At 42.6% G+C, this 72,089-nt stretch overlaps 1 protein-coding gene across 3 annotated transcripts; it reads left to right on the top strand.

Annotated features, from left to right (window-relative positions):
• The first annotated feature begins 1,580 nt into the window (after positions 1–1,580).
• On the top strand, positions 1,581–43,524 carry STAC3 (SH3 and cysteine rich domain 3). 3 transcript variants are annotated; one of them, XM_089482370.1, is made up of 13 exons: positions 1,581–1,771; positions 9,536–9,655; positions 10,655–10,724; positions 18,147–18,381; positions 22,057–22,154; positions 23,408–23,468; positions 23,569–23,660; positions 25,521–25,587; positions 30,595–30,641; positions 32,781–32,872; positions 35,888–35,939; positions 38,133–38,282; positions 38,731–43,524. In XM_089482370.1, the coding sequence occupies exons 2-13, from the start codon at positions 9,645–9,647 to the stop codon at positions 38,827–38,829; spliced, it is 1,074 nt and encodes a 357-aa protein (XP_089338496.1). In that variant the 5' UTR covers positions 1,581–1,771; positions 9,536–9,644; the 3' UTR covers positions 38,830–43,524. The 3 variants fall into 3 exon arrangements, with proteins under 3 accessions (XP_089338496.1, XP_089338493.1, XP_089338495.1); XM_089482367.1 differs by having other exon boundaries at positions 1,582–1,771; positions 18,114–18,381; XM_089482369.1 differs by lacking the exon at positions 9,536–9,655 and having other exon boundaries at positions 1,582–1,771; positions 18,114–18,381.
• The last annotated feature ends 28,565 nt before the right edge of the window (positions 43,525–72,089 follow it).

Consider the following 72,089-nt stretch of genomic DNA (forward strand, 5'->3'; position numbering starts at 1 on the left):
TCGTCACAGCGCTGACCAAGACCTAGGCCTGAGAGGTAAGTACATACACGTTGGGAGATTGACTTTGAGGCAAGCTTCTGCTCTAGAATGTATTTATTTCAGATATCCACCCAGAGAAAATGTATAAACCAGGTATGTTCAAAGACTGGAATGCCGGCAGTCTGTAATTTCATCAGTGTATCAGAAAATGTATCTACATGGAAATGTAAAACACACACCTGCCTTGATCTCTTCTGCTTGCTGTAAGAAATTATTTTGAATTGTTCAGTCAAAGATTGCTAGAGAGGGGTGATCAGTCCCTTTTAACTAGAGAGAATGTACTGCTGTATGCTTCATTTTTAAAATTATACTATCTTCCTAATCTGAAAGACCTGCAAGTCAGATTTACAGAATTCTTTCACAGCTATTCCCAGGTCTCAGAATATTTTGTGCATCGTAAACAACCAACCAAATCAAACTTGCATAAATTTGGATTCTTTCTAAATTATGCAAAATGCTTAAATGACATGTGTCTTTTTGTTTTGTACGATTCATTTGGCTTCTACCAGGCTTGAAAAGGGGAATAGACCTTTGCGAACACTGACTCTGTACCAGCTAACTCAATATAACTCTTGCCTGATCCCTCTAATACTCAGGCTTGCAAGTAGCAAATTTAACTTTCAATGCAATGCTATAAATGTCTACTCAGAAATAAGTCCCTTTGAGTTCAGTGGAACCTGTTTCCGTGTAAGTGGGTCTGGGATTGTAGCGCCTGAGAGCCTGATATTTGAACTAGGTGTTCCTTGGTTTCAGTCTCTGCTCTGCCAACAAATCACTAGGTAGCCCTAAACAAACTACAGTTTCTAGCTCTCCCCCTGCCCCATTACTGGCTTCGGGACTGTCGAAGAGTAATGTTGTTGTTCTTATGTGCCTTCAACTTGACCCCAACTTACAACAATCCTCTCATATGGTTTTTTGGTGATATTTATTCAAAGGAGGTTGTGTCTTTGCCTAAAGCTGAGGGAGTCTGACTTGCCCAAGTCACCCAGTGGGGGTTCCATGGCAGAGCAAGGTTTTGAACCCTGTTCTCCCAGTTCCTAATTCAACATTCAAACCACTACATACACTTCCTCATGTAAGTGTAATAGTAGGTACTACAGCTTCCAGGATCTCTCCAACACGCAGTGGAGCACAACTGACTATACTGGCTGGAGAACTCTGGGAATTGTAGCCCCTAAAAGCCAGTTTTCCAAGCTTCCGCCCTTCATCTTCCCCATGTTCCTGTTTCTTTCTCTTTGTCTTGCAATCTCAATCTGCAATGGCCTGATGAGATGCAAAGTTGTCAAAGTTGTAAGTGTGATATCCAGGCAGCAATTTCTCTGAGACTTCCTAGGCAAATGGGTCTTACTTCTGTCTCATCTCTCACACACAGAGACATGCTATTTTGGACAGTTCCCACCAGTCCCCGGTCGGTTGACCGAACTGGTGCATTGCTGTCTCAGGCAGTTTGGCCCGCTCTTCATGCTAAAGCTCCTTTCCAGTGTCCAATTTCTCTGTGTCAGCCCTCCCAATGGATGGCAGCTGTCTTTTCCCCTCTCGCCCTGTCACTTGAGTTCCTTCCAGTGCTGGGACAGCAAACTTTTATACATTAAGACCTGGGAAGGGGAAACTCTTTCTCTTCCATGGATCTCTAAAGTGAGATGTTGGGCAAGAAAGCTGAGTTTGCGGGGAGTGTTTGAGATTTTTCAGAAAAAATTAATCTATTTGGAAGTAGGTCGCTTCATTCTTAGAGGTAAGTGTATCTGTGTGTATTCTTTCCCCCCTTTTTCCATTGCATACTGTTGTAGGCTAGTTTTCTTTTCCTTACAGAGACCTAAAATCTCTTTTCTTGAGGCCTAATGCTTGCAAATGTGTCAGATGCTTTCACACGAAGCCCTGAAACATTCTCCTCTTGGTGGCCAATGTCTTCTACCCCATTTTAACCTGGTTAGCTTTCAGAGGTGGATGAATTCATGTGTTTCAGTCTGTGGAGGCATAAAATGGCTGAAGCGCCTTTTCTCACAGAGCATGAGGAGAGCTCCAGAGAGGAAATATAACTGCAGAAATGCCGAATTTCCTGTAGTCTACCAGTCAGGGATTGTGTTGGGATACTTCTCCCCGCAACAAAACATCCACCCTTTTAATTTGTGCTTTTGGAAATGAAGGTTCAAGAATTCCCAAAGCATGTTCTTTTCTGCAGTACAGCCTGGCTTCTCATTCCTAAAGAAATTCACGTCTAAGTAAGGGAGGTTATAGCACCTCCCAGTCACTTGCCATTTTGTAAAAGGAAGAGGAGGGCTCCTCTATAGAAGCCTTGAGGAGATTAAATGTGGGCCTGTCCTTCCAGTTTGAACAGCAAGGAACATTTTGTCTTTGGGGAAATAGCTATTTCAGATGTTTAAAGCAAGAGACTTAAGTTTTGCACAGAAGTGGTGCATGTGATGTTCTGCATCCTGGAGTCTGCGTTCTGGACCAACCATGTAGTGAAGGATGTCCAGTGGACATCCAGGCAGCTATGATGAAATCTCTAGGAATCTGAGACTGGTGACTGCTGTGAGATTCGAATCCATTTGTGGACACACAGACACCAGAGGAATTACGGAATGGAAAGCCAAAATGCTTTTCCACTGAGGTCCTGCCAATGACGTACGTGGTTAATGACAGACCGGAGCCTTGTGTCATGGCCAACCACTCCCTGGCTCTGTCATAAAGGCCTGGGAAGTGGAATACTGAAGAGCAGAAAAAGGATTTTGTTGAGAGCTGGTGTGACACTGAGGTTCGGTTCTGTTGGTTAGTAATAGTCCTTGCTGGAAATTTCTGGAAAAATGTGCAGCCTGATGTCATTTTCAAACAGCTTAGTCAGATGGTTAGGAGCATCTGTTTGTATTTTTACCTGGTGGTTAATTTGTGTTGGTCAACATCAATACCTGTTTTTTTTTTGACACGGCTTCAGTATCTGGAGTAGTAACAAAGAAGACTGCCTCTGAGTGTGTGGAGAATGCCTTTCCCTCACCTCTAAGTAAGCACAACCTTTTTTATGCCATCCAGGATTAAGAAGGTGGGCCTCCTAGTATCTGTCTTATAAAGGAGCGTGGTGGTTGTTTATACCCTTTCAGTGCTGGATGTAGTCTGATCTCATCAAACTCTAATGACCGTGTGGTAACTTATTTCTGGATTTCCTTTCAAGAGTGGCAACTGTCTTTTGGCCATGCTGGGAAGTGTATTCTGGGAACTTTCCTGACCCCCAGACTTTTGCAGACTCTGCCCTCTTTCCCTTTTAGGGAAAACAGTGGATCATAGATAAGAGTGTCGATGTGCTAACAAATCTCTGTATTCTCTCACTTGATCAAAGAAACCCTACCTTGGACCATACCATCATGGTTCTCTAAGATCGATGTAATTCTCTAAGGAGATTTTATTACAGATTTAAATTTGTTCAATAGTCATGCATTCTCAGGAACCTCCAGGAATTGTAGCTGTAAGGGCGAGGGGCTATGGTTTTGTTTTTTTAATTTAGCAGCACACAGATTAAACATCACTCCAGGGACCCATAGTGGTAGGTAGCTGATAGAGAATCATAGTGTTGGAAAGAACCATTAGGACCACTTGGTCCAGCCCCCTGCCATGCAAGAATACTCATGTCCATTATAAATCCATATAACAGATACATCCTTGATGCTGTTCATTCTGTGCAGTGATAGGCAACCTGATGCCATCCAGATTTTTTGGACTTCAATTACTGTAACCCCCTGACTACTCACCATGTGCCACTCAAGGGTGATTCTTGCCAAAGCAACCACATCCCATTTTCAGTGATTTCAGGGCCAAAAACCTGAGACCAGGGGGAGGGGTTTTGTGATGTCACAGGAGTGGGTCTTACGCCAAGTGACCATGTTGAGTTCAAGTGTGTGGCCTCACTGGCTCTTACCCCAGTTCACATCCCTCCCTCCCTGTGCTTGAAGAACCCTGGTACACCAAAAAGGCAAGAGGGAAGTGGACTGAGGCATGTATGCAAGGACCTTTAAGCTGAGCCAGTGAATTCTGGTGCCAGCTCTGGTGATTGTCCAGAGGTCCTTCCTTGGTATTAATATAAAACCACCTATTTTGTAGATATGATTCTGATCAGTAACTAATTTTAATAAGTGCACTGATTTTTAACTATTTTTGCAATGCATGCCTGAGTTAAATTTTGATAATCACCCTTGTCTAAGTTGATTATAAGAGAGCCAGTGTAGTTTAGTGGGTTGACTACGACTCTGGAGACAGGGTTTGAATCCCACTAGGAGACCTTGGGCAAGTCACAGTCTCTCAGCCTCAGAGGATGGCAATGACAAACCCCCTCTGAAGAAACTTGACAAGGAAACCTGTGATAGGTTTGCCTTAAGGTAGTCATAAGTCAACAAAGCTGATTATAAAACTATGCTTGTGGATGGTGCATGTGCAGGATTACAGTTAGTTCCTGCTTGCTTCAGTGTTGTAATTCAGACTGAAAGGCAACCTTTAACATTGTTAGTAAAAATACTTTAAAATGGGACATAGAGTGGTGGGCTCAGTGGCCTATGGACTACTCTTTTACCAAGTCTCTTCCTCCCCCCTGGCCCAGTTTGTGCACTGTGTGACAGAGCTTGGAATAGGGAGAGGAATGGACATGCACACCATTCAAGGTGTTAAGTGCAGCCCTTCATCCCAAAGTAAAGGTGGAAAGGAATGGTGGAGAATATTCTATTCTATCCCTTAAATATCACCATACAGCTTGCTCTTTCCTAGAATATGTGAACATTTGTGTCAGGATTACAGGAGAGGTTTCTCCACTCACTCTCAGCAAAGAAAGAGCTGATATGCTTGTGTGTACTTACATGTACATCCTCATCCTCTGAACCATCACTGAATCTGGCCCTTGGGATCAAAAAAATTGTGCACCCCTCTTCAATTGGTTTTCTGGCTCAGAAAGATGGAGTGCATGTGTGTAGAGAGTGGCACATGAAGGCTAGATTTCCCTCTTGATGACTCCAAGCAGTTGCAAGGATAACTGGGCAAGGAGGTTGGGGATTTGGGCAAAGATTCCACTCCTTTAGGGTTCATCTTCAGCCTGGGGGCTGCCAGTTGCTGATGTTTAAGCAGTTTATCACATGGAAGGAATTTCTCTTAATTTCTAATGAAAAGAAAGTGGGGCCAGAACACATTAACATTAGTTCAGCGAATTTACGTGAATTCGAATTGCGTTTGAACTGACTTCCCATTGCCTGAAAATAGTTTTCCATTGCCCAAAATTGCATTTGATCACCTGTCACGCAATAACATGAAACCCCATGATTGCGTTCGGACTGACTTCCCATTGCCCGAAATTGCATGTGGTAGTTAAACCGCATGATTGCGTTTGGATTACCATTGGATTATACTTCCAATTTCCCTTGTCTGATAAACTCCTAAAGCCTCATTTGCTGAGCTTCTTTTCTGTATTGTGTTAAATTGTATGTGCTGTGGGGGCGTCTGCATGGGTGCAGAGAAAGTGTGAGTGATCCTTTCTGTGAATGCTGCCTGGTACTTATATGAAATCTTTTTTAGTTTGCTGGGTGATCAAACATTTCCCTGAACTTGTCACAGATCTTCCACAATGGATGAGATAGTTTTGTAGAAGTTTCTGCAGTGATTGGCTCCTTCAAAGGAGTAAGGTGAAGGGAGAGGGAACAAAATCCCTTTTAGCTATCTTAAAATCCCATTTAGTTGTCCTTGGGCAGACTGCCCCTTTTCTTAGGTGCATTTAATTTGCTACACCATTCAAATCTCTAGCTATACCAAGGTGGCACTTATTCTCACTTCTGCCAGGCCAAGGTTTGGCCTAATGTAATAGCTTACAGCCTCAAAATTGACAAGATGTACATGTGTGACTGGGATGGATCACAGACTTTCTGCATGTATTTAGACTGGGGACAAACTTATAGAAAACTGGATGGACTATAATATTTCAGGTGAAAGAGACGTGGTTCTGCTGATATTTTTAGCAGGCAATCAAATATTCAGCACTCAGATGACTAGCATATCAGCAAAGGTTCTAAATAAGCTTTTGGTGGGACCTGCTAGTTCTTTCTTTGTTAAGTATTTTCTTTGCTGACCCAGCCCCAGCCCCACCATCATGGGAGAAAAATTCCAATTTCACAATGCCTTGACATAATACAGTCAGAGCTGTGGAGTTGGTACACTAAACCTTCCGCTCAAACTCATCTATATTTCTCCTCTCCAACTCTTTCATAAAGGGCAAATGTATATTATTCAGCCATAATAAAGCTACTGTAGTTTCATCACCACCATGTGAATGATCAGGCTACTTACAATATACGATATATTGATTTGGTAAAAATGTCTGAGCAAGAAAACTTTCCAAAATCCCAATGAAAGTTACTATGCTACAATCTATTAATAAATATACAGTCAGCTCCCTGTATCCACGGATTTTTTTATCCATGGATTCAACTGTCCGTGGCTTGAAAATAGTAAAGACAAATATAAATTCCAAAAAGCAAACCTTGATTTTGCTATTTTATATATGGGACACGGTTTTACTATGCCATTGTATTTAATGGGACGAGTATCCATGGATTTTAGTGTCCACGGGGGGTCCTGGAACCATACTCCAGTGGATACCAAGGGCCCACTGTAAAAAGGGTTTTGAACAGAAACATAGGGTATATCTTAAAACTAAAGAATTTATAAAAGCAAGACTAATAGATACATAATACATATATTATTTTATTCTGAAGCTGAAGTCAGAGTCAGTACATTTCTACTGACTCCAGCTCCTGACTCCACCTAAAATTGCCTCCCGTTCCAACTCCATTACTTTGATCTTGACTCTACAGTCCAGGATACAATTCAGGGAAAGTGTTGCTACTCAGTTCTGCCTAACTGTATAACAACAGGACCTAGTCTGTTGAACTGTGTTGCCTCCCTCTGTGGCCGGGACAGAGTTAGCTGAATTGCATTCCAGATCAGGATTGCAGTCTGATATTTTGCATTCACAACCACAAACTAATATAAGCGACTTGAATTATAGCCTCATACAGAACTGGCTGAGGGGACGGGGGCCACATGCATGCACACTCCATCTTCCCAAGCACATGCACATTTGTCAAAGCATAGAAAGGCAACCAAATTCCTTAGTAGTCCCTCCAAATTCTCTTATGGTTATCATTTCCTGAACAATTTGATCTCTTGAATTAAAGAGGACAAGTGACCTTTTGGGATCAATGTGGTCTGAGTGGAGGAGGCCCCTGGCTCAGTCATCTACAGTTTTTCTTTTTAAAGGATCAAGTAGCACAGAAATGCCCAAACTTTGGTTCTCTGGGTATTTTGGACCCAGAATCTCCACTAGAACCAATGTCTATAAATCCTGGAAGTTGAAATCCAAAATGCCTGGAGGGTCAAAGTGTGGGAATCACTGAGTAGCGCGGATGGTTGGAATGAACCTTCTGTGCTTGAGACCCTGGAGAACCAGATCCTGCTCAAACTGGACCAAGTAGCTCAGACTGTTTGCTGTGGTACAAAACAACTTTGTGGGAGAAGAGTGGAGGTGTCAAGCCTTCTTGTGGTGAGGGTGGGACTCCTCAGTCATGTGTGAGCATGAGCTGTCATTACTCACCACTGAGTAATCTTGCTCACTCATTCATAAATTTTATGAATTGCTCATATTTTGGAAGCTCTCCACAAATAGAAAGAGAGCTTCTTATAAATTAAGTCAGTTAGATGTCTTACATAGCACTCCAAATAACGATGAGGATTTCTTACCTGCTTCCCCCCCATGGATTGAGGCAGAGAACAGCAAGAGATTGAAATAAAACAGATTAAAAATGCATAAACCAGTTACGGTATAATGAGGCAATTGCTTTTACTGGCAAAACTGGCATGATGTGTGTCCAGTTAGCCCTCTTTTCAGAATCAGAAAATATTTGCTGAGAGGGAAGAGAGCTTTTGGAGGTAGTGAAGTAAGATGTTATTCCTCAATGTATGAGAAAAGTTCTCCTGTGAAAACTGGCATTGCTATGTAGATTAACAAAGCTTGGACCAGAAGGACTAATAACTTGCTCTCCTGCAAATACTCAGTAATTAAAATGATATCCAAAATTATATACTGCCATCCCAGCAAACCACTGGAAGCCTGCCTGGCCCTGCTGGTGTACTTAATGCTGGAGTACCTCTACCAGGGGAGTGGGAGAAATACCAGTAATGTGAAAGGCACACTCTGTGTCCAGGCAAAGTCCAAGGCCAAAATCAACTTCTGGGGTTAAGTTTTTATTAACCTCAAAGCCCAACCAGCCTGCATCTCCTTTACTGCCTGTTCTTCCCCATAGATGCCTCTGTTGCCATTCTACCACAGAATTCTGTAGGTTGTCCAGCTGAGATTAAGCTTTGTCTGAACCTGAACAGCTTCTAGATGCTTTTGAATACTCATGATGGAGGGATGCAACAAGGGCAAGTGGGGTTTGAGTCTTGGGAGTGGCAGGGGAGGGTTGTATTTGTTAAAAGTGTAAACATGAACCCTGGGTATGTGAAAATCCACAATTTCTCTTTTTCCTGTATCCATCTTTTTCAAAAGTCAAGTTCTTTTCATTTTGAATAGATAAATGTTTGTTGTTGTTATATACCTTCAAGTCATTTCCAGTTTACAGCGACCCTAAGGCAAATCTATCACAGGGTTTTCTTGACAAGTTTCTTCAGAGGGGGTTTGCCATGGCCATCATCTCTGAGGCTGAGAGAGTGTGACTTGCCCAAGGTCACCCAGTGGGTTTACTTGACCAAGCAGGAATTCAAACCCTCGTCTCCAGAGTCATAGTCCAATACTTAAACCACTACATCATACTAGCTCTCTAAATTAATACATGGAGTTAATTGATTTGTTAATTTATGTGTTAATTAACAAATTAATATTAATGTGGATATATTCTTAAAAAATGAACTTATTCCTTCCCATTTGCAGTGGCCAAATTCAGTGGGTACACTTTAGAAGCTAATGGCCTAAATACCCTAAAGGCACCAGATTATATCTGATTTTGAAAGCTAAGCAGGGTGAGCCCTGGTTAGTACTTGGATGGGAGACTGCCAATAAATCCCAGGTGTTGTAGGCTTTATTTCAGAGGAAGGAACTGGCAAAACCATCTCAGAGGATTCCTTGCCTAGGAAAACCCTATGAAATTCATGAGAGCTCCATGAGATAAACAGGTGACTTGAAGGCACACACACACTTTTGAGATGTGAAAATTTCTCTGGGCTAATTGTCTTGCCTTTCTCTGAATCACACTTGCATCTTCTTCCTGTCCTTGTTTCATCTTGCATAAAGAACCTTTGTGTTTTCCCCTGCACATTTTACACATTCCTCCTAATGAACACATTTATGTATGCATTTTACTTAACTTGTCCACTCCCACCATTTGTGCATATTCCCCCCAGCTGTGAGCATTTTTAGCCATTCACAATGTTTTAAAACGTGCAAATTGTTCTGTGTACATTTTTATTTCTCTGAAAGGTCTTGCTGATGTGCACATTATTGAGGTGAAGTCATAGAACCATAGAATCATAGATCTGGAAGAGACCACGAGGGCCATCCAGTCCAACCCCCTCCCAAAATCTTGAAAATGATAAAAAGGTGACTTATGCTGAGATTCAATTTTTTTCACACCCTTGTTCAATTATTCCCAACATGTAGAAGACCACGTTCTTCCCACCTGCTAAATAGCTTTTAAATATGAGAAGTCTCTCATAATAAAAGCAATGGCAACCTTTGTTGTGTGCAGTAAAGTTATTTCCAACTTATCTGTCATGGAGTTTTTTGGGGCTGAGAATTTGTGACTCGCCCAAGGTCTCCCAGTGCCTTTCCATAGCTGAGTAGGGACTCAAACCCTGATTTCCAGAGTCATAGTCCAACTCTCAAGCCACTATGCCACCCTGGCTGTTGAGGGATATAACAGAATTATGACAGAATTGAGTACTTGAAGCCCTGGGCTTGGATGGACAAATACGGTTGGCTCTCCACATTCACTGGGGTTAAAGACACAGGACCCCCATGAAAGTGGAAAAACCACAAATTAAAAAATACTGTGTTTTTACCTGAGAGAACACCTCTCTGGGAATCTCTAGGTCCTCCAGCACAAATCTTTGGTCAACATTTGCCAAAAGTTGACCATAGAATCATGCTGGAGGACCTACAAATGCCTAGAGAAGTGTTTTCTCTAGTGATTTCAGAGTCTTCAAGTGCAACTCCATGGTCAATTCCAATACAGTTGCATTGGAAAACCTAGAGATTCCTAGAGAGAACGTATTAATTCACAAATAATCAAAGCTGCAAAGGTCAAAGTTGCAAATGGGGGGGGGGGGGGATTGTATCTCCCTATCTGTTTTCCCCAAATTACCACTTTTTTCAATCTCATATTCTTTCCATCCTGAATATGAGGAAACGATCTGGCAAATCTTTATTGTAAAAATAACAACAAAAACAAACAAACAAGCAAACTTGAAATAAATGCTCACCCATCCTTAAATTGCACAAATATAGAATGGATGCTTTCCCATAGGACTCTGGCCCCTGAATAGCTGTGGGTTGCCTATTTGCCTCTTCACGTTTGCCTGTGTTCTTTTCTTCATACAGTATGACAGAAAAAGAGATTCTTGAGCCACCTGCATCACCCACATCTGAAGGGGGGAAATCCACGGAAGGGGTAAGTGCAGCTGTGGTTATTCCTGGAGGGCAAGGGAGTGACAGCCACCTTTGAGTCCCGATTCCTCCACAATCAGCCATGAGGTCTGTCTGGAGGGATGCATTCCTCCTTCAGCATGTCCTGGGATGCCGGAACCTTCTGACTGTGGCCTGTTTGCCCATGGCGACTGCAACCACTCAAAGAAGGGCATATACCCTCCTTTCCAGTGAAGCCAAGCCCAACCCATGCTGTCAAAAATGATCAGACTGCCTGCCTGTTAGCTAATGCCTTTGGTGACATTTTATGAGCACAGAGGACTGCTGCTGCTCCGTCCTCTGGTTTCTCCTCAATGTTAGGTCTGCCATTGCGCCCGCTTATCTCGCCTTGACATTTTTAGGCAAAGTTGTCTTTTATTAACTTGATCCAAAGTAGCATCTCCAAGCATGTCCAATGGGATTTTTACAAATATGTTTTCTTGAAAAGAAGGCCATCATGCTGCATGCGGTAAGGGTAGGTAATCTGGTTTCCTCCAGAGGTTTGGGAAAACGAGACCTTGTGGTCTCTTCCAACACTACAATTCTGTGATTCTGTGAAAACAACAGTAAACTATTCTCGTCATGACCAATGATCAGGGGTCATGGGAAGATCCAAAATGGAAGGTACCAACTTGCTTCCACCTGCTAGCTCACCAAATAGCCAGAATAATTTTGCAATGTTTTTAAAATAAATGAACCACCCTGGTTGTGTTCTTCCTGGCCCCGTCTTCATGCATGGAGGCATTGCCATTAACTTTTATGTGAAAACCTAGAAAGCTAGGTTGGCTGCAATTTTTTCTTTCATGAAAAAGAAGGTCAGTTGCAGAGCAATACAGAATGAGACAGTGCCAGGAGCTGTGAGCTTTTTGCTTGCCTTTGCAGTGTACAGGTTGAGTCTCCCTTATCCAAAATGCTTGGCACCAGAAGTGTTTTGGATTTTGTCATATCTTGGAATATTTGCAAATACATAATGAAAGATCTTGCAGCTGCGACCCAAGTCTAAACATGAAATTCATTTATGTTATGTATACACCTTGTAAACATAGCTTGAAGGTAATTTTATACATAATATTTTTAATAATTTGTGCATGAAACAAAGTTTGTGTCCACTGAACCCTCAGATAGCAAAGATGTCACTATCTTGGCCACCCATGTGGGGAATGTGGGATTTCACAGTATTTTGGAATTCTGGATAAGCGAGACTCAACCTGTGCAATCCTTACACATTTTTCCTTGCACAAGAGAACACGAGCCTACACTCAGCACTGCCATGTCCAACAGGACTCAACATGGGGGTAAATTCATAGTATTGGAAAGTTAAAAAGAGTCCTTATCAGCCAGTGATTCTTCACTTTTGCACATCCCCCCCCCCCCCCCCCCACACACACACACTAAAATTTGTGCTTCAGTTCCTGGAAGACCCAGCCAACATGGTCCATGGTAAAGGAACTGAAGGAACCAATGGTAGGCAAAGGTTGGGAATATCTATCTATCTATCTGGCTGCCTTTCTCCTAAATTGGACCCAAGGTGGCTCACAAAATACTTTAAAAGCAGTAAAAAAAAATTAAAATTAAAACATTAACCTGACATAAATTAAAAATATAAAACCATTGAAAACCATACAAAAGCAAACACTCCAATAAAAAGCCTCCCTATGTGCAGTTACATGTTAAAAGTTTTTGCCTACTGATGAAAGGAGAGCAAGGAGGGAGCCAGTCTACCCAGGTTGACCACATATTCTCCTTTTCTAGGACATGCCCTACATTTCAACTTTCTGCCCAGGAGGAATTCCAAAATGTCCTCTCTTTGAAGCATAACTAAGCTTGAATTTATAACTATATTAGTGTGTTTAGCTTTTATTTTGTCATGCCCTACATTTTTCTTGAATGGCCACCATTGTACAGTGCTTTGTCTTCCTTTGCTGTTGGGATATCTGGTCACCCTGCACAAGAGGGGTTTCCAGAGCAGCCACTGCGAAGGCTCTCTCTCTCTTGTGTCCTCACCAACTGAGCCAGTAATGATGGTGAGACTGAGAAAAAGCTTTCCCCTGAAGATCTTAAGAGGTCTGGCAGGTTCATATGGGGAGATACAGTCTTCCAAATAGTCTGGATCTAAGCCGTATAGGAGTTCAACTACTGTTAAGACCATCAACTCCAAGCCCCGGCTTGATGCAGAAGATCAAGAGAAAAAGCATCCCCATTCTCTCTGCCTGAGAATTCTAAATACCCCTCCTTAAAACTGCAAATCCCAGAATGCAACAGGAGGCAGCTAGAGGAGTCAAAGTGGAATAGTAGCACTTCAAGAGTATAGTGTGATAAACATCATTATTTGGCTGTTCCAGCTTCTGTTGTTTTAGTTCCTCCAGTGAGGGAGAGTCCACCCCTTTCCCTTGGTAACTGAATCAATTGCTGTACTCTTACCTTCAAGATGTTTTTGCTAATATCTCACTGAAATTAACCCTTAAGTATTAGAGCCAGTCCTGCTCAGTTCAACCATGGATAGCAAGTCTTTCCCCACGTCCTCGTATGGCAAAACTTCAGTTTGCTCCCCAAGCCACTGAAATTCGTTGGCCTCCACATATCTCAGTTCTGCCTTTCTTGAGGTACCAGACTCTTCTTTTTAAAAAGCAAACATTTGCAACCCCAAAGCCCTGTTTGCTGCACCGGTGGGTGGTTGTGGTGCATAGAGGATGGCTGTTCAAGAAACACAAGCCCAAATCCTTTCTGGATATGCAAAACTGGTTTGAATTATTTTGGATCCTGATGTAAGTCTGCCAAGCATGCTGGGAATTGTGCAACAAGGAGGTCAAAGTTCTGCATGGGGGATGCAGGAGGATTATACGAAGGTTTTCAAACGGCATAATTTTGTAGACGTTGCAAGGGTTTTGAACACATTGCTGGAATCTGGAAAAGCTGGGAGAGCCTAGATAAGTTTGAGCATAGGAGGAAGAACATCTGGACATGTCTGGAAGGAATTTCATATAGGGAAGCTGTGTCAGCTTTAGATAATAATACTCATTGTCATTCCCTGTTTGAGTTATTTTTCAGGTAACAGCATGAAAGTGCAAATGGTATTGATCCTCCTACATACTACACACACACACACACAGAGTTGATGCTTACAACATTAGAAAACACTCTTAAGGTGCATTGGATGGAAATTCCTGGATAAATTTTCCCATTCAGAACCATAGTTTGACACAGTTTATCCCCCTGCACACTTAAAATGAGAGACTTAAAATGTACAAAATCTCTGTGAATGAAGATATGAGTCTATGGCTAATGTGTGTGTGCGCGTGTGTGCTTTCAAACCACCTGTCAATATATATGGCAATCCCATATATTGGGATTCACCCTTCATAGGGTTTTCTTAGGCAAGGAAAACTCCGAAGTGGTTGTAGATATTTATAAACGATGAACTTTGGAAGAAAAGGGAAATCTTGGAAATTAAAATAATTCCCAACCCCCTTAAGTGTCACAGGAGCTACAGATGTTTAGTTTAGAAGAGACATATTTTTATTGAGCAAACAGTTATGTGCACCTGAAAAAAAACACATAGGCGCGTTATAAACGGCCATTTAGTATGTGCTCTGTGCGTACTAGGGTTAGAAAGGGGCGTGCTAGGGTTAGGAAGGGTCTTACCTTCCTCACAGCCCCTGAGCCTAGTACGTGTGGAGCGCATACTAAATAGTGGCCCCTGCCCACACGGGGGTCACCATTTTGACGTCTCGGACGCACAGCGTCCGGATGTGGCGCGGCAGAAGTGACGCTGTGAGTGCACATCTCACGGCGCCACTTCCTGAGGCCAAAAAGGAGCGCCATTTCAGCGCTCCTTTTTAGCTGTGCCAAGAAGCCTCACGGTCTGGCCGCTGGGGATTCTCGGCGTAGCTAATGACGGCGGCGGCAGACCGCCTGCTTTAGGGCGGTCTGTAACACGCCTAAGTTAAACTTTCCCTTCCTTCTTCCCTCAGTGAAGCTGAGTCTGGGGGTAGTACTTCAAAGGATGTTTCCTTTATATGGAAAAGCACTAGAGATTTCTACTCTCTTTGTACTATCCATTTCTATTTACAAATACAAAAGCAGAGAAGAGGGGAAGTAAGAGGAAACCAGGCAGCAAAACCACTGTTCTTGCAACAGACTCACAAAACACCAGGGACCCCACACCAGCTACTTCCAGTCCAGTTAAACCCACAGCTCTAAACTCTCAGTTCTCTGCCTCTCTCCAAATTCAAAGCTGTGTGTGCTTCTTGCTGTTGCTATTTCTGTGCCCACTGTTTGTATTCCACAAGCATTAGGCCCATTTATATAAACCACAACGGCCACATTCATGGTACTCAAATAATTTAATGCGTCTAAAGTAGTCTTTAGCGAACAGCCCATACCCCTGGTACTCTATCCTGTAGAATCCTGAGATCTGTAGTTTGGTGAGGCACCAGAGATCTCTGACAGACCAGGCTAAATTACTAATCAAACTATAAATCCCAGGTGCCACTGGATAGAGTCAGGGCAGTTAAAGAGTCTAGAGAGGAGTGTTTGGAATTCTCAGCTGGAGAATTCTAGTGCCTCCCCAAACCCTGGGATTTCATAGGGCCATGGCGCCTAAAGTGAAATCACAGTGCTATAAATGTGTAGTGTGAAAGGTCCCTAGGATTTAGAAAGCATATATTTCTGTCTCCCTTCATTCTTCAGGCCAGCCAGGCTCTCTCTCCCACCATCCCCTCCCACTACTGAGCCCACTTGGCTTCTGCTGCTATCATAAGAATCTTTAAATTAGGGGCAGGTAACTTTGGTGCTTCATATGTCTTTGGATTCCAGCTCCCATTACCTCTCAGTATTGGCAGTGTTTGTTTATGTGTTGGGAAGCAAAGGCCAAGAAAACCTGATAATTATATATATTTTTAGAGAATAGCAGAGTTTGATGCAGCAGGAAAGCATGTAGTATATATTCTGTGTACGTACTGCAACCTATTTACAAATGCTGCCTGGTTTCTTAACATCTCTGTGCAATTTATATTAAAATCTATATGTAATAGACTATAATCCAATTTTGTTTCCAGTTAGGACAAACATATGGGAATGAGTGGATCTAAAACCACTGCGTACTTAAGTCTCATTGATTTTAGTGCATTTAACTCTAATCTTGCCTAAACTTTGTTTTAGCCAAACCTCAAGCAATTAGGAAAAAATAAAATAATAATGTTAAACAATACATCATTGCAAGAGATTGCGACCAGGTTCACTTCCCTCAGTACTTTGCTGAAATATAGTGTAGGTCTCGATGCACCATTAAGGTCCAACACATAACAAGTTTCAGTGATGCATTGGCTGTCAAAGACTAAGAATGCAAACTTTCTTCAGGAGATTAACAAATTTAATTAACTATTTGCTGTAGGGATACTTTAATAAGTGGAGCTTTAAGTGGTAGCCTTATCTGGTTTTTTATTATTATTTTTATTGGTTTTTGCAGGTGTGTTGAATACTTCTGATGTGATATAATAGAAATTAGATTTTTCCCCTGTGACAATGATTTGTAACTTTTACTAAACTGCAAGTAATACATCCTTCAAGAGTTAGTGTGGTGTAGTGTTTTGAATGTAGGAAACATTCTTAATCTGGAAGCAATGAATTCAAATCTACTTAGATAAACCCACCCTAAATCTGTGATGTGGGCACAATAATACTAATGTGTGCAACAAAACTGAGGACTGTTAGGGGAACTCATGAGATTATATATTCATATAGTTCAGGGCTGAGCAAAGTGCATCCCTCCAGATGTGACTGGAGTGCAGCTCCCAGCAGTCCTCACCCAGAGAAAGGCTGGGAGATGCAGTTCAGCAACATCCAGAGGGCCATGTGGTTCCCAACCCTGATGCAGATCCTTCATAGAAACAATAACAGCAGCAGCAACAATTGGTTAAAATCAGTGGTAGGTAGTCCTGGAGCAATTCCAAATAGATTGACAAAACATGTGAACAAAATTGCCATAGCATTTTTGTGGATTTTTTGGGCTATGTGGCCATGTTCTAGAAGAGTTTATTCCTGATATTTCACCAGTATCTGTGACTGGCATCTTCAGATAAATGTTTGTGATGACATTTAAAGCCCTAAATGCCTCCATATGTCTCTGAAGATGCCTGCTATAGATGCTTGCGAAACGTCAGGAATAAACTCTTCCAGAACATGGCCACATACCCCACAAAAAATATAGATGCCTGCCGTGAAGCCCTTCGACTTCAAAATTACCATAGATAGGATCACAATAGCACAATTACAAAAAGTGACACTGCTTGGAACATGCCACATTATTGGACAATACCTCACTGAGTCCTAGATTCCTGGAGAGAAATTAAATCATTGATGCTCCCAGATTCCGGCTGATAACACCTGTTAGGCTACGAAATCAACAAATCAAAACAATTGATTAAAAAGCAGGTGGTTAAGCAAGAAAATCACACACACAATTAATCTATCTATCTATCTATCTATCTATCTATCTATCTATCTATCTATCATCTATCTATCTATCTATCCAATACACACATCACTCTCTTTATTTGTCTTGATCTGTCTATCTATCCACACACACCCTCTCTCTCTCCAGCCATCCATCCTTGCATCCACACAACCCACACACACCTTCTCTTTCTCTGCCCTATATCCGTCTGTCTGTCTATCTATTCTCCAATCCACACGATCCAAACACACCTTTCTCTTTTTCACTTTCTCTTTATCTGTTTAATCTATCTATCTATCTATCTATCTATCTATCTATCTATCTATCTAGCTAGCTATCTAGCTATCTATCTAGCTATCTCTATCTCTATCTCTATCTCTCCATCTATCCACCCATCTACCCACACACACAACACACACACACCACTCTTGCTCTATCTTGACTTGCTTAAAATGCTGTGGCGTGATGGCAGGAGCTGTACTATGCAAGCTACTCTTGCTCTGTGCTTCACCATTTGCATCTAGCTGGCTTCCTCACTGGTGTTATGAGGAAAAGCCACTGCATGCGAATGGTGAGCTCTGTGATAGCATGGCTTCCATGGGGTTGTCTCTCTGCCTTTATTGGGTACAATTATTGGGCATTTGTTTGCATTTGTCTTGGGAAGAGAAACTTTGGAGGTAGGAACCCAGGGTCCTCTTCCCCCTCTCTTTGCTTCAGGGTTTCCTGAGTATGGCTTTTCCTCCTCCTCCATTACTTTGTCTCTTTTTATTGAGCTAGTTGTGGACAGGTTGGGAGTGTGCATGTCAATGGCTCTGGTTGCCACGGTTCCTTGTTGGCATCTCTCAAGTGCTGATTGTCCATCCAACCTCCCCATACTGCCCTGCCCTACCCCTACCCTACCCAACAACTCTGGAACCCCAGCTGCAGCGGCTAAAGCAAATTTTCCAACGCAAGCCCAAGGAAGATGAGGATGAAGCTGCCCCAGAGGAACCACAGGCCAATGGAGAGCTGGTCAGCCCCACGGGGGGACCTATCTACTACATCTATGAGGAAGAGGAGGAGGAGGAGGAGGAAGAGCCTGAACCACCACCCGAACCAGAAAAACCCGTGAACGACAAACCTCACAAGTTCAAGGATCATTACTTCAAGAAGCCCAAGTTCTGCGATGTCTGTGCTCGCATGATAGTCCGTGAGTCTTCTTCGCCAAGGAGAGCAAACTACAGGGGGATGGAGGTGGTTGGAAGCGCCTACTCTCACTCATCTTCCTTCTTAGGGTGGGCCTTTCACAATGGCACAGCTGGCAGAACTCCAATAGACATTACAAAATAATAATAATAATAATAATAATAATAATAATAATAATAATAATATGTTTAATAATAATATGTATTTGTATTCTGCTTTTTCACAAAGGAATCAAAGTGGATTCCAACAGTATAAATAAAACATCAAACAATTTAAATTAGCTTACTTGCTAATTAGCTTACTTGCTAATTAGCTTACTTGCTGTTCACTGCTATGATCTTTGGAATAGCGGTATATAAATAAAACAAATTATTATTATTATTATTAAAATTACAATTTTAAAAACCCCAAACCCCATCCCTCCCCCGTGCCATAAAACATTGATCAACCCATAGAGATTAAACAGGAAAAAAAAATTAAAACTGTCCAATAGGAACACACTGAAATTAGCACAAGAAATGAGTCTTCCTCTGGGGGGGGGAGGGGGGCGATGGTATCAATCAATTTTGATATCGGTATCAATAGAGATATCATTAGAAGGGGGAAGCAAGTCTAATGGATCTAACCTAGTCTAGAAAGGCCTGCCAGAATAGATCCGTCTTAATAGGCTTTTTAAAGGCTTCCAAGGTGGTAATATGGCGGATCTCATCTGGCAGGTCATTCCTGAGCCTAGGAGCGGCTGATGAAAAAGTCCCCTGGGTCACCGCTGAAAATCTGGTCTTCTTAGGTTGTAGCAGATTCTTCCCAAAGTGTGCAGGGAGGATTATATGGAAGTAGGCGCTCCCACAAGTAGTCAGGACGAAAGCCATGTAGGGATTTAAAGATTAGAACCAACATCTTGTACCTCGCCCAGAAACTAATAGGCAGCCAGTGGAGAGATTTTAGAACCGGTGTAATATGGGTAGTTCTGGATGTGCCTGTGGCCAGCCTGGCTGCCATATACTGTACCAATTGGAGTTTCCAAACTTGGCACAAGGGTAGCCCCATGTAGAGCGCGTTGCAGAAGTCAAGTCGAGAGGTTACCAGAGCATGTACTACTGTTTCAAGGTCTCCCTGCCCCAGAAAGGAGTGCAGCTGGCATATTAGCTGATAGCAAGTGCTCCTGACCGTCGCATCAACCTGAGCTGTCAGCTCAAGAGACAAGTCAAGGAGCACCTCAAACTGCGGACAGACTCCTTCAGGGGAAGTGTGACCCCGTACAGAACTGGCTTGCATAACTCCAGTCCCAGATTAGGGGTCCTTATTACAAGTACCTCTGTCTTATCTGGATTCAATTTGTGTTTGTTTTCCCTCATCCAGTCCATTACTCCATTAAGACAGGCATTCAGAGGAGAGACGCCATCCTTAGTCATTGCATCACTCTGAGACATAGAGAAATATCTTTGGATGACATCAGCATACTGATAACACCCTGCCCCATGTCTCCGGATGATCTCACCCAGCGGGTTCATGTAAATGTTGAACAACATTGAGGACAGAATCACGCCTTGAAGGACGCCCAACTTGAGCTCCCTCTTGGCTGAACAACTGTCCCCAAGCAATACTATCTGGAATCTGCCTGAGATGTAGAACCGGAACCACTGCAAAGCAGTGCCCCCAATACCCAACTCTCCCAGGCATTCCAGAAGGATACCATGGTCAATGGTATCGAAGGCCGCTGAGAGGCCCAAGAGCACCAGCAGGGTCACACTTCCCCTGTTGATGCCCAGATGGAGATCATCGACTGAGGCGACCATGGATGTCTCAACTCTGTAGCCCATCCTTAATCCGGTTTGAAATGGATCCAGAAAATCCGTTTCTATGCCATTCAACTCCTAGCAGAGTTGAATGGCGACTGCCCTCTCAATTACCTTGTCTAAGAATGTTAAAAGTGAAATTGGTCTGTAATTGTTTCTCTCCAGGGGGTCAAGGGAAGGCTTTTTTAGAAGTGGTTTAACCACTTCTAAAAGAGTCTTCACTTGACTCCCTTGTTTGCCACTTTCTCCAAAGTGGGACCCAAGGCAACTCTCAAAAAGAGTCACTTTAAAAAAATATAAGCAACAATAAAAATACAATTAAAATATCACATAAAGCCATATAAAATTATTTAGAAGGCTTGCAAAGTTTAAAAGATAACATCACAATAAAAAAGCTTCCCTGCTTACACATTAAAAGCCTGCTGAAACAATAATGGTTTTTGTTGTCTCCCTGGAAGTAAGCATATAGTATATATATATACAGGGGGCCCTTGTTATCTGCGGGTTCCAGAAACCCCCATGGATACCAAAATCTGTGGATGTTCAAGTCCTGTTAAATACAATGGATAGTAAAATGGTGACTCTTATATATGGATATGGAGGGCCGAATAACTAAATACAGTGGGCCTTTGGTATCCACTGTGGTTTGCTGGACCCCACATGGATATCAAAATCCATGGATGCTCAAGTCTCATTAAATACAATAACATAGTAAAATGGTGCCTGTTATATAAAATGGCAAAATCAAGGAATTTATATATTTTAAAAAATATATATTTCAATGTGTGGATAGTTGAATCTGTGGATAAGAAATCCAGAGATATGGAGAGCCAACTGTAACATGCTACAGATTCATAGCAATCAAAATCAGCTGCATGAGGCAGTTGCTTCATTCTGCTGAATATTAGAGCTGGCCTCAATAGGAAACCCTTGTTGCTTAGGTCAAGCAGCTGCAGAGCAAACAAGAAGCCCTGTCTGAGAGACACCAGTAGACAAACTAGGTAGCTGGAACAAAGTCCAAAGCATAGAACATCCTTTGCTGAGCCAAGCTGCCGTTCTGACAGTTCACTAGATGGGACAGCTACACATAGAAATGGATGTTCTCACAGTTTTAACCATGCTAGTTCTGGGGCCCATTCCTACTACACAATCATAATGATATATTTCTTCTTTAACTGCCATGTCAGCATCCCACAGAAAGCTCGGATTGGCAGTTCAGGGATGGGCATTTATCATTCTCAGCCAAATTACAAACCCATGAATCTGACCAAGCTACAAACCCCATGAATCCATTAGATGTTGCCATGACAATTAAAGTAAGATCATAGGGCTTAGTCTGAATGGGACCCTGGTTACAAATGCAATTTAAATACATTTCTTAGGGTTTCTTCTGATGTTCAAATGATGTTTTGCCCATCCCCATGGCACCTACTTAATCTGAGATACTGAAATGGCCCAGCGGGGAGATAAGTGGTTTGAAATGGAAGGGGGCGAATGGTCCCTTTTTATAGGGTTGCCAGAATAAAAACTGAAGTGGGTTCCTGTACCTTTAATGGTTGTGCAGAAAAGGGAATTTCTGCTGGTGTTGCTTATGACCTGCTGGTGAGATAAACAAAACCAGCTGAATTTCCTGCTTCTATACAACCATTAAAGATATAAAAGCCATCTCCAGTTTTAACTTTAGCATTCTACCTTTGTACTTCAGAATGGCTTCTCTTACTCAATAGTTTTTGTATGATTGAGGGGCAATCCTGATTTAAAAGTCATGATGCTGCTGGAGTCACCTATAGTTTGGCCTCTAAAAAGGGGGGGAATTGTTCAGAACTCAGGACTCCTTGACCTGTTTTGCCACCAACTGATTTCCTTTCTCTTTTTCTGCGTAGTCAACAACAAATACGGCCTGAGATGCAAGAACTGCAAAACCCACATTCATCATCACTGTCAAAGTTATGTTGAATTTCAGCGCTGCTTTGGCAAAATTGTAAGTGCCCCCACTTGGCCCTGAATGCAGAGTTTCCTGTCCTCGCCATTTGCTGTCCCTAACATGAAATGTCACACCTCAAGCTTGGACTGCATGTTCAGACTGTGTGCTGTCCCACGGTATGAAGATGGGAAAAGTTTAGGCATAGCGAGAGGATAAGATCTTCCCACAAAGGCATGCTAATTTGAGAACTGAAGGATCACCCTGGTTGCTTTAATAGGGAGCCATATCAGAAGCTATATCATACAGATTTTATGTATGCCTTAGCATTTGCAGCAATGATTTATTTAACCAAACAGAAAGGACTTTTTGTTTGTGTGTATTAGATGTTTGGTCTAGTACATCGGAGCTGAATAACTTTTTCAATAACCACATTGAATCCCAACCGCCTTGAATCCCACTGCAGGAGAAAGGCGGGATATAAATTTTGGAAATAAATAAAATAAATAATAAATAAAAATAACTGGAGCAGGGATTATGGTAAGAGTCTTGAAAAAATATGGAAGCTGCTTAATTTTGTTCTGGAACCATCAATAGTTCATTTGTAATCCAGGGATTATTCACTGCAGTGGTTATGGAGAAGAAAACCTAATTGAGCTGCCTGTTAATATTTAGGAGAAATTAAAACAGTTCTATATGTCATACTATACATTACAATGGTTATCAGAATGTAGGGACATCAGTATTTTACCTGCAAAGGTTTACTTCCTCTCGTGATACCAGCCATCACTGTTCAATTGCACACTTTAAAATATAAGTTTATATTTTGTAAAGCATGAATTTTGAAACACACAAACATGAATAATGATGAAATGAAACTCACCAAGTGCTGATGTATGCATGTGTATATAACTTCTTCTCTTACCTCAGAGATGGGCTCGTCCAAGTTCTGTGAAAATCCACAGCAATTTGTGTAATGCACTTATGCGTAGACTAGCCCTAAGTTACCAAGGGAGTGTGAACACAGCAAATATATGAGTTCTAGGTTTGATACATTTTCAGTATCTTCCCTCTGCAATGCTAGAAATATGGAAACTAAAGAAAAACATTATTTTGGGAACAGGATTCTTGTTTGGCAGGACAGTGACTTAAATTTGCAATTCTCCCCCATTAGCTATGGCCCTCTTCCCAGCCCAGAATGAGAGGTGGCTTTGTTGGCAGCTTCCTTCCCCCAACATACTGGTAGTTACAGAGAGGGATATGGATTTGCTGTTGCTTTATTTATTGCATTCACCCTCATCTTTGCCCTGCAGCCCCCAGGTTTCCGTCGTGCTTACAGCTCCCCATTGTACAGTGCCCAACAACTTGCGGGAGGTGAGTAACAATCACCAGCTCCTAGTGGGACTCCCATGTGGGACTTCCATCACCACAAGCTGCAGTCCTAATTATTTTTTCTTGCCATTTCAATCTACAGCTAACCGAAGTGACCCCGTGTTTGACACGCTGCGGACGGGTGTTGTCATGGCAAACAAAGAGCGCAAGAAAGGGCAGGATGACAAAAAGAATGTAAGGGAGGATTACGAGTGGAGAAGTGTCAAGACACGGGTGATATGCATGCTTTTTAGTACAAAGTTGAGCCTCCATTATCAGAAATGCTTGGGATTAGAAGTGTTTTGGAATTTTTTTTTAGATTTTAGAATATTTGGATATACAGAATGAGATATTTTGGAGGATGAGACCCAAGAATAAATGTGAAATTAATTTATGTTTTGTATACCTTATGCACATAGCCTGAAGGTAATTTTCTTCATAGTAATTTTAATAATTTGTACATGAAACTAGATTTTGGAATATTTTGGATTTTGGATTTCTGGATAAAGGAGACTCAATTGTATAGCAGACTGTGGAAACCTGACAATTGGGAAAAGATCCTGGAGGTTGGAAAGGTGGGATTAGGACTGAAAGAGGCCTAAAGAGAGGGTAGGAGTCATGCAACATCTATGGGTATTTTGGGTGCCTCTTCCCCCAGGGTTGGCAGGTTAAATACAAGACAGGTCACCTCTGTTTCATTGGTTGTACAGAGAAGGGAATTTCAGCAGGTGGATCTTGTGTAATAAGCAATACTTGCTGAACTTCCCCCTTCACCTATTAAGAGAACTGGAGCCCTCTCCTGTATTTCAATTAGCAATGCTAACTCTGCCGTCCCTCAACTTCCATGATGGCAATTCCAGCAGCAACAGGAAAAAACCACTTAAAGCTGGTATTTTTTCACTTTCAATGAGATGCTTCCAAAATTTGGTGGCAAAACAGGAAAACCCCATTTCAAGCAAGCTGATGTGAATTTCAGTAGTGAAACACAGCAGTGCGTTAAAGCAAGAAATATACTTGCTTAAAATGGGTTTTTCCCCCAGTTGTAGCTGGATTTCAGCAACAGCAGGCAGATATGGAGCATGGCAAGTGGACTGAATAAACCCAGACCTGTTGAGTTGTCAGCAAAGGTGGACAAGGAGTGGACCTATACATCTCACTATCAGTGATGACAGAGTATGGTGGCTTGGACTGATGGCTATTGTTTCAGTCTTTAGTCCATCATTTCCAGAGTCTTCCAGAGTCCCAGGAATATCCATCTTATAGTGCAAAGTATGTGATAGTATTTTTTTTTTAAAAAAAGTAAAGATATTCCCTTTTGACAAGGTTGCCAAGTTGTGTCCGACTGTAGGAGGCGGTGCTCATCTCTGTTACTAAGCCGAAGAGTTTGCGTTGTCAAAGATGACTCTGTGATCATGTGGCCAGCATGACTTCACAGAACGCTGTTACCTTTCCTTTGAAATAGTACCTATTTATCTACTTGCATGTTTACATGCTTTCAAGCGGCTAGGTTGTCAGAAGCTGGGACTAATGCTGGAAGCTCATTCCATCAAGTGGCACTTGGGCCTTGAACCGCCGACCTGCCGATCTTGCAATGATCAGAGTCAGCGTCTTAACCACTGAGACACCACATCCCTTAATCAATAATATATTTATTTATTAGTAATAATTAAAGCGGAGGTGGAAACTTCTGGGGCTGGAGCAGGGCATGTCACCCCCCTCTGTCTGGTGTTTATCTGACATTGAATTTGCTATTGTGCTGTGACTTTCAAGTGGCAAATATTAGCAATTTCACTTTAAATAAAGTGTGTGGGTAGCACATACCTTGTTTTTTTAAAAAAGGCTGAATCATACTTCTAGGACTGCGATTCATTAAAAAAAGGGGGAACTTTTACCCTACATACCTCATATTAAATCGGAATTGTTATTGTGATGCCAAATTTGGTGGGGATGGAGGCAGCAAAAATGGGCAGGATCCGCATGCTGGACATACACTGTTCACTACTGTAATAAAGGGTATAATACACTTTCTGACTCATTTCTCTCCCTGCCTTTTAGCCACTGGCTGCTATGATGGAGGAGGAAACAGAAGCACCTAAGCAAGAGGGTAACAAACCAGAAGAAGGTAAGTGCTGGGCCTTGGGGAAACAACTCCTAGAAAGCTCTGCAATCCAACACTTTGCTCAGGAGAGGTAGCATTCATAAAGGCCAATTAAGAAAAAAGCATCTGTGCAGTGGTATGAATGGGAGAACTTGTTTGTCACCAGGATTGGCCCTACCATTAGGCAGAGTGATTTCCGTCACCCTAGGGTTCAGTTGGCTGGCTCCTGTAGAGGGGGGCAGTGGGGCAACTTCTGGGTTGTTCCCCTTAGTTGGAAGAGCTCCGTGTTCCCTGTGGCTTGGTCTGGCCTTCCCCACCAAAACCAGGTTTCTATTGTTTGATTGTTGCTGCATATACACTGCAGAATTAATGCAGTTTAAAACTGTTTTAACTGCCATGGCTCAATGCTATGGAATTTTGGAATTAGTAATTTTGAGAGATATTTAACCTTCTCTGTCAGACAGCTCTGGTGCCACAGCAAACAACAAATCCCAGGATTCCATAGAATGGAGCAATGCCAGTTAAAGTGTTGCCAAACTGCATTAATTCTACAATGTGGCAGGAGCCAATGCAGATGCTGTTCTATCACCAGTGATGAAATAAAATTTATCTTCTAATTTGGCCAGTTTCTGCAACCAAAAGGTATTCAGTGAGCAACCATCTTGTCCTTTGCAGCAAAATGTCTTAAGCTGAGAGTTTCTCCAAACCTTCCAGCAACCCTGTACTGAAGGAATGATAATGTTAAACCATGGCAATGGAAATTATAAAAAGTTCTCTCAAAATTCTGAGCTAGCTCCCATGTAACCTTCTGCTAAAGGTATTGCATATGCATGTGCAGACTTTACCACTGAGTATCACTGGTGCGTGTTTGTGTTCCACTGTTCAGTGCAAGCACAGGACAGTAGGTTGCTAGAGTGACAAAAAACAGTCAATAGAACAGTTTAGCATCCTGTGATTTAAAAATACAAATGCACATAAGGTTTCCAGCTGATGTTACTCAAGCAAATGTAGGCTTTAAAATGTCTGTGTAATATCTGATGAATGTCACTTCATGGCAATGGCTCATAAAGAGCCCTATTCTTCTGGGAAAATGTACCATGAGAAACTGCCTCAACTTGAAAATTCAGGATAATATTTGGAAAGATGAGCAAATCTTCCCCTTGTTGCTAAATGCACTGTTTGTCATATTTTAAGTGTCTGAATGGCTTTTAAGCTTGAAATAGCAAAGCCACCTTGAAGACTAGTCTGTGGACCAGAAAGGGACACAGAAATATTTTATAATATTAGAGGAATTAAAAGCATTAATGCCAGTGGCAGATTATATTATTATAAAGAATTTTGCAGAAAGATGTCCAAACTGCTAATGGATTTCAGTTACATTATCTGGTGTGAAGAAAGATATTTTAAAGGCACCACCTTCTACTGGTAATCATTACGTGAATAACTTATTTCTGTCTTGTTTGGATTTGCTGTTGCTTTTTTGGTTGTGTGTCTGTGTTCCTTTTTACTTTGGGATTCATTTTTTTTAAAAACCTAAAGGAGTGAGTAGTGGTTATCTTGTTGTCTGCCTTCTTTTCTCTCTTGATTTATGGCAATCTGAAGCTGAACCTATCATGTGGTTTTCTTGGCAAGATTTGTTCAGAGGGGATTTTTGTCACTGGCTTAATCTGAGGCTGAGAATGTGTGTATTGTCCATAACCATCAGTGGATTTCTAAGATCCAGTGGGGATTTGAATCCTTATTTCCCAGTACTGAGCCATGGCAGTTTGATTATAGACGGTGATATTCTTCTAAGCACTTTTTGTTTCTTGGGCCTTGTGACATTGCCATAAACACTACGATAAGTTTGAATCTCTCTATAGCTCTGCCAGAGGAAGTCTTGGGGTGCTAAAATATTGGCAGACGTCAGTAGGGAGGAGATCCTACAACTGCATGACTGTGCAGACTGGCACTTTTTTCCAAAGCTGCTTGATGGGCATTTCTCACAAACTGAAGGTAGAAGGGTTCTTTTGTGTTGAGACCCTGAGAAAGTCCTTTCTCTATCTCCTTTACCCCACCAAGCCATACTTAATGGACCATGTGTGCTGTAAAACTAAGAGCCCTATCTGTACTAGAGCCCCACTCACACACAGTGCCTACATCTCCTGGCAGCACTGGGAAGAGTGAATGCAGAGGCTCTATACTTTCATTTTTCTGATCTTCTCTGAGATTTTTTTTCCCACTCAGAAATAAGGATGTTGGTAGCTTTTGATTTGTGGTAGCAGATATGTTAGAGTATTTTGCAAAGGACATTGTGCTACAGACAAATAAAGCTACCATAGTAACTTAGGTCAATTAACGTACTATGATCACATTGAGCCAAATTGTAATTTTGTAGGGAGTGGTGGCTGGCAGCTTCCATGGCAGTGCAACCTAGAATCTTTTTGAAATTTTAGTGTGAACTTGACCAGAGCTGTCCAAGGTCCAGCCTTTAAAGAAGGCACACACAGTGCTGAACTGTATTCCCAAAATCATAGCATCATAGAGTTGGAAGAGTCACGCTATCCAGTCCAACCTCTTGCCATGCAGGAATACATAATCAAACACTCCCAACAGATGGCCACTCAGCATCTGTTTATATAATAATAATAATAATAATAATAATAATAATAATAATAATAAATTATTTATATTTTTCCACCTCTCCCAATGGATCAAGGCGGGATTACAGTCAGATTAACCACCAAAGAAGGAGACTCCACCATCCTCTGAGGGAATGTGTTCCATTGTTGAATACCTCTTACTGTCATGAAGTTCTAATGTTGAGGTGGAATATCTTTTCCTGTAGCTTGAATCCATTGCTCTGGATCCTAATCTCTGTAGCAGCAGAAAACAAGCTTGCTCAATATGACATCCCTTCGAATATTTAAACATGGCTATCATGTCATCTCTTTATCTTTTCTTCCCCAGTCTAAGCATTAGGTTTGGCAGCTTGAGTAGTTCTTTAAAGTTTGTACTAAAACCCAGCGCAGATTCATTGCCCTGCTGATACCGAAGCCATGAGGCACCACTATTGTGAAGACCTGGGCAAGACCAAGCAGGCAGGTCTTCACAATAGTTGGGTGGTGGTGGTGAGCCAGACTAAGGTTTCCATCAGTGGAAAGGATTTCACTGGCTTTCTGAATGTTCTTGCTATCTCACAACTGGCACAACAAAACAGTATATGGAGATTTTCTTATTGGAATGGCAGATTCCAGCTTTCTTTGTGCAAGCAAGAAAAAGTTTTTCTTCCTCTAGCACAGATATTTGTCTGGGCTGCTGGAGTGGTGAGACTCTTCGGCCCTGACACAGGAAAGCCCTGTACAGTATTACTTTCTCAATGGTATACCTAATTTCCCTCCATGTATCCTATGGCACTTCAAAGACTAAAGTTTAATTTGGTGTAAATGTTCATGGGCATTTGATGAAACTTATCTACAAAAGCTTACACCAAAACAAAACAAAACAAAACAAAACAAAACCTTAGTATTCAAAGGGATCTTGTAGCACATTTGAGACTAGTTGGGTGAAAGAAACCATAACATAAGCTTTCATAGACTAGGGAGATTATTGCATGGAGAAAAAGACCCGAAATAGATTCGAGATTGCAAACCCAACGTAAAATTGCAAACTCACACGTAAAATCACTGACACTGCTGCCAGGCACCTACAACCTGGGTCCCAGCCATACTTAGCTGGCCACTTTGCAAAAACAGGAGCTTGCAAAAACCCCACTTTTGAGTTTGCAATCCCAAATCTATTCCAGGTCTTTCCCTCCATGTGATAATCTCCTAGGTCTGCTTCCTCAGATGCATGGAGTGAACTTGTGCTCAGGAAGGACCTTCATAATCAGATTGTATGACTAGCCATGGAAAGGTAAAATTTGTCAGTATGGTGATAAGGTGACAAATTCAGTTCTAACTATGGTGGTTGAGGGACAAAGGTAGGCGGAAAGATGTTGCCTGAGGCCAAGGTTGGTGGATGACCATATAAATGTTGGAGGGAGCTTTTTAGTGTGGTGTGATACTGGCTGGGAACTAGAAAGATGTGAGGAACTGGCCCAGAGCATCCTTATGAGACTGGATATCAACTAGTGTTATAATAAGTGCAGTGTGCCAGGAAGACATTGTCACTGTTCAACCCACTGTTGATGGATTGGAGTTTGTGGATATGTTCCAATTCAGCTATTTCTCTTTCCAGTCTTCCTTTGTAGTTTTTTTATGTGTATGTGTGTGTGTGGATGGATAGATAGATGATAGATAGATAGATAGATAGATAGATAGATAGATAGATAGAAAACGACTGCTACCCTGAGGTCAAAGATGGAATGCTGAGGAAGATTGAAGTGTTCTGCAACAACTTTTGTTTAATCCCGTTCCTAATATCTGATTTATGTCCAAATAAACCTTGTTAGTTTTTAAGGTGCCACAAGGCTGATTGCTGTAATATGAATCTCCAAGAATGTGTGTGTTGTGTGCTTCCAAGTCGTTTCCGGCTTATGACAACTCTAAGGCGAACCTGTCACAGGGTTTTCTTGGCAAGTTTCGTCAGAGGGAATTTCTCATTGCCATCCTCTGAGGCTGAGGGAGTGTGACTTGTCCAGGGTCACCCAGTCAGTTTTCATGGCTAAGCGGATATTTGAACCCTGCTCTCCAGAGTTATAGTTCAGTGCTCAAACCACTGTGCCACACTGGCTCAAATGAATTGCTAGGGCAATGATGTAAAAAGCTCTGAAGAGATAAAGTTGATCTTCTCTAATAAGGTGCCGTCCAGGACTACATTTGCCACCATCTCCTTAGCCAGTGTGTTGTTTTGGACCAGTGGGAGCTTTAGTATAACTGTATGAACTTTTTAATTTTAAGCAGAAGAAAAGAAACACGGAAAAAGCATTGTACACTGAGTTCATTTTTGATGCCTTGGGGAGGGTGGGGGGACTCCTAAACCCTGTTCTTTCTGTGTCTCCTTCTATGCACAGAGCTACTTTTTCTTTTCTTTTCTTCCCCCCTTCTCTAGGAAACCCAGAAGGACAGAAGGCTGAGAAGAATGCCCCTGATGACAAGGTGCCTGACTGTCAGCCCCTTTCCTCCTTTTGGGGTGGGAGTGAGGGTGGCAAGAGGGCATAGTGTGCCATTCTTGAAAAGAGGTGCCAGGAGCACTCAGGCCTGGGAGGAAGCCAGGCACATTGACACGCTGGCGTCCCTTCCTCCTTTCCTAATTCCCAGAAGTGTGAGCAGTTGTTCAAGGGTACCTTTTTCTCAGCTGCTGGAATAATTGAAACAGTTGCAGGCTGTGAATTGTGTGGCAAAAATATCAGCATGAATCTAGCAGTTCATATTCACAGAAGAAACTGTGTGTGTCCAGCGGGGGGGGGGGGGGGGGAATAAAAAGTAGCCCAATGGCATGTGGGCAGCAGCGAGTATTAGTGCTGAACTGCCTGGCTTACTTTAGATTTTCATCCCTCCTAAGCCTGAACCTGGCATTAAAAATACCATGGTTCTGCTGGGGTGAATTCTTTTCTTTTTTTTTTTAAATTTAATTTTTGAACACATAACATACATAACATACATTTATAACATACATACATACATACATACATACATACATAAAATACATAACAATAATTTATTGCTGGGGTGAATTCTGACCATGGGCAATTGGAAACTCAGAGTGAGGCAAGAATGTACCTAGTTGTACTCTCTCAGAGACCAGAGCGGTAGCAATTGGAAAAGGTATTAAACAAATGAGCACCCAAAATCATGGTTGATGATACTGAATATTATTAGAGATCTCCCAGTAGATCCAGATCTACATATAAGCCACCTGAGAACTACCAGTAGATCCAAATCCCCCCAGAACTTGGAAGGAAGTAATGATGCAGAATGTAAAACATTAATTAATTAATTATTTTTGGTGTGGTAATTATTACAGTCAGCCCTCTCTATCCACAGATTTTTTTTTTATCCATGGATTCAAGCATCCCTGACTTTGAAAATATTCAATAAATATATAAATTCCAAACAGCAAACCTTGATTTTATCATTTTATATAAGGGACACCATTTTACTGTTGATTGTACATAGTGGGACTTGAACATCCACAGATTTTGGTATCCATGGTGGGGATTCTGGAACCAAACCCCAGCCGATACTAAGGGCCCACTCAATTTATTAAGTGTGGTCTCTTTCACATTACCAGAGAGAGAGGCCTTTCTAATCCTCGGCCCTCTGACACCTTTGACCAAACTACAAATCCTAGGATTTCATAGGATTGAGGCATGGCAGTTAAAGTGGAATCAAAATGGAATAATTCTTTAATGTGAAAGAGATTTGTATGAGCCACTTTTCTCCTACCAGGCCCCTCACAAAAAAAATTCTTTATGAAAATATAATTCAAAAACAGGTTAAAAGCCAGTTAACTCCCCTCCCCCTTTTTAAAAAATAACCAATGATGAGACAAAGGAGATTATCACACACCTTTTTCTCCCAAGCTGGGCGCAAGCGATTAAAAATGGATGTTTTCGCACAACCAATCCAGACTTCTCCTGGAATTTGCAAAGAATGGGAAAGTCCTGTTCTTTGTAAAGTCTGGATCAGATACACAATGCCTTTGAGCTGGGCATAAACCAGTTTGTCCATTTTTAAGCAGTTTATGCCCATGCCCAGCTTGGGAGAAAAAGGTGTGCGATAATCTCCAAAATAATATAGTTTTGATTCCCTGTCAAACATCCAGCAGGGATTGAGCCAGCCTGACTTCTCTTGGGAGGAAAACCCAAGTCAAGGTGTCACTAAAGAGGATTCTCTCTCTTCTGTCTTCACCACCCTGGTCTACAAAACGATGAGACAGGAACAGGACCTCTACTGAGGATCTCAGGTTTCGGGACAGGCTCATATGGGAGCAGATGGGTGTTTTTTTTAGATATTCTGGCTACTGTCCAGGATGTACCAAAAAAACCCATGTTCTTTTTTTGTATGTTTTATACCAATATATGTTTAATACTAATAAGTTACATTTTGGGTATATTTAGTAACATCTACTTGTTTCAAAAATGTTATTTTTTTAAAGGTCATTTAAGGGAATTTTTGGCTATTTGGTGGGAAATTGTCTTACTTTAAAGAGTTAGGGGTATTATTTTCTTGGCTGCTGTGAAGAACCCCGGCGCTTAGTCATACAGTAAATTTTTCCTTTCTTCTCCTGAACAGAATAAGAAGCAGCAGCCTGGGTTCCAACAATCACACTATTTTATTGCATTGTATCGCTTCAAAGCCTTGGAGAAGGATGACCTGGATTTTCAGTGCGTAATGGTGATGATGATGATGGGGACAATGCTGTTGTTGTGGACGAGAATACATCAAATGCTAGTGTCTTTGAAATCTCTATCTTGCAAAGGCAGGACCCAACAGAGAAGTATTTGAGATGGGTTCCTGATATTCTTCATAAAATCATAGAATCATAGCATTCCCAACAGATGACCATCCAGCCTCTGCTTAAAGACCTCTAAGGAAGGAGACTCTACTACACTCCAAGGGAGTGTGTTCCACTGTTGAACAGCCCTTACTGTCAGGAAGTTCCTCCTAATGTTGAGGTGGAATCTCTTTTCCTGTAGGTGGCATCCATTGTTCCATGTTCTAGTTTGGAGCAGCAGAAAAAAAGCTTGCTCCATCCTCAATATGGCATCTCTTCAAATACTTAAGCAGGGCTATCATATCACCTGTCTCTTCTCCAGGATAAACATTCCCAGCTCCCTAAGTCTTTCCTCATAAGGCATGGCTTCCAGACCCTTCACCATTTTGGTCACCCTCCTCTGGACACACTCCAGTTTGTCAACATTCTTTTTGAACTGTAGTGCCCAGAGGTGGACACAATATTTCAGGTGAGGCCTGACCAAAGCAGAATAGACTAGCAACATTACTTCCTTTGATCTAGAGACTATACTTCTATTGATGCAGCTTAGAATCACATCACACTGTTAACTCATGTTCAGTTTGTGGTCTACTTGAACTCCCGGATCCCTTTCACATATAGAAGTTTATCGCATGGGGCATAAACCGTTCCCCAGCGCGTTCTAACGGGGACGCTTTGAAACAGTCCCCAGAAATGGCGCCCTCTGGAACAGAATTGGGACGCAATGGGAACGCGCGGTGGCGGCGCCGGCGTTCCCCCGTGCGATAAAGTCGCGTTTTGGGCCCCATCCGGTGCTCATTGCGCTCCATGCGCGCCCACGCTCGTCCCCGTTAGAACGCGCTGGGGAACGGTTTATGTCCCATGCGATAAACTTCATAGTCTTGTTCAGGCAGGTGCCCCCCATTCTATATCTATGCATTTCATTTTTTCTACCTAAGTGCAGTACCTTACATTTCTCGGTGTTGAAATTTATGGTATTTTGTTAGTTTTGGCCCAGCTTTCTAATCTGTTAAGATCATTTTGAATTTTGATCCTTTTCTCTGGGGTCTTAGCTATTCCTCCTAATTTGGTGTCATCTGCAAATTTGATGAGTATGCCCCCAATTCTGTCATCCAAGTCACTGATAAAGATGTTGAATAGCACTGGCCCAGGACAGAGTCCTGTGGGACCCCACTGGTCACTTCTCTCCAGGATGAAAAGGAGCCATTGTTGAGCACCCTTTGGGTTCGGCCAGTCAACCAATTACAAATCCATGTAACAGTTGCCTTGTCTGGCCCACATTTACAAACTTATTTGCAAGAATGCCATGGGAAACCCTGTCAAAGGCCTTACTGAAATCAAGATATACTATATCCATAGCATTCCCTTCATCTACCAAGCTGGTAATTTTATCAAAGAAAGAGATCAGATTTGTCTGGCATGACTTGTTTCTCTGAAACCCATGTTGACTTTTTGTGATTATGGCATTAGTTTCTAGATGTTCACAGACACTCTGTTTAATGATCTGCTCTAGAATCTTTCCTGGTATTGATGTCAGACTAACTGGATGATAATTGTTGGGATCCTCTTTTTTTTCCCCCTTTTGAAGATGGGGACAACGTTTGCCCTCCTCCAGTCTGCTGGGACTTCTCTGTTCTCCAGGAGTTCTCAAACATTATTGCCAATGGCTCCAATATTACATTTGCCAGTTCTTTTAATACCCTTGGATATAGTTCATCTGGTCCTGGAGACTTAAATTCATTTAGATTAACAAGGTATTCCTGTACTATCTCTTTACTTATTCTGTGCTGAAATTCCCCTATTCTGTCCTCTGCTCCACTTTCCCCAGATTGAGCACCCTTTTCCTTTTCTGAGAAGACTGAGGCAAAAAAGGTGTTGAGTAATTCTGTCTTTTCTCTGTCCCCTGTTAGCATTTTGCCACCTTCTCTACGTAGTGACCCTACCATTTCCTTCTTCTTCCTTTTGCTACAGACGTACCCCCCAAAGCCCTTTTTATTGTTCTTAACCTCTCTAAGCAAGCCTGAGCTCATTCTTGCTTTTCTGACTTTTCCTTTACATGTGCTCGCTATTTGTTTGAATTCCTCCTAGGCGATTCCCCCCCCACCTTTTCCATTTCTTATACATGTCCCATTTAAAACTTAGCTCAGCTAAAAGTTCTTTAGTCATCCATCCATCTTGAGACACCTTCCACTTTTTCCTCCTCATTGGAACAGTTTGAAATTGTGCCTTTTGAGAAACTCCTGTCCTTCATGAACTCACTTTTAGTATTCCTGAGCACAGGATCACTCCCAGTATTTCCCTACGTTTACTGAAATCAGCTCTCCTAAAGTCTAGAATGCATGTCTGACTATGCCTGGCTTTTCCTTTCCACTGTATAACAAACTCCAGTAGAACATGCTCACTTCCACCTAATGATCACACCACGTGCATCCCGTTAACCAAGTCATCCTTGTTGGTTAGGATCAGATCTAAAATGGTTGACCTCATGTTGCCTCTTCCACTTTTTGGACAATGAAATTGTCTTCCAGGCAAGTGAGGAATTTGCTATACCTTAATGTTTTGGCTGAGTTTGATTTCCAGCAAATATCAGGATAGTTGAAATCACCCATCACTACTGCATCTCTTGGCCAGCCTGATGTCAAATACAGTAAGGCTAGGCCCTGCAGAGCAACTTTTCCCCAGCCTGGTGTCTTCCTGTTTTGTTAAATTACAACTCCTACCATCCTTGGCATGCATGACCCTCTCACTAGAGGGGAAATTTGTTTCGGTCATGTCCCAAGTATTTACACTGGGGAGAGAGACTAGCGTGTGTCTAAGACTCCTTAATGCCCATGGGCAGCTCAGAATGCACAGTCACAATTTGTTTGTAAGCCATCTATTTCACTCTGAGCCTGTTTTCTTTCAGTCCTGGGGACAAAATTGTCATTGTGGACGACTCCAATGAAGAATGGTGGCGGGTAAGAAGGCTGTTTTTGCTTCAGGACTGAGCCTGATCATTTGAAGGAAACCTGTTTTGGTTTGTTGTTGTTATTATCTTGGAACTGGTATCTTGAAATTCTCTGTAAAGCTCAATGGGCTGTAAAGCATTGTCTCCATTGTGGCTTTAGAATGAGGCTGGGAACCTGTGGGCCACAGTCTTAACATGACCCTTTAGGGAACTCTGTCCTGGTTGTGGAGGTCCAATTTGTTCCATCACTTCCAGATGCCTCTCCAACTCCCTGCAAATCAGGAATTGAAGATAAGAGGGAGCCCCTTTTTGTTTTCTCAACAATGCTTTCAGGAGTCAATAAGTTCCCATCTCTTCAGTGAAGTGACAGAGTTTGCTTCTCCTCACTGTGCAAAGAAGATGGGAGGATGAGAAAGTAGCAAAGGCTGTTGCTTTCAGCTGGGATTTTCAAGTGCCAGCAGAAAGTGCTTCCTTCCTTCTTTCCTGCATGGGCAAATAATCTAGGATACCATTGCACTGTATACCACTTTGAGGATGGCAAAGTAGGATATAAGTCTCTAAAATAAATAATAAAAACAGGGGGTGTTAATGCTTATAAAAATGTGAAAAGGTTTGGAATTGAAATGGTGTGTTGAGAGGCATCATGAGAGACACCATTTCAATGTGCATGACATTTGCAGAACAGCCCTTTCTTAAAGATCTCACTGCATATTACCTTCAGGGTGTGCTGTGGAGAGTCAGTGTGGTATAGTGGTTTAAGTCTTTGACTAGGACACTGGGAAACCAGGGTTCAAATTCCCATTCAGCCATAGAAACCCACTGGGTGACTTTGGGCAGGTCAAACTTTCTCATCCGCTGAGGAAGGCAGTAGCAAGAGCAAGCACATTTCTATACCGCTTATCAGTGCACTTAAGCACTCCCTAAATAGTTTACAAAGTGTAAGCTAATTGCCTTCAACAAGCTGGGTACTCATTTTAGCGACCTTGGAAGGATGCAAGGCTGAGCGGACCCTGGAGCCCTGCCTGGGATCGAACTCACAACCTTGTGAATGAGTGGCTGCAGTACAGGCATTTAACCACTGCATCACCACTGCAGATGGCAAACTATCTCTGAACAAATCTTGCCAAGAAAACCTCACAGTAGGTTCACCTTAGGGTTGCCATAAGTCAGAAAAGACTTGAAGGCACACAGCAACAAAGAGCAATATGCAATGGAGCTCAGCTGTCATTTATGGTAAATAAATGCACATTGCAACAGAGGCAAAGAGGAAATTTGATAAGAGATTCAGCAGAGGAAAAGAGACAGGCATAAGTTTCCTAGGTGGGGAGCATTTGCAGGGAATGGTGGATATGGGGTGCTCAATTCCCATTCTCCCAGTCAGTTTATTTCTGGTCTCAGTTCCTGGTTGAGCAAAAACATTAATTGATAAGGAGAGATGGGGTGGGGCATGATTGATGGAATGGAAGGGGTTAAATATCTCCCTCCCCTCTCTGCTTCATTTGTCTTCCCTGAAAACATCCTCCCTTTCACTTGCTCATTATCATTATGAGAGCCAACCACAAGATTGCAAACCCCATATATGCTGCATAACACGTACTGTAATTTCATACTCAGCCAATAACCCATTATGAATAAAGCCTGCCCTGTTTTATGTGGTAATAAACTGAATATCTTTGCAAAGTGATTCAAAGAAATCTGCAAAATTAATTTTAATTCTCCCCGCCCCCCACCACTGAAAATACTGCTGTTGTAAAGATTCTGTAGCTTTTCTCTTGCAATATTTTTTCAGTGTTGTCCATTAGAACATGAAGAGCGACTATCCTGAAAATATCGTAATGAGAAATCTGGATGGGTGTCCATGTATTATTTTGTTGAGGAATATATTGCATTAGGAAGAGAATGGTTTTCCAAAAGTATAGTTACTATTTTATGTGTTTTTTATATTTGTTAGGACATGTAGAAGAATGTGTGTGTGCGTGTGTGTGTGTGTGTGTGTGTGTGTGTGAGAGAGAGAGAGAGAGAGAGAGATGGGGGAAATGTAGGAGAGAGCTGAAGCATTGTCAATATCTGATCCCCCTCTGGCTGCTTTTCAGGAAATAAATACCGGTATGTTGTTTGTGTTTTGTTGGTGGAGGTGAATCAGCTGGGAATTTTTTGGCAGCTTGACTTCTTTACAACTTACTCTCCTGTGTGGATCTCCTAGGGCAAGAAAGTCGGAGACGTTGGGGACAAAATTGGATATTTCCCACCAAACTTCATTATCCGAGTGCGTGCAGGAGAACGGGTACACAAGGTGATGCGTTCCTTTGTGGGCAACAAAGAGATTGGGCAGATCACACTGAAAAAGGATCAGGTATGTCACTTGGAGATGTGCTATCCAGTCACAACTTCACTACCAGTCCAACACATACACACACCGAGAGAGAGAATGAGAAATTGTGGTTTATGTGGCTTTTAAGTCTTAAATCTGGGTGGTTTTAAGATCCATGTCTTACTGTTTCTTCAGGCTGAAGCTGAAGAACAGACCTTGTTGCTGGACTGCAGTTCCTATCAACCAATGGTGGGAATTGCACTCCAACACTGTCTGATGGGCTGCACATCCCCCATCTCTGCTTCATTTTGAATTTGTTTAAAGCTCTGTTTCACACATTGCTCTGATGTCTATGTATAAACTTGCCTCAATGAACAAGAATTTGTTTTCTTATCTCCTGGGAGAGGGGTGATCTTATAACCCGAAGAAGTACCCCCAGCTGGCTTCTAACCTATCTCACCCATTCTGTTTTTGCCTTGTTTTGCTACAGATTGTGGTTCAGAAAGGTGAGGAGCTGAATGGCTACGTGAAAGTCTACACAGGCCGCAAAGTTGGGCTCTTTCCCGTTGACTTCCTGCAAGAGATCTGAGGCCTTTGTGATGGTTTTGTAGCCAGGGCCGAGGAAGGCCAGGTTGTTTCTTTGGAGAGAGATTCCCAGCTGCCAAGAACTCTCTGCAGTAGAGCTGGGTTCTGCAAGTGCCTATGGCCCAGGGCAAGATGTCCCACCAAGCCCTGTATCTCTAAGCAAGGATTCAAGGAAAGGAGTACCTAATTCTGCCATCTGAAGGTCTTTGGAGCTCCCCTTGAAATCTATAGTTGGCTGGCAGATTCCTGAATGGGTTTAGCCATTGTCCCTGGATGACGTAATCACGGTGGTGCCAGGACACAGCCAAAGCTGTACTGCTTCCTGTCTGCAAAGGAAGTGGATAGTGATCAGCCATGTTGACTGCTAGACTTGACAAAATGGCATTTGCTGCTGCTGCTGCTGCTGCTCCTTGCAGGTGGCACCAAGCTTGTGTGTGCATGTGTTTATTCAAGAGACAATTCAAGTGACTGTCCCTTTGCTGGCAGGGGCCAGGTCTGGATTGCTCAGTTTTTGTTATGTTTTGCCAATACACGTTATCTCTCTTGGTTCCCCAATGGCCTACCAACCTTGATGTAAAGCAGCAAGATTTGGGGTGGACGTCCAATAAAATGGTCTAATTGCTTGGGAGGATTTTGAACTGCTCAGCTCCAGTTATGTTGAAGTAATATACCTCTGTCATTATCCTCTTCATTCTGTTTTCTTGCCAATGTGAAATAGATTGTCCTGTTCCATGATCATCTGGTTTCAGTTGTGCGGGAGACCTATAGAAAACTGTAGTTTTGGCAACCTGCCCTTACATACTTTTCTTTGTACATAGCCGCTGTCATTGTGTCATCTGTTGACATGTAATAGAGGAAAGAGTATACTAAGTCACCAATAGCTTGACTGCGGTAAAATGAGACAGCACTCTTTGCTTCTGGACTTTGAGACAGCTCAGGAGGGCTTGGAATCCATGTTGCAAGGAGATTTTTGGATGTTAGGTGGGTGAGGCAACAGAAGGTCCACCAGTGAGATCCTCACATCCTCTCTCTGTGCTTCTGGAGCAATATCTAAAAGTGGCCATTTGTATATCTCTCCTATGCAAAGATATATGAGTGGCATGGGCACCTGGAAATCATGGCTTTCTTGGTGAGGGAGAAATATGAAAATAAGTTCTTTCCACTCATACTTGTAATATTTGAAGCTATCTCACTAGGAGCCCAACTGTAAACACCATAGGTGATTAGGAGAAATACTATTCTTCTCACTTCCTAGATTATTGGAGGGCAACTGATGGTTGTAGTGGTGATGCTACAGAAGACAGTCTGTGCCAAGATATTGCCAGGGTTCAGAGTTGCTGAGAGGGTTTACTTGGTAAATAGGGTTTCTGTGTGGAGGTGGCACATGGCTCAACATACTGTAACACCCTAACTTGACATAAGCCCTCCCCTCCATTTGTGAATGCTTGCAGTGTTATTCCACATGCCCTTATGCACACTTGTTGTATGCAGGGCTTTGCTTTCACCCTTGCCCATGAAGACACTTGTGTTTGTTTTCATGAGGATCCAGTAAGTCTGAAGACCACAGTGCCCATGGCTCATTGGCTACCAGCTAATAACACTCACCAGAGCATGTTTAAGACACCAGAATGCCCCAGATCATGCTTAGCTATCGCCTGATTTCTGTGTACATACATACACACACCACACTTGGCAATAGTTCTCTTCCCAATGTGGGAAGCTCAGAGGTCAACAAGATAGCAGCAGTTGTCCCCAGTTTCCTCTTGTACACTGTCATCTGAGGAAGTAGAATAGACCAAGTCTACAAAAGCTTATGCTACTACTGCCTTTGCTCAGTTAGCCCCAAAGGTGCTACTAGATCCCTTTGCATATTGATATTCTAGACTAACACAGCTATGTCTCCCAACACTGTCATCCTGTTAGCCTGGTCTTCATAGGTGTATATGAGCTTCTTCTGCTTCCAAGAATTCAGAGGGTTTTAGAGTTCCCTGGTTATTGCCAGACTGTAAATAAACCAGCCCACTCTTCAGGTCCTTGGATCCATTTCTTCTCAGTCCCCTTTCCATTGTTGTGACCTGTTTTCCTTGCCTATCATGGAAGGTTCAGCTCCAAATACTTTAGGTAAAGGTAGGAGAAGTGTTTTGCTCATGTTGCTATGTGCCCACAGGAGGGTGCTGTCACATCCAGTCTGCTCTGGCGATATGTGGCCTCTTCTGAAGTATTACCTGTTTCAGCGCTACCCCTGCCCAAATTCCATGCCGTGCTCATATAGAGTGCTGGGTAATTTTCTGTTACAGAGTTGGGTGTCCAGTCTAGCTAAGCAAATTTCCCTTGTACTCTGATACAGTCCTTATCCACTCTTAATGCATAAGTGCAGGAATAGGTGAAACATTGCTCATTCTAGGACTTGAACTCATGGCTTGCCTGTTGCTATTCCCATACTCCATTTTTTTTTACTTCAAGGAAATAAGGAATATTGAGGTAGTATAAACAGGAGCGCTTTGGATGGAGTTGGTTACAAGCTGAGAATAATTAGAACTGTTATCCACTTGTCAGTGAGTGAGAGACAGGCCTGTAGGGTGAAGCAAGATCAACTGAATTCCCAAGGCAAAACTCAAAATATATCCATAAGCATCAAGAGAGAATTATTTAGAGAAAACAGGAGAAAGAAAGTCAGGCATGTAAGGGAAGATACACCCAAATCTGCTGAAGTTTTGATGTGAAAGGCTAGATAACAAAGTAGATAGGTTTATATAAGAGAGTCACATGAACATCTAAACATGTACACAGTGTGAACACCCCACTGAACCAAAGTACAGATCAACAATCTGGATGCACTGTGGAATGTTATGTGTGAATAACATTACTAGTCTACAGTGGGCTTTTGGGATCTGCTGGGGTTTGATTCCAGGACCCCTCATGGATACCAAAATCCATGGATGCTCAAGTCCCATGAAATACCATGGCATAGTGAAATGATGCCCCTTATATAAAAAAAGAGTAAAAACAAGATTTACTTTTGGGATTTAGATTTTTAAAAAATATTATCAAGCCATGGATGATTGAATCCATGGATAAAAAAATACATAGATACACAGGGCCAACTGTACAGATGAAGAATTTGTGTACACATGTACACAGCTTGTACCTGTGCTGAATGTACCATGTAATATTCATATTTAGCAAGGATATTAATCCCATTTCTGATAGATGGAAGTACTCTTGCAAGTGAGGCCTAGGGAGCCATACACTTAAAATAATGTCTCCACCTGGAGCACTTGGCAGTTGCACTTAGACACATGGGGGAAAGGGTCAGAAGGAGAACAAAGGAGGGCAATTTACTCCTAGGTGTTTGGCCTCTTAACAGAAGGATTTCCTGTTAGTTTTCATCTCCTGCCCTGCTGTAAACTTATGCAATGTTTGAGCTGGTTGGTTGTGTCTTGGCTGCTTTTTAACTTTGCCTAAGGAGCTCAGGTCTGAGTCACATGTGGGCAAAGTGGAGGAGAAGTTGGCAAATAGGGTTAATTTGCACTTCTTAAGAGATGTGTGCAGGAAGTGTTTGCATAGTCCTCTGATCAGATGAGATGGCTTGAGCAAAGAAAACATGTGCAAGTAGGGTGTTAGAAATAGCCTTGACTTTACATCTCCAAGTGCCTGTCTAAACCCTTTTCAGTACTGCATCTGTGGGTTGAATGGTGTGATGGGAAAATTGACAGTTAAAATGGAGTTAGGTCGGCTAAGGCAATACATGCTGAGCAGATTTTATTTTATTTTTTTGCCTCTAATCCAAGTATAACCCAGTGTATGCTGCCTCATACCCATCTCCTTGAATCTGAAGGTCTGCATTATGGTAATAAGAATGAGCAGGTGATGAGGCACTATTCAGTTTCTTTGGCTGTGAACATATTTGAAAGAATTGCCCAAGGACATATGCCTATAAAAAGCTAAGGATATAATTCAATTGTCTCTGTCTGCTGTTGCCCCACAAAAGTGGGGGATTTGGTATCTGATGCAGAATTTAGCATCTTAAGACTCCCATTTTTGTTTTGTTTTTGAATAAGAACATCTCTAATCCACAAACCAGTGTAGTCATTTAGTGGAATTTGAAACTGGGATAGGACTGAGCAGGAATCCCAGCTGTCATGGCATGGCACAGGTTGTCAGTATGCTTACTTCCTAGGAGAAGAATAAAATAAATGAAAGCAGTACACAAATGCAGAGATCTGTATATTTCATCCAGGTCACAGAATCTATTTTTCTTTGATGCAGAATTTGGATTGTACAGGCAGTTAAATACACATAATCCTGGGGTAAATATGCAGACAGTGGACCCTTGTTATACGCTGGGGGTTGGTTCCAAGCTCCCCCGTGGATAACAAAATCCGTGGGTGCTCAAGTCCCATTAAATATAATGACATAGCGAAATGGTGTCCCTTATAAAAAATGGAAAATCAAGGTTTGATATTTGAAATTTATACTTTTTTGGAACATTTTCAAACTGTGGATGCTTGAAGCCGTGTATAAAAAATCTGTGTATAAGAAGGGCTGACTGTAGTCTCACATATACAGGTTGGAGTCCTAGAGCCTTTTAAGTTGTGAGGTTCCACGCAATGTTTGTGAATTTGTCAGAGCTCAGTAAGAGCTAATTATAAACACCATGTTACTCATTATTTTTTCAATAAATAACTAAGTTAACAGGTTTTGTAGTGTAATGGTAATCTGTTTTAAATTTTATATTTACGGGGTATGTTTGTGTCGCCAGTGGCTTGTAGTATTCTAAAAATTTTTTTAAATAAAAAGTAATGAAAAAGGAGTTACCGGAGTTACTATTAAGAAACAGGAAAGGCTTACTGTCTTTCAAGAATTGCATGTAATTACTTTGGGATGGGGGATGCTTGGAAATGTAATTGCAATTAATTAATTTTTGTAAAAAAAGTAACTTCCCAGCCTGGTTTTTAATGAGTAGATGTAGTGAGTGCAGGAAAATTGGGCTGAAGTATGCGGTGGTATGCTAAACCATGGAACTGTACAAACTCTGGAGTCTTTCCCTTTCTCTTTCTCAACTGGAACAGTGTTCAGTGGCAAATGCTGCCTTCTTGTGCCAGCCTCTCTTTGCCCAGTGGGAACGAAGAGCCAGAAGCCATGTCCCTGAGAGGAACATGAAACCAGAGAGCTTTACTGGGAACTGGAGCCTCACTGAGTGGCTGTTATGCCCATGAGGGGGAGAGAGACAGGTGCAGCTGAGTTTGTTGATTTCCACCGTTGAAGTCACTGGAAAATTCATGGACTCAGAGACTGGAGGCAAGGGGGACTGAGGGCAAAGGTCTCAGCGCTTGAACAGGTGCTGCCTACCTCAAGGATTATTCAGATGGTGAAAATAATCTCACTAGAATGTGGTTTCAATCTTTGTTGTTCACATGCATTTCGAATGCACCCGAGTAAGTTTTTTTGCGGGGGGCATAACCTGGCATAATCGATCTTGGTTCCCCCCCCCCCCGACTTTTCCTAAAAGATTCACATTGTCAGCTGTGTATAACCGATGCTAATAGACCTGGGATAAACCGGGATAAAACTCTACATGCCTTGAACGTGTTTCGTATACATCCATGCCATCAACTCCATCTTTATGTGCAGTGCAGAGCAACAGAATTTGCAGACATGTGCATAGATGCGGTTCCGATAAAAAAAACCAGTGTGAACAACAAAACCAGAATGTGTGAGTGAGATTATTTACATAGTCGGGCTAAAAACAACAACAACGTCTAAATAACCCCTCTGTTGCTGCTATGGATGCAGAAGGCTCACCAGCAAGATTTGTCATATGAACATGGACCTCAAGGAGGCACTGTTACCCTTCAGAACTCGCACACTCTGCCTTGTAAAACAAGAATGTTTCTCTCCTTTCCAGCTCATTGATTTTCCCAACCTCTGGGTCCAACTTTTAAACTTAGTTGCCTTCACTCAGTGTTGGAGCCTGTGTGTGTGTGTGTGTGTGTGAGAGAGAGAGAGAGAGAGAGAGAGAGACTTCAAGTTGCCTTCCAACTTAGGGTGACCCCATGAATTTTCATAGGGGCAAAGAGTCCTCAGAGGTGGTATTCCTTCCTTTGAAATACAGCCGGCCCTCCATATTTGCGGCTTTGACTTTTGCAGATTTGATTATTTGTGGATTTGATTAATATGTTCTCTCTAGGAATTTCTAGGTCCTCCAGCACAATTCTTCCTGAGGCTGACTATAGAGTTGTGCTAGAGGACCTAGAGATTCCTAGAGAGGTGTTCTCACAGGGGGGAAATAGTGGCTTCTTATTTATGGTTTGTCCACATTCATGGGGGTCCTCTGCCCGTAACCCCAGCCCACTGTGTTTCCTACAGCATCTGGATTCATTGGCAGTCTCCCATCCAAGTACTAACCAGGTCTGAATCTGTTTAGCTTCTAAGATCAGATGTAATCTGGTGCCTTTAGGGTATTTAGGTGCACACTGGATGATCCTACATGGAACCTTTTGTATGGATCTCATAGTTTTCCCATCAGAAAGGCAAAGTTATTGGTAGCTTGTGGTCTGCTTAGACCCCTAGACCCTCCTCGTACATACCACTATCAAGCCATGTGACATGCATCTGTTTTCTTCCTGCCTAAATGTAGAATCTTACGTGTGTGTGTGTGTGTGTGTGTGTGTCTTCAAGCCACCTGCTGACTTATGGAGACGTCATCAATTTCATAAGGTTTTCTTAGTCAAGGAATACTCAGAGGTGGTTGGCCATTTGGTTAATTTTGCCCTAGTTCCCCAGCATATTCTGGAAAATAGGATGAGATTCCAGAGATTCGGTAAGCCACCTTGTTCTGTTACCAAACTATACCTCTGTTTAGTAATTTCCTCCTAATACTGAACCTGAGTCTTCCATCCTGTTGTTCAAATTGCTTTTTGCCTGATCTGCAGTAGGTGTGACAACAGTCCCTTATTTGCTTCCTTTTGATGTTCTCTTTGGAAATATTTCAGTATTGTCACCATAGTACCTTCCTTAATCCTCCCCTCTCCCATAGGGTTCACCATTCCAGCCTTTCATCTTCTAATTTTTATCTCTGCTAACTCATCAGTTGTTTATTTTTGATTTCCCAACAACCCAAGCTGCTGAGGTCCAGAAATGAATGCTGAGCTCCTGATGATTTAACAGGTTTGTAATACTCATACTGAACCTGCTGACTGTTTCCCACATGCACATTGCTATGGAAAGTCCATTAATGTACACTACACCCTTCAGCTGTCTCCATTTGACAAGGATAGTCCCCCCACTTTTTCAGCTGATTTTAAAATGTCCCATTTTCTTTAGAAAGAAGCTCTGGCCAACAAGTTGGGCACCTCTTACACTGAACTAGCAGGAGATGTGAGGCTTAGGTGGAAGTGGTCCATGTCGGGGAGCTGCAAAGATGGCAACCATACTGGCACTTCTCATCTTGCCTCAAGTCATGGGAGACCATGTTGGAGGTCATCTATGTCTTGTGGCAGTGAATTCTACAGTCTGACTGTTCCCAAAGCAACAGGAGTTGAGCTGATGGTTTGCATGAAAAGGTTTCCACATTTGGGACCACACCAACTTGCTATTCCACCATCGCCATACTAGTTTAAGAATAAGATCATACTGATTCAGCATCATTTCTTATCCCACTTTCCCCGTGATAGCACTTTGGTGATCCCTAGTCAAGTGATCTATTTTCTACACTACCAAACATCACCTTCTTGGAGGAAGGGTGGGAATGAGCAATTGCAGTTGCCAACCAACTCCCAAAGCCAGCTGCTATGTGACTGTGCACAGAGCAGCTAGTTTCGGGAAGCTGTTGGTGGCTGTTGACTGGGGAGAGGGATAGAGAAGCAGACACATGCCTACTCATACTCCATGACTGCCTGAGATGCAGAACTGCAGGAGAAGGGACCTATCACATGAAAGCAGTAGTAGCATGATGGAGAGCATATTGATGGGTTTTACCGTTCAATGAAAAGGTGCACCAGAATACAAATGGCACACAGCAACAGGACAGCCATGGTGTCATGTGATAAATACCAGCCAAAGATGCTTTTATCTTGTTACAATTCCACTTTTTAGCCTTATATGATAAAGTCCTTATTCCCTGACATTCTCCAAGAAGGAACAAACTGTATTGTGGAGAACTTTTGCCACTGAGCATAGATAATAGCTATCTGGATCAATAGTTCAACTCAGTATTCATCCATCCTTGTGTGTATGCTAAGAATTTCTATGTGTATGGTAACAAGATGACAAAGGGCTTTTTGTTTCAGGTTGCAGGCTGGGAATGCTAGTGGCAGGTTGATTTTTGTTCTATGTTGACAAGGTCACCCGAGGCTCCTTGGAAGAATGGAGTTGTCATAAACCTTATTATTCCATAGTCTACACTAGAAGTTCCCAGATTGGCATCATTTGGCTTTGGCTCCTGTGAAGGAAAGATCACTGAAGACCAAAGGTATACACTGTTTTGTTTATTTGCAAACTTGAAGATGTACTAAGCTTTGCAAGAGTTAGAAACTCCTTGTGTCCCTACCTAGTGTTTTCCCCCTTCTCTCCCCATTTCTTTTTCTTTCTCACTGGTCTTTCTCTCTCTCCATCTCAGTACTAATTGAAGCAGTAATATTTTTTTCTCTTTCACTTTTTAAGAGTTGGTGGCCCTGGGAGGAAAGCAAAATTTGGAGCTGCCTACAGGCCACCAATAGAAATGGGTACCTTGATTTGCCACAGCTTTTAGTTAGAGAAGTTAGGAAGGTCTGTCACCGAGTGTCTAAATATGATACTGTAGTTTACAGATCAGTGAGCCAGCATGGCATAGCGGTTTCAGCATTAAACTATAACTCTGGAAACTTGGCCATGGAAACCCATTGGGTGGCCTTGAGCAATTCATGCACACTCCGCCTCAGAAAACCTCATGATAGGTTCACCTCAAGGGCACCATAATTTGAAAATGACTTGAAGGTTCACAACAACACCCACAAGGTTTACAGATCATAGAAGCATAGAGTTGGAAGGGCCATCTATTCCAACTCGCTGCCATGCAGGAAAACACTACTAAAGCAATCCTGAGAAATGTCCACCCAACCTCTGTTTAAAGATGTCCAAAGAAGGAGAGTCCAGCACCCTCTGAGGCAGTCTATTTTACTGCTGGACAACTCTCATGGTAAAAAAAAGTTCCTAATGTTTAGGTGGAATCTCCTCTCTTGTAATTTTAAACCATTGGTTTGTGTCCTAGTCTTGGGAGCAGCAGAAAACAAGCTTGCTCCCACATGACATCCCTTCAGATATGTAAAGACGGCTATCATGTCTGCTGTCAGTCTTCTCAGATAGATTTTAATTAATTAAAACATTTTTTAGAAAAGACCTCTGTCTTGTCTTGGTATCTGTCCAGGTTTCTAAGTCTTGAGGCAACAGTGGAGACAGATATTCACTTTTATTACTGTTGATATACAAGTAGAACACAAAGGCAAGCAGCATCTGTATTCCTGCCAGGCAACAGATCTGCTAATTTCACATCAAGTTATTCAGAAAGAGGCACAGCACACCCCGATAACGCTTTTGGGCTTCACCTAATTCTGTTTCTCTCTTTGCATCTCTTTCATTCTTTCCCCTTTCTGTAAAATGCACACAAACATGTATATTTATTCTCAGCAGCACTGTGTTTCACAGGATTTTCTTAAGCAAAGACTATTAGAGGTGCATAGTTGCATTTGCTGGAGCATAGTTGCATTCACCTTCAAATCATTTCTGACTTATGGAACCCTAAGCTGACCCTACTACAGGGTTTTCTTGGCAGAATTTGTCCAGTGAGGGGTTGCCATTGCCTTCATCCGAGGCTGATAGATTGTGAGTTGCCCAAGGTCACCCAATGGGTTTCCATATCAGAGTAAGGATTCAAACCCTGGTCTCTAGAGTCCTACTCCTGCTACACAAAGCTACCTTTCTCTTAACTAGAGGAGAAGGGATGTGCCACCTTTTGAACTATGATAGCATCTCCTATTCAAAACACTCAAGTTAAATGTCCCAGTTATTTCCTCGCTCTTAGTTCCTATTCAGGAAACAGCTTTCAGCTATTAGCAACCAATCTTCTTAACAAAGTAAGGTCACTGCAGTAGTATTAATGGGGTGGTGGTGATGGAACAGGCTGATCTGAACCAGGCGTCAGCATTGTAATTGGTGAAGGGGGAGGCTGGTAGAGACAGGCAGTGAGATGCACAGACTGAAAGTGTTCCCTAGTTTTCTTTCCTACATTCATATCAAGAACCTAAAACGAATACCATTTTTTTTTAAAAAAGAAGAAAGGTCCCATCAAAAACGTAGTCCAGCATCCTGTTCACAGAGTGAACAGATATTTGCTTATGGGAAGTAGACAAGCAGGGCTTCAGAGTGGTGGCACCCTTCCAGTATAATTGAAGGTCAGAAGTTTCTCCGTGTCACTATGCTGCCTTTGAGTTAGCTTAGTATTGCTTACGAATAAGGTTGTGTGTGTATGTGTGAGGGAGATGGGAGGTATACCATGCTTGAAAATTTTATCCAGCACAATGCATGGGGAATATGTGGCTCTATCGATGTTGCTAGACTGCACCTTCCATCATCCCTTATTATCACTGCTTCCTTTTCAGTCCTACCAGTGTGTAAGATTTTACCACTGCCAAAGATATATTGTGGCCTTATAGATATTTTAGGACAACAACAGCCACTAGCTCTCATCATTGGCTATGCTGGCTAGGGTTGATATGAGTTGAAATCCAGCACAATTTAAAGGGCCAAATGTTTTCCAACCTCACTCCAGCAATTTCCACAGTCCTTCCTAGAGGCATGATTTACTCACCCATGGAGATGACAGTCCTGGTTATGATATGTGTCACATTGTCACATCCACATTGCAGCAATTTTCAACCTTTGTTACTCCAGATGTTTGGAACTTCTGCTCCCAGATGTCCCAGCTAATTGGGCCAGTGGTCAGGGATTCTGGAAACTGAAGTCCAAAATACTAGGAGGAACAAAGCTGGAGCACTTAATATGGTGGGAACCTAGTAGCTTTCACTAGAGAGCCATGTCATGGAGAAGGGATTGGGAGAGAAATACACAGAGACTAAGAACATAATCACACCAGCCTACTGTCCTGCCACAATTACACTAGTTTAAGTATGGAAGTATACTGATTTGGCATAATTTCTTATCATGCTTTTCTCCACTAGAATACTTTGGTGATCCATGGTTGCTGATATGTTTTCTGCACTGGCAAACACTGCTTTCAGAAGGAAGAGGGCAGAACAAGTCATCCCAGCTGGCAGACATCTCCCAAGGATGGCTACTGTGTGAATGTGCACAACAGCAACCAGCTTCAGGAAGCTGTTGGTGGCCGTGGTTGCTGTGAGGGGGAAAGAGGGAGGGAGAAGAGCAGAATCACATTATTTGCCGATCTGAAAAATGGAACTGCTGCAGAAGGGACCTATCAGACAAAGGCATTAATGGAATAGCAGTGAGATTGAGAGCCTATTGATGGATTTTGGCCCTCAATGAAAGGTGAACTACAGTAACTATTGGAATGCAAGGCAGCAACAGGATGGACAGGACTGTGTGATACATACTGGCTGAAGACACTTTTATCCTGTAAAAAATCTGCTTTTTAGCCTTGTGTGGTAAAGTCCAAAGATGGATTTCTTGAACCTCATAATAGGAAGCAGATGGAGATACGATATTCTACCTTTTTGCCACTAGATGGCAACCCAAACCCAAACTTTCTTCCAAAACCCTGGTCAACAGTGCAGAGCTGACTTTGCGTATGAAGAAGCATCTGCTTCTGTAATCCTGAACCCAGGTAGAATTTATGTAGTTTCCATCCAATCGTGCTGCATGTACTTTTGAAAATGCCTGTGTAATTCCTGTTGGAACCAAGCATTATTGTCTTTCCTAGTAGTCATGCTTCTCATGATACGGCCAAAGTATGACAGTCTAGTCACCTTGGCTTCCAGGGAGAATTGAGGCTGAATTTGCTCTAGGACCCATTCATCTGACTTTTCAGCAGTCTGCCGTATCCGCAGCCCTCTTCTCCAACACCACATGTCAAGTGAGTTGATATTCTTCCTATCAGCTTTCTTCATTGTCCAGTTCTCACAACCATACATAGAAATGGGAAATATGATGTCGTGAATAATCCTAACTTCAGTATTAAATTATATACCTTTTCACTTCAGTATCTTGCCTACTTCCTTCATAGCTACCCTTCCAACGCTAGTCTTCTGATTTCTTGACTGCAATCTCCATTTGGATTTATGACTGCACCATGATATTGAAAATCTCTTTCAATCTCTTCATCGTCTACTTTAAAGTTTTGGAAACCATTTATGCATCTGTTGTTGTTGTTAACTACCATCCAGTTGACTTTGAGCTATGGCAACCCCATAAATGAGAGACCTGTAAGTCTTCTTCTCATCAACAGCCCTGCTCAGGTCTTGCAGACCCACAACAGCCATAGCTTCCTTGCTTGAGTCTATCCACCTGTAATGTGGTCTTCCTCTTTTCCTAATGCCTTCTACTTTGCCAAGCATTATCACTTGTGGTGGCACATCTAATCAGTGTTACTTTTTATTTTCCATGCAGTCATATTTAGGGATATTGTGCACCTACATTCTTAAGATGTAATGGCTCAAAGGTTTGAATGAATACCCAAAACTATAACAGGAAGATGCATCATACTGTTGTGAAGGCATTATCAGGTTACAGCCATCGGGGAATAACCATTGGTTGCAGTTGGGAACCTGGCTTGGCTTCAGTAGGGAACTTGGCTTGGCTGATCCGTCATGTGGGAAAATCCTCATGACTCAAACAACTCAATTCTGAGCATAGTGGAGACAGACCTCTCATGAAAGGGTGCCAAAAGAGCCTTGAGGAGGGGCCATGGCTCAAAGAAGAGTGCCTTTTCTATATACAGAACACGTGGGCAGCATCCAGCTCTCCAGATATTGCTGGGATGAAGCTTTCATCAATTCCATTCAGCATCACTAATAGTGAGGGAGTTGCAGTCCTGCACCTGGAGTTCTACATCTGTGTTTCCCATCTTTGATGCAGAAGGTACTTAGTTCAACACCTATGCTTTGGATTAAGTAGATACAGGGAACAGTCAGTGAGGAAAATGCTCCAAGACCACCTGCCAGTCAGAGAGATGGGCAATCTGACACCTTCCAGATGCATCTGGATTACAGTTCCCACACCCCTTGGCTACACAGGCTGGGGATTCTGGCCATTGAAGTCCAAAAGACTGCCTCTGTAACTAAATGGTTTCATATGTTTTTAGCACAGGCTGGTAGAAGCTTTCACTCAGTTGGAACTGAGTGCATTTTCCTGCAGTTTTAATCTGCTGTTTTGATATCGGTATCACTGTTCAAAATACATTTAGGATTCTTATTGCATCCTGTCTTATTCTCACTGCCACCTTATGAGGCTCAGAACAGTGGAGTTCCTCAGGCCGCCTGCTCGGCTTTATGGCTAAGGCCAGAGAACTTTTCAGACCAGCTGTACCAGGGATGAAGAGCAAAGGGGCTCCACCAGCAGCACTTGGCCTCAACCCTGAACAAAATTTTTGAATGAGAGATAAAAGTGCTCCTGAGCAATTGCAGAATGTGTTTCCTTCACCACTGAGAAAGTCCAGAATCTTCTTACCCATGAGGAGGAAGAGCTTCCAGGTTAGGAGAAGTGAGACTTGAACTCTAGAGCCTCCTTTTTCATTGTTGTTGTGGTGGTTAAGTAATGAAGCATTTCAAGCAACGGTTTGAAGAAAGAAGCAGGGGTGGGCACATGGGAATCAGTCCCCTCCCAGCTGTTGCTGGACTGAAATTCCCAGCAACCCTAGCCAGCATAGCCAAGGAAGAGGAATGTTGGGAGATGCAGTCCAGCCAAGAATGGATTGGGAATGATATCTTAACTGGAATGCTAGGAAAACAAGTGTGTGTATATGTGTGCATTACATTGTGAAGTCGAAGGCTTTCATGGCCGGCATCCATAGATTTTTTGTGGATTTTTTGGGCTATGTGGCCATGTTCTAGAAGAGTTTCTTCCTAATGTTTCACCAGGCTGGCATCTTCAGAGAATGCTTGCTTGGAAAGGAGTGTGGGTATATATATATATACTGTGTGAACCTGGGAACACATGCAAATCATTCCTGCATTCCCAGGCTCACACAGTATATATATATATCCACTCCTTTCCAGGCAAGCATTCTCCGGCACTGCAGAAATGGTCAGGTTTGACAGCACTTCAACTGCCATGGCTCAATGCTGTGGAATTCTGGGAAATGTCATTTGTTGCAGCACCAGAGCATTGAGCCATGGTAGTTAAAGTGCTGTCAAACCAGATCATTTCTGCAGTGTGGATGCAGCCACTGAGAGAGAGAGCGACTGACCAAAGGTTTTATGGCTCATTGGGGCTTGAACTTGGGCTGACTTGGATCCTAGTTCAGCACCCTAAGCTCTACTTCACACTTCAGCCTTAAAATCCAAAACATCTGGAAGACACCAGCTTGGAGGGGTCTGTCCTCTAGGTAGGGCAGGACAAGGTTTTTCTCCCCCTATTCTTTGCTCTCCCCTCCATATTAGCAAAAATCTGAAGTTCAGATACCTATAGTCTGACTGTGAGAGGCTCAAATAGTCATTTCCCTGTTTATTTATTTATTTCGGGTGCTTATTTTGATGGAGAAAGGGAGGGATGAAAGATGTAGCTGAAACCTCTGTGGTTGCTCAGAGCCTCATCTGACATCCTCTTCCTCCCTTCGCCGCTTTGCTCTGAGTCATGCAGCCCTCTCCTCAAGCTATGAGCCTGTGAACAGAATTATATATTTCCCTCTCTTTCTCCTCCTCCTCTTCCCCAAAGTGATTTTGCATAGGCTCCATCCCAGTGCTTCTCTCTCCACGCTCAGCCAGTCTGTCACATCTTTAATCTTTCTGCGATCAGGAGCCTAATTAAATTAGCCAGCTTTGTTATACCTTCTTGTAATCTTATTGCCAGCAAATTGCAGCCTGCACAGAATCCCCCAGCAGCCCCCCAGGGTCCGGTTTGTTGCAACCCACCACAGATTGCATTGGATGAGGCAGACAGCCATCCCCCTCCCTCCCTGCCATTGGGGCCTCTGCCCATCTCTGAGGAGACAATCCGTTTAGGCCTCCTGAGGTTATCGAGCTAACCAGGAGTAGAATAACGGTTTTTATAAAAAGCAAGATATAGCGTATGTACCTAAATGCCCTAAAGGTACCAGATCTTGGTTGATTGTGGAAGCTAAGCAGGGTCAGCCTTGGTTAGTACTTGGATGGGAGACTGCCAATGAGTACCAGGTACTGCAGGTTATATTTCAGAGGAAGACCACCTCTGAGGATTCCTTGCATAAGAAAACATAGGGCTTTATCACATGGGGGAAATCAGGAGGGAAAGGCATTTTCCCAGGACATTTGTGTGATTGCAGGAAAGATCGCGAAAGAGGACTTATCCCAGGAAGAATCAGGAATGCTCCAACAACAAATCATTCATGGGAGTCACATGCTCTCAGCCTCCCCCCCCCCCCAAACTCTGTGATAAGGTTGCAAGGCACACAACAACAACAAATTGAATGGAGAGGGGAAATTCCAGAAATTGTGTGCCATTCTGAGTAGCATAGCACGGTGAATTCTCATGCTGTCTCACATTTACAGATTGTATATGCTACCTACCTGCCTATTAGTCACTCAGTTGTCTGGTCTGATTGTGGTACAGTACAGTGCTTGTGTAAAGTGCTTGTAAAGCACTTGCGCTTGCAAAGTGCTTATAATGACCCCAAAGCACAAGAAATGTGATGCTAGCATTCATATTGTCGGTTCCCACCATTGACATCATCATGACACTATTATTCAGGATCACCTTCTAATGACCCTCCTTCTGACTTATTGTCAGAACGCCAATACTGGTCTAACAGTATGGCATTGTGACATTAGGGTTAGGCTTCTATTGATCTTCTGATATCACTGATATCTGTTCATCTCACTTAAAACATAGGGTTCGCTACTATCTGCGGTTTTGGGTATCTGCTAAATGTCATGAAATGTATACCACGTGAATAAGACTGTCTTTGTGTGGAGTAATGGTTTGAGTATGGGATCACCACTCTGAAGACCAGGCTCGATTCGTGGCTCAGCCATGAAACCCTTTGGGGGTCCTTGGGCCTGTCACATGCCACATGTTCTCAGCCTCAGAGGAAGGCAATGGCAAACCTCCTCTGAATAAACCATGTCCCCCCCCCCCCAAGAAAAAACATGCCTTATGGTTGCCACAAGTTTGAAACAACTTGAAGGCACAACAACAACAACAACAACAGCTATGGCTGCTGCCACACTGCAGAACTGATGCCGTTTGACACCATTTTAAATGCTACGGCTCCATGCCATGGAATCCTGGGATTTGTCGTTTGTTGGGGCATCAGAGAGACAGAAGGCAAAATCTCTCACAAATCTACAAATCCAAGGCTTCCATAGCATTGAGCCATGGTAGTGAAAGCATGGTCAAAGTGCATTAATCCTGCAGCGTAGGTGCAGTCTGTGTTGCAATTTTGTTTTTGAAAAATATTTTGGCAACTCTTTCAATCTGCCATGTTTTACATTTTGCATTTTTAAAAAATGACTTCGCGTAAGGATCCCTAAACTTCCCTGGGGCGCATGGTGTGGAAATGGAGAAGAGGCCCTGCTAGCCGAGTTCCTGCAATGGCAACTGGTGCCTGAGAGGCTTTGTCCAGCAGGAGGCAGCCTGAAGGCATTCTTGGAGTCTGGGGGGCTGGGCGGGTCCTCTTCTCTCCCCCACAGCCCTCTCCCCACCTGCGTCTCATTGTCCCTTAACAAAGGGTTCCTTCTCTGTCTCTGGCTGCCAAACCCGTTAAGGGCCCTGCTGACAATCCCTTGGAGCTCGTTAGCGCTGGGTGCTTTTGAACTCCAGTGCTTCCCCATCACCACCCCTTTGGCTGCCTTTCTCTCTTTACTTTCTTTCCCCCCCATCAACGCGCTTTAATGACAAGAAAAAAGCCGAACAGAAGAAATCCTCAAGTGCCGATAAAACCGTCTCTAAGTTCAAGTAATTATGGGGATTTTTGCAGCCCTCTGAACACCTTGTTGGAGAGAAAGGCAGGCAGAGGAAGGTGGCAGCGGCGATGGTGGAGAAATGGATGAACCTGCCTTTAAACTTGAAATGGGAGAAAGCTAAAATTAAAAAAAGCCACCCCATTCTAATCCATTAGTTCATTATTTGATTTCCGTCCCCTCCGCCATGCCCACGCAGCTCTCTGTAGCCCCTGAGGTAGCGAAGCGCTACGCTGACGACATGCAAAAGGGAACAGGCCTCCTCTGACAGGACGATGAAAGGCATCCTTGGTTCTTCGCATTGGAAAGGGATTGAGTCAAGCCAAGGCTGTCTTCATCAGTGTTTTAAACCTTCAAGAGAAGAAGATCAATTGAAGTCACTGATTTAAATCAGTTTTCCATTATGTAATTGGAATATGTTGGAGGAGGGCATATGCACACCTCTACATGTCTGTCTACTTATCTCCCTCTGGAACAAGTGTGCCTACTACAGACGGCCCTTGGTATCCGCTGGGGTTTGGTTCCAAGCCCTGCCATGGGTAACAAAATCTGTGGATGCTCAAGTCCCATTAAAGATGATGGCCTAGTAAAATGATATCCTTTATATAAAATGGCAAAATCAAGGTTTGCTTTTTGGAATTTATATTTTTTGGAATATTTTCAATCCGTGGATGGTTGCCTCTGTGGATAAAGAATCCATAGATAAGGCAGTCTGACTGTACTGTTTGCTATAGAAAATGATATGGAGCTCAATGCACTCTGAGAAGTTCGACTACTTGTTTGTTTAAAAAGCCCCACAGGTTTCAGCCTCAGTGAGAAAAGGCCTCCTTCAGGGACTTTCAGCAGAATTCACTGGAGCTGAAAACAGTCTCCAAAACATAGCTGACCATCTCAGAGCATGTCGAGCTTATCTCTTTACCATTTTCTGCTTTTAAGGTGCTTTTCAGAACTCACTTCACTACTGTTTACTATAACCAGTGCAACATATTGGCTTACAACAGAATGAAGCATTTATGCAGCCAAGGAGCATAATCCAAACAGGGTGAGCATATATCCTTGATCTAGACTCAGACACATATAAATAGCATTTCTTTGCATTTGAGAACTTTCATTGGTAAGAGGGGATGTATTAAAGCAGTGGCAGGTAGTTACTCCCATGTTAGTGGGGCCATGAATCTGTTAGGGCTTTTAGTTTGAAATTTCAGTGAGCTATCCAAGGTGCAGATCCATTTTGAGGATAAAGCTTAGTGCCTTGTATAGCTACATCAAAGTCTGGACTAAAACCCATAAACAGATTTGCTCTGACATAGGGTGTATCCACACTGCGGGAGTAAAGCAGTTTGTCACCACTTCAGTTGCCATGACTCTGTCTTACAGAATCATGGGATTTGTAGTTTGGTGAGGTGTCAGAGCTCTCTGACAAACCACACTGAATATCTCACCAAACTACGAATCTCAGAATTCTTCAGGATAGAGCAGTGCTTCCCAGACTTTGGCCTTACAGATGATTTGGACTTCTGCAACCGTAATTTCTGATTGTTGACTAAACTGGTTCAAGCTTCTCTATCCAAAACATCTGGAGTACCAAAGTTTGGTTAACACTGGGATAGAGCCATGACAGTTAAAGTACTCTCAAACTGCTTTAATTCTGCAGTGTGGACACTTTCCTAGACACCACTGATCACCACTGATCACCACTCCATTCAACTATACATCCCTTAATGCCTTTTCTGGTTCAGAAAGTGTGTTTTGTGTGAAAGCCTGTTTTTGTCAATTAGTCTCTTCCTGATCTGGACCAGGTGGGGGTACGTCTGCCTTTTGCAGTTTGGAATTGTCTGTTTAGAGACTGCAGTGATAGATTTTTGTTTGGTTCACTTTAGGTGTTCTTACACCAGGGTTCTATAAACAAAACCAGTTTTCCAAAGACAGAATGCCCAGAATTTTCTAAAAGGAAGAACTAAGTTTCTGGGCTGTGTTTTTCCTCATGTGTGACTGTTAAGATACAATTCAGCCCAGTGTAAGCCTGTTTAATCTCCAGTTGTTTCTAGTAGAGCAGGAGAGGTATCAGTCCCTGGCATCCTCAAGGAGCACCCAGATCTCCTCAGGGTCTACTGGTAGTGAGACTTGCTCTAACCCTCCCTCCATAGGTGGTGGTCAGCTGTAGGCCACCATTTTACATCTCCTCAGATGCTGTGGGTGCTCTGGGGCATGGTGGAACATCTAAAATGGTGGCCATCTAGCACCAACCAGAGGATCACAACCACCCAGTAAGCCCACCAGGGGAGGCATAGATTCAGGGGTGAAGCTGAATTTGGTGGGGGGATTCTGGGAGTCACAGTCCAAAATAATCTAATTTTCTCAAATTTGGGGAATTGGATGAGGGCTAGAGGTCACTCTACAACAGTGATTCCCACAGTGGGTGGTACGCCCCCCCCCCGGGTGGTGGAAATATCCAAGGGAACAGGGGGCAGCAGGGGGGTCTTCAGTCATAGTATTGCCAAACAAGTAAGACAAGGGAACCAGTGGTCTTGAGGTGCAGACCCAAGGCCCATGGGGAGGCCTTGAGGTCCATGGTGAGGGATGAGGAGTACATGGTGGTGGGGGAGAAGGGAGTAACTTTCAAATTTGGAATCCTGCTTAAGTTTTGTGAGCTTGACTAGGACTTGGCCAGCAGGTTGGAGCTGCACTGCTGCTCCTGTATCTTTCATCACACAGGCCGAGAGAAGTGGTAGCAGAAGAAACAATGTTTGTCGGTGAATGGGAGGACAACCTGAAGCTATGTGGGGAAGGCATGTCTCTGGGAATGGGGGAGGGAGTATCCAGGATTGATTATTAGAAAAAGTCCTTTGCCTGTCTTGTACTGAGAGTCCTTACTTGCCAGAGAGAAGCTTCTTGCTTTGCACCTGGTCACCTTGGGAGCAGCAACCAAGCAGCCACTCAACCAGCAACCAAGAAGCCTCTCACCTGTTAGGGATGATGGGAGTTGCAGCTCTTCTCCTGGCTTTCACTCTCACCCCCCTGGTCAGCGGAAGAACAACCAGTTTGACCAGTAGCTCTGAGAATTGGCTGAAGATGTTTTCCAATCTTCTCTGGAGTCTGCTGGTTCTTGTGCAGCTCTCAAGACACCAGTCAACACAGTAGTCTTCTATAAAAGATCTACTTTTATTCTAATATATACACTATGCACAAAACAATTCACTACTCACAAAACTCACACTACTATACTCCTCAATACACACTGCTATACTCCTTACTACCCACAAAAGTATTGCCATACATTATTGCTTATATAGACATTTGTCTCTCTACTCATTATACAGTTGCCACCTCCTGGGCGTGTACAAACATTATGATTGACATATCAAACTTGGCTCAATCTTTACCTCACATTGCATCATACATTGCTGTCCACTCAATGACTTTCAGGTGATACCAATTTGCACCTTTTCACTTTGTCCTTGCCACATGTGTCCTTGGCTTTCAGGACCTTCTAATTACATTATATGCAGCACCTATGTGCCATTTCAATTGCTTTTGCTGTGTCATGTTACTTTCAAATACATTCACTTACATATTATATTTCTTGTGACTATATATCCCATGTTGCTTTTTCCTGACATCACCTACGTTGGCCTTTTCCACAAGGCTGGCATGGGTCAGAGGCTTCTTGTTCACTGCTCAGACAGTTGCTCAGTTGCTGTTCCCAAGGTGCCCAGCTACTTGGGTGATATTCCCTTTGCACCCAGTCACCCTGAGAGCAGCAACTGAGCAGCTGGCCTTCCTTTTGCTGTAAGGCCAGTACGGGCAATAGGGAGGAGCAGGCCTGGGCCACAGCCACAGCTGTACTCCCACATAAGAGGCTAAGGAGGAGAAGGAGGAGGAGGAGGAGAAGGTGGTGGTGAGTTGGGTACAGTTGAGGGAAAGGTTGCTGGCCAGTTGGCTGCTTCACAAACAGCAGACCTAATATCGAGAAAAAGATGCAGGGGAGTGCTAGCGTTGTCACCCAAGAGGAAACTGAGTGGTAGTCTGAAATAGTTTGGGGACCATTGCTGTACAGACCATTGCTGTACAAACTAAAGCTTGGGGACCATTGCTGTATCCTGTTTTATGGAGGCATGGTGTTCATGAGAGAATTAGGCAAAGTCTGACTAAGGCCTGATACAGACAGGCCAAAATAAAGCTGCTTTGAATCACTTTGCAAGTATGCTGTTTAAATGATGCATGCATCCTAAGAGTCCAGAAGCCGCACCAAAGCCATGCTCCAGTCCTAAGGACTGGAGTGCAGCTTCAAGACTCTTAGGACACATGCATCATTGAAACAGCATACCTCCAAAGTGACCCAAAACAGCTTTATTTTGGCCTGTCTGTACAGGCCCCAAGTCTCAGAGTATGTCTAGTCAGTCATGGTCAAGTTGAGTCAAATCCAGGTGGGCAAAGGCAGAACAAGGCTCATCTAAGCAGAATTCAGGACCTTGGAAGGTTCCCTTTGGAAAGAGAATGCTTCAACAGGGAGCTGAAGCTATTTCCAGCCATTTAGGGGCCTTATAAGGGCAAACAAAACCTATTTGCCTTTAGGCGCCTATTTTCTTGCAGGAGCCAGTGTATTTCTTAAAGAGCCTTTATTCTGATTCTATCTCCTTTGACTTCTGCAAGATGTAGGCCAGTGCTTCCCAAACATGGATTCCAGTGATCCTGTTGGACTGCATCTCCTAGAAGCCCCAGCTAGCATCACCAATGTTTGGGAATGCTGGGAGTTGAAACATCGGAGGACACACATTTGGAAAACACTGATCTAGAAGATGAGATGAGGTGTAAGCTTTACAGACTGATCCCTTTGCATGGATGTAGCTCACTTGAATAGTGCCTTATGTTTTCTCATATCCAGAGCTACCAGAAACCTCTGTATACTAGAAGAACCATTTTATAGAGTCCAAAATATTTGTTCAGGGGTGCATCATGAAGAAGGCATTGGAGAGATTTGGCCAGTAGGCTCATTCAGGTGAAAGTGCAGGTACAGAAGCCCATTAGACATAAAATTACCCACTAAGAAGTGAAGTCCTTCCTCCTTGGTCAGGGTTTGGATTTGTGTTTGAGCATAGTTCTGCCATCACCTTGACTCCAAATTATGGTGATCCTATGAATGAGAGACTTTCAAGCCCCCTGTCATTGGGGTGCTCAAGTCTTGCAAACTCAGGCTGTGGCTTCCTTGACTGTGTGTAACCATCTGCAGCGTGGTTTTCCTCTTTTCCTACTGCCTTCTATCTTGCCAAGCATCATTGTCTTTCCTAGTAAGTTATGTTTTGTCATGATATGTCCGAAGTACAACAGTCAGTTTAACCATCTTGGCTTCCAGGGAATGTTCAGGCCTAATTTGCTGTAGGATTCATTTATTATCCTTTTTGGTAATCCAAGGTATCTGCAGAACTGTTTTCCAGCAGCACATCTCAAATGAGTTGATTCTCTTCCTTTCAGCTTTCTTCACTGTCCAATTTTCACAACCATACATAAAAATTAGAAATACAATGGCATGGATAATCCTGCCATCAGTAGTCTATGATATATGTTTTCACTTGAGAAATTTGTCCAATTCTTTCATAGCTGTCCTTCCAAGTCCTAGTCTTCTTCTGATTTCTTGACTGTAGCCTCCATTTTGATTAATGACTAAGACAAGGAAATCTTCCTTTTTTTTTCCTTTTTTTTTTTTTTTTTTGCTGCTAAGGGTAACCAAGTGAGGGTCCTGAGTAATACCAGCAAAGTTCACAGGGTGCAATAGGGCCTGCTCTGGGGAAGCTCCATACATCTCTATGGAGTTTCCTATCCTCTAAGAGCAGGCATTGAGCAGTTTCAAGTGTGTGGAAGATTTAGATGAAGAAATTAGATGGTGGTGGGGGGGGGGGGGTAGGGGGAAGGCAAGGAAATAAATCCACTGAATTTCTCACTGATTAAGTTTCTTGAATGCTTGAAGAGACTGAGAGTTCTGTTGATTAGTGTGAACAGTCATGGGGCCTCACACTCCTTCCCCTTAAGACTTTAGGTCTACCTTGATTTTCAATAGCTTCTCCTAGAATCATAGAATCACAGAGCTGGAAGAGACCACAAGGGCCATCCAGTCCAACCCCCTGCTATGCAGGAAATCCAGATCAAAGCATCCCCGACAGATGGTCATCCAGCCTCCATTTGAAGACCTTCAAGGAGGGAGACTCCACTACACTCTGAGGAAGTGTGTTCCACTGTCGAACAGCCCTTACTGTCAGAAGTTCCTCCTAATGTTGAGGTGGAATCTCTTTTCCTGTAGCTTGCATCCATTGCTCCGGGTCCTAGTCTCTGGAGCAGCAGAAAACAAGCTTGCTCCCTCCTCAATATGACATCCCTTCAAATATTTAAACAAGGTTATCTATCATATCACCTCTTAATCTTCTTTTCTCCAGGCTAAACATACCCAGCTCCCTAAGGCGTTCCTCATAGGGCATGGTTTCCAGACCCTTCACCATTTTAGTCGCCCTCCTTTGGACACGTTTCTCAATGTCCTTTTTGAATTGTGGTACCCAGAACTGGACACAATATTCCAGGTGGGGCCTGACCAGAGCAGAATATAGTGGCACTATTACTTCCCTTGATCTAGACACTATACTTCTATTGTTGCAGCCTAAAATCGCATTGGCCTTGTTAGCTGCCGCATCGCACTATTGACTCATGTTCAACTTGTGGTCTACTTGGACTCCTAGGTCCCCTTCACATGTTGTCTCCTTAAGCCAGGTGTCCTCCCACAGTTGAGTTCCTCAGAGGCAGGAGAATAGCATCAGGGTAGGGAGGCTCAGTTTTTGATCTTGGCTGACACAGTCATGGAGCACCAGTGGCTATTTTAGATACATCAGTACTGAAGGTGAGCAGGTTTTGTGGGTCAGAATAAACAAGTACAGGGTCTGAGGCAAATTGTTTAAAGAATCTGGATATGCTTTGAATCTCAGAGCTACCCACCAGTGGTAAAACTATTGTTGAAAACTGGGATATTAAAAGCTGTTAAGATTAGGCCATGCCAAGGAAACATTGGACACCCTTTATGTATTTTTTTGAGTGGGTATGGGGATCCCCGTTGAACACCATCTACACCTTTTGAGGTTCCATCAACACACTCTAAAGAAGGATGACATGGCCCAGGACCATTTGGAGGAGAGGAAAGCTTTGGGCAATTGTCCCAAATAAGGTGGAGGGACCTAGTGTTGCTCTAGTCTAATGGTTGCCCATAGGACCTCCACACACTTTGGGGCAATCTCCACTTGCTGCCACTTGGGAGATTTTCACATAGGGAAAAGTGATGGGAGCATAATTGCATGAAGATTTTCAGATGACGTTGTGTGATGTTATGATAATCAGTCCCATGAATAAAAAACAGCACTAGAATTCCGCTTTATTCACGGGACAATGATGCAATTATTGTGATGTCTTGAGACATTGACTGAAAATCTTCACGCAATTGCACAAGAGTGATGGGAGCATCCTGCTATGCTCCTATCACTTTTCCCCATGTGAAAATCTCCCTCATTTCTGGGCAAAGTACAAAGTGTTGGTTACTGACTTTAAAGCCCTACAAGGTCTGGGTCTACAGCATTGCCTTCTCCTGTATAAACCGCACCATACACCCAGGTCCTCTGGGACACATCTATTTCAGTCATCCAAAATTCAGCATGACTGCTATCCAGAGAACATTTTCTTCAGTCACACCTGCCTTGCAAAATTACCTTCCAAAAGGGATTTGTTAGTTTGAGACACTGTCTATATTTAAATCAGCAGTAAAGGCCAAAATCTTCCATCAGGCCTATGCAGATTAATTTTAAATTATGGTTTTTAAAGCATTTTTGATGGATTTTATATGTACTGGTTTTATAGCTCTTTTAACTATGTTGTTCCTCACTTTGACCCATGGGGAGATACAGGTAAGAAATAATAATAATAATAACCAACAATAACAACAACAGCAGCAATTAATTGCTGTTGCAATTCCATAGCCCTGGTGGAAGATGGAAAGAGGAGAAGTAGGAAAAATCCTTGTATGAGCAGCACCCTGTGAAGCACCTTGTGAAGTCTTTGGCCCCAGACCACAGATCTGAGTCATGAACTCTCCTGACTTTCATAGTGAGAGCTCCAAAATTTACTTTCTGATCACAGTTTACATGCCGCTATGCTCACAGACTACACTTAAAACACACATACATCCAGGGCTTTTTGGTGCTTCCATGGATCAAAAACAAATCCTCAGCACACGTTAATTCCCATGATGTATTCAAAAATCTACTGCCAGTCACATCTGTGCTCATAGATTGCTATTAGAAAATTGGAGTTACAGTACAAAGCTCCAAATGAGGAATACTCATTCATTTTATTGTTAGACATATAATCTAAATAGTGTATGACTCTAATGCAAACCCCCAATCGTATATATTAATTATATCATACAGGTAGATTGTTGTGCTATAATGGCGCTACAAGGAGCTGGATATGCCTTTGTCTTGGTTATGTTCATATATATATTTACAGAGAGAGAGAGAGAGAGATTTCAGACAGTGCAAACAAATGCATGATCAAATTGATTAGCAATTACCCTTGATTAGTATGCTAAGCAGACACATCCCAGGTGTACCACCTCATCTTTAAATTTAATCATAGCTCAAAAGTTCAGAAGAATTGTTTCTAATTAATCTGACCAACAGGAGCTTCTAAGTTCAATGGTTTCCCAGGAAATGCCCTAGTTTTTCAGCCTGTAGTTTTATCACCTGTAGCCTGGACAATAACGTTCCCGGAAACCAGGAGATGATTTTTTTTCAACAATTGTGTCTCTCCGACTTAAAGCAAACTTTGATTATGGACCTTGTGCACTTGGCAGATTCTGTAAGCTTTCTAGCAAACGAGACTATGAAAGTTTCTGCCTCTAGGTCAGACACAGGCCAGCCAAAAGAAAGAGATTACATAGATCTTCAATAATTTTCCGTCTTAGACTCTCTCGTGGCAACAGCAGCAGCAGCAACTGCAGATTATTTCCAGCACTTGCATGGCCCTGATCTGGTGGGTTTCAGGGGGTCCAGTTTGACACCTGACCCTGGGAAGTAGCCCATGAGAAGTATAAGTATGTGCACCAAATAGAGGCTGTAGGTCCAATGTCATCCACTCCCTGCTGTAATAAGAAAGGGAACTTAGCATTCATGGCTGTGCCTCTGTTTATGTATGTCTGTTCATATAAAAGCCATGCATAACCATGAGGATTTATGCTTCATATCTATAAATTTACACCACAGCAGACCCAGGAGCAGCTTGAACTGTGTGTTTCTTACCATACAGTCTGAGCACACAGAAGTGAACTGTGATTAAGCCATGACTTCAGGGCATCTGCAAAATGATGAGATTTATGAAAATACAGGTTGAGCATAGGTAGAAGTTCAACATTAAGCACTCTCACAGATGTGCCAAAGTTCACTTCTACTACCTTGGATTTCTAGGGAGTAGACTAGTCAGTGCTCTAAGTTGCTTCGCAGATCAACACAACTCTCTTCTCGGCTAGCCTTTCTGCTCATTTCAGTTTGTTCACACACTCATTCTTGCACACATATCAACATGTACACATACTCACATAAGAGGGAGGAGAAGGTTTGGAAATAAAAATAATTTGTTATAGCGGTCAGAGTATCTGACTTGTAGTCAGTATATAGAGATGTTTTGTAGTAATTTTGAGACTAACTGAAAGAAAGAAGTTGGCAGCATGAGCTTCCATAGACTTAAGTCTACTTTCTCAGATGCATTTGAGCAACTGCATCTGAGGAAGTAGGCTTAAGTCTACGAAAGCTCATGCTGCCAACTTCTTTCTTTCAGTTAGTCTCAAAAGTGCTACAATATCTTTCTACAGACTAACATGGCTATATCTTTGATTTGTAGTCAGTATCTGCTCTCACCTTGAAAAACAAGAAATTCAAGGCGCCAAAAAAGTCAGAAGCCCTGGAAACAAGCGGCATTCTGTACCAAAACAGTCAAGTGTTGAGAAAGATGTAAATCAGAGACAGAGTACTAAGGAGAAGTGGTAGCCCGGTCAATAAAAAATCCAAGGGTCATAAGTCTGTTAAATGCACTTGCAAGAGCCCAGCCATCAACAGGAGAACTGGGCCGCATTCTTACTTACAAATAAATCCCTTTGTGAACCGAATCGATGGATTGGTTCAGCAGCGGAGCATGGTTCATACTACATTTGCCCCAATCACATTTTCTTTCTGCAAAATAAAATAAAATAACCCACTTGTGATTCACATTCATGAATGAATCAATTCAAAATGGACCTGCTCCAGCTGGCCAAAGGGCAAGTTTAAATTGATTCCAATCCACATCTGGTTCACACTTGTGCGGAATTGATTTATCCAAAAAGACACAGAAAAAAATTAGCATCAAAAAGACATGGGTTAAATGGGTCTAGTGCATGGTCCCCCGCTACATAAATAAAGGTTAATAATAATAATAATAATAATAATAATAATCTGAAAGGGATGGTCTGAACCAGATGCTGAGCCTCTGCTTTTCTTGGGGACTTGGGGCGGGGGGGCTCTCCTTCAACACCTCTTCCTGATCTGAAGTTTATCCGACCTGTTGAAGGAAGACTTGGCTGGCTATCAGGGATCTGCTCCAGCTCCTTCAAAGGTATGTCTGCTTCATCTTTCAACGAAGACGAAGTCTTGGGAAGTGGCATGACAACCTATGACTTGGGTGATCTGTGTAGAATCATAGAATCATAGAATAATAGAGTTGGAAGAGATCGCAAGGGCCATACAGTCCAATCCCCTGCCATGCAGGAAATCCAAATCAAAGCATCTCCAACAGATGGCCATCCAGCCTCTGTTTAAAGACCTCCAAGGAAAGAGACTCCACTACACCCCGAGGGAGTGTGTTCCACTGTCGAACAGCCCTTACTGTCAGGAAGTTCAGCTGTGAAACTCACTGAATGATCTTGAGTCAGTCACTATGTCTTGGCATCACCTACGTCACAGGATTGTTGTGAGGATAATGTGAGGAAGAAAAGAGCCAAACTTTTTTAGAAGAAAAGCCGAGTATAAACATAATTCATACGTTAATATATTAAGTCATAATAAATAAGAAAACATGCAATGTTCTACATAATGGCTCCCCCTTCTACAATAGTCCATACCTATCGGTAAGGCCAGTGATTGAAAGCTACTGTGTAATACTCTAAGAAAAGGAAGGTACTGGGCAGCATTGCTGAACTATTAGGAAATGTAAACTCTGCCTAGGAATGCCTCAGGCAACTGATAGAAATAGAAAGCCCATTTTGGGGTTAGGAATCCTGGAGCTGGAAGAGATTTTGAGAGATTGTCCAGCATCACAATCTCCTAACAGTATCATACATAAAAATTTAAAGTGATGGTTATGCCCACAAAACATTAGAGCAGAAGTCAGCAAGTGTGGAAGGCTAGGGGCCCACATTGGTACTCCAGGAAACCTTGGAGGGCCCCACCCCTCTACATATACCTTTGTCAAAAAAATAATAAAAATCAAAACTAGTTTTGCCTCCAAATGCCTTCTGGTGGCATTGAGAGCCCATGTTTTGGGGACATTTTGGCCCATTTTAGGTCCGAGAGACTTTTTTTTTTACCACTAGGAAGGGAGCGGGAATCACTCCCCAGTCCCCATTCACTTCATGTTTCAAAAAGAGCTTCTCTATGGCCCTCCAAACTTTGGTGAAAATGCCTCCCGTGCCTGTTAGAGAGCTTTTGGGGGTAATTTTATTGGGGGGAATCACAAAATGCTTTTTTAATCTTTGGGGGTCCGGGGCCCAGGGGTTTCATAACATGGTGGAAATGCCATCCACCTTTCCTAAAGGTCATTTTGGAGTAAATGTTTTTGCCCTCTGGAGGGGTCTGGGGGGCACAAAATGGCTTGGAAGAGCTGTACAGAGCCCACAAGCCAAACTTTGCCCCCTCTTGCTTTGGAACCATGTTGCTTATAGTGCAATCAATAGGCATGAATGCTGAGCTCTGATTAGAGCTCTGATTACAAATTTTGGGACAGTATTCTGAGAGCCCATGTCACATAGTGGTTTGAGTGTTGGGCTATGACTCTGGAGACCAGGGTTCGATTCCCAGCTCAGCCATGAAACCGACTGGGTGACGCTGAGCAGGTCACACTCTCTCAGCCTCTCTCAGGCAATAGCAAACCTCTTCTGAACAAATCTTGCCCAAAAAACCCATGACGGATTCGCCTTAGGGTCACCATAAGTCAAAACGACTTAAAGGAACATAGCAACAAATTCCCTTCACAAGACAACTCCTAGTTCTCAGGCCCTCTCTTCCCTGGTCCTCAAGGTGATGGAAGGAATCTTTGGGTGAGAGTGCTACCTTGAAAAATGTGTATATACCTCTCCCTTATTGTTAGACTTGGTGCTTTTTGTTTGAATAGCATAATAGAAACTATGGTTGATGCTGAATGACATCCTCAGAGGCTGCCCCTACTAAGATCTCTGTGGTAACATCACTACGGCTCCTGGTGACATTACAAGGGGTTATCCCTTGATCTCAGGTTTTAGCTCTGAAATCTCAGGGCCTGGGATAGCCCTGACCTCTGCTTGACAATCATGATGGTCTTTCTGTGAGACCCATATGCCAAATTCCCCTCTTTCTGCTTTCTGTGGTGAGTTGGAATTTTGACTCTTCCAGTGTTTGATCCTTGTTTTTATTTTCCAGATCATGAGTATAATTTGGAATCAGACAATCAGATATCAATGTACTATGTACTATGAAATTCCATGCAAGTGCATCTAAATCAGGTGTCTGGCCAGAGAACACTGGGAAAAATCAGGATAGCCAAGCTTTTTTGTGGCTCCATACACTTTTCAATTTCCTTTTTGCAGAACTATTAAATTGTGCAAAAGAGAGAGAGAGAGAGAGAGAGAGAGAGAGATTTTAAATAGGACTAAAGAGTGGATGAGATTATGGGGTTTTCTTCCACCAACACCCATGTTTCCCATATAGAGCACCATATTGGTTGGAAACATACAGCAGAACAGAAAGTTGTTCAACCTTTTGGCCATTAGCCTGTCGGGTCCCACAAGGGGCAATATTGTTCCCTGTGCTGTTCAACATTTACATGAAGTGGCGGAGAGAGGTTGTCCAGAGCATTAGGGTTGGTGTCATGAGTATACTGATGATACCTAGCTTTATCTGTCCTTTGCAAATGATGCCAGGGAGGCTGTGGTAGCGCTGAACTGTTATCTGAATGCAGGTGAATAGATTAAGGCTTAATCCAGACAAGACTGAAGTGTCGCTAGTCATCCGGAAAGCCAATTTGGTATTGAGATTGCAGCCTGTTGTGGATGGGGTCGGCATCCCTCTGAAAGATCAGGTTCATAGCCTGGGGATGCTCTTGAACCCAGCAATGCTCCTGGAAAGCCATGTACTGTGGTGGGCAGAAGGGCTTTTGCCCAGCTTTGGCTGGTGTACCACCTGCAGCCTTTCTGGGCATAGTGCTCCACGTCTTAGTTACCTCTCAATTTGACTATTGTACGGCACTGAATACGAAACTACCCTTCAAAACTGTTTGGAAGCTGCAGCTAGTGCAAAATGCTACAATCACTTGGTGTCAGGGATGCATTTTAGAGACCATGTAACAGCAAGTCCTGCAAGAACTGCACTGGCTTTCAGTTTGCTTCTGAGCTCAATTCAAGGTGCTGGTGATGATTTACAAAGCCCTAAATGACTTGGGTCCAAGATATCTGAAAGACCATCTCCTCTCATATGATCTTGCCAGAAATCTGAGATCTTCAGAAGAGGTCCCAACACTTTGTGAAGTTAGGTTGATGGATACATGTATGAGGGCTTTCTCTGTAGCAAGGTCTCAACTGTGGACCTCCCTACCGGGGAAGTTAACTGGGCCCATCTCTTTTAGGCTTCTGGCAGGAAGCCAAAACTGCTGTTCTAACTGTTTTAAAAATGGATGCTAGGCTTTTTTAAAGGCTGCTTTGGGGAGTTTTTGAAGATATTTTAAACGTGTTTTAAAATGTTTTTGACTCTGTATTAATTGGTTTTATCTGTTCATCACCTTGGGAGTCCTGGTGGGTCAGGAGGTGATACAGAAATACTTTAAATAAACAACTAAATAAATCCTATGAACCCTTTGCGCATTCCCCTGGGATAGCGTTGGCAGTACCTGCAGTTAACCTGGAAGGAGGGATTTTGAGAAAATGAAACACACAGCCTGCCTGTCTAGGGTTGAATAATACAGTAAAGGTTGGAATGCATTTGGATGTATGAGGGCAGATTTTCTCCCTAGAGTAGATGTGGAACCAAAGAACCTCATCTGATTTACAAGTGATCAGGCTGGATTTATGAGGGTTGTGTATGAAGACTTTTAATCGAATGCCTTGGCAGAACCCTGCTGGAGATCATGACTTATTTTCCTCCTGGGATTCTGTAGGTGTTCTTTTCATTTTCCATTCTAAAATGTCAGACCCAGCCACAGCTGGAGATGGAAGACAGTACTGAGTGGACTATGGAGCACTAAATAGTGAAGATTTTTGTCTTGTGTTCATGTGCAGTATTGGCCTCCCTGTCTGGACAATATCTTTTCACACCACTTATGCATTGTGGCTGCAAAGAATTAAAGCTTGGTAAAAGTACTTTTATGAACTACAGATCCCAGAAAACACACACATACACACAGCATGATGATTCTGGAAACTGTCATCCAGGAAAAAGAAAAGAAAAGCTTTCTCAACCTCTGTCAAGAATACAGAAGCCCCTCATGCTTTGCATTCAGCAATACATGGGAGGATAGGATGACTTCTGGAAATTTGCTTAGGAACTATTAAACTGTGCAAAAGAGAGAGAGAGAGAGAGATTTTAAATAGGACTAAAGAGTGGATGAGATTATGAGGTTTTCTTCCACCAGCACCCATGTTTCCCATATAGAGCACCATATTGGTTTGGAAACATAGCAGAACAGAAAGTACATAATCAAAAGAACAAGTTGATGCCAGAGCAACATAAAATTAAGAAAACAATGGCTGAACATGTTTTTATGCCATTCATCATAATATTTATCTCAAGCTAGTTTATAATGCATATTAAAACAAAACCAAGATATAACATAAAACTATTAAAACTGACACACAGGGGAACTATCAGAACAGCAGCACCAAAAACTTAATTTCTAGCATTCAAAATATAGTATTCTTCCAATATTTAAAATACATGGCATCAATAACCTGTGAGAATGAAAATATTTTGACCTTAAAGGGATAAAGTGAGTGCATGGCAGTCTGCCTTAAGGAGGCAGTCACATACATGGGGTGATTACAGTTAATGAAATACTCCCTTGCCATCCACTTCTTCTCTGAAGACTCTGAAAATTAGTATTTGGGCAGGCTGATATGAGAAAAGTAATCCTAAATTACCTAGGTCCTGAAAGGTTTCAAAGATCAAAAACAATTCCTTGATCTGTGCTTGCAAAGGAGCCTGCCTCTCTCTCAGTGGTGAGATGGGTTCCCACAGTGAGCCATCCTGGTCAATTTGGCTGTATTTTGAACTAATTGTATCTGGTGAACTGTCTTCAAGGAGAAACCCCAGTACAACATATTACAGTAGACTAAACAAGATGTTATCAGATTGCCATCACCAGAATGTTCCTTTCTGGAAGACACTAGAGCTGGCATGCCAGCCTATGCTGGCATAAAGCACCCTGTGCCAGTGAGGACACCTACATATTGCATGGAAAAGTTAGATCAAAGGGGAGATGCAGGACTTTATCACACAATGCTTGTAAGGCACCACAATGGCACTAGTCTAGGAAACTTAAACATATCAGATGGTGGACAGTCACTATTGCATATTATCTTCCAAATCGCCATGGTGTTACTGTCATTCTCATGCTGGCTGTCATAACCCTACCTCCCTGCCCAATGCTTTTTGGTCTGTATACATTTTTAGTTATTTTATTTTTAGTGTAATTGTGTGATCCTGGCAATCCATTAAATAAAAAAGAAATAAAAGAAATTGTAAAAGCAACAATTTGGTGAGGGGAAAGAGGAGAGGAGCAGAATCATGCTCACTTGCACCATAGGACTGCCTGCATACCAGAACTGCTTCAGGAGGAACATATCACACGTGCACCA

Source organism: Sceloporus occidentalis, unplaced genomic scaffold (assembly GCF_023333645.1).
Source record: "Sceloporus occidentalis isolate IW3139 unplaced genomic scaffold, rSceOcc1.0.p SCAF_1, whole genome shotgun sequence".
Lineage (NCBI taxonomy): Eukaryota > Metazoa > Chordata > Lepidosauria > Squamata > Phrynosomatidae > Sceloporus > Sceloporus occidentalis.

Bases quoted from the DNA above. Each gene is read 5' to 3' on its own strand.
- STAC3 (XM_089482367.1), top strand. The intron at 23,661-25,520 runs GTAAGGGAGGAT...CCTGCCTTTTAG, and splicing joins GGCAGGATGACAAAAAGAAT to CCACTGGCTGCTATGATGGA. The intron at 25,588-30,594 runs GTAAGTGCTGGG...CCCCTTCTCTAG, and splicing joins GGGTAACAAACCAGAAGAAG to GAAACCCAGAAGGACAGAAG.